This window comes from Pelophylax lessonae (assembly GCF_965119305.1).
Source record: "Pelophylax lessonae genome assembly, chromosome: 3".
NCBI classification, from domain to species: Eukaryota; Metazoa; Chordata; class Amphibia; order Anura; family Ranidae; genus Pelophylax; species Pelophylax lessonae.
In genome coordinates this window covers 405,353,744-405,419,379 of record NC_138770.1, presented here as the reverse complement: position 1 = coordinate 405,419,379, position 65,636 = coordinate 405,353,744, and the positions used below count along the sequence as shown (strand labels likewise).

General features: G+C 45.9%; 1 pseudogene across 1 annotated transcript; it reads right to left on the bottom strand.

Annotated features, from left to right (window-relative positions):
* Positions 1-5,098: 5,098 nt before the first annotated feature.
* On the bottom strand, positions 5,099-39,327 carry LOC309550550 (annotated as a pseudogene). The gene is made up of 7 exons (XR_014226184.1): positions 38,994-39,327; positions 38,780-38,877; positions 38,494-38,700; positions 38,208-38,414; positions 37,945-38,086; positions 32,575-33,550; positions 5,099-5,552 (listed from the first exon to the last, which is right to left on the bottom strand). The product of XR_014226184.1 is annotated as an uncharacterized misc_RNA (transcript).
* Positions 39,328-65,636: the final 26,309 nt, after the last annotated feature.

Here is a 65,636-nt window from a genome sequence, read left to right as displayed (position 1 = left end):
ATCTGATTCCTGGCTGAGGCCACTCCCACTGCATGCGCTGGTCACGCCTACCGCACGCACTAATCACGCCAGGTCATTCCTGTGGCACCAAAACGACACCCATGGGGAGGGGCCTGACTCCTCAGCCAATCGGAATCTGAGAGGCAGAGCTGTACAGACGGCGCCATATGAATTGTGGGCAAGAGATGTTCTATAGAGCGGCTGAAAATGACGTTCAGGATTGGTCGATTCACCACCGGAAACTGAGCGAAGTGACTCCGCATCAGGTATTTTACCGAAACTTCCGACTTGCCGAGATCTTATACACGTCACTTCCGGTCTGAAATCTCCTCAAGTTGCTGCTCACTGCGCATGCGCCAACATCAATAGAGAACTCCAATGCCATGCATGAGAGCTGGAATTCTCTGCACATCCCCCTCCTCCCACAGTAACCCCCCCCCTCCTCACCTGACACCCCGCTACGCCCCCCCTCACCTGACACCCCGCTACCCCCCCTCACCTAACACCCCGCTACCCCCCTAACCTGACACCCTGCTACTTCCCCTCACCTGAAACCCCGCTACCCCCCACCCTCACCTGACACCCCACTACCCACCCTCACCTGACACCCCGCTACACCCCCCTCACCTGACAAACTGCTCTCTCTCCCCACCATGACACGCTGCTCTCTCTCCTCTCTCCCCACCCTGACAGGCTGCTCTCTCCCCACCCTGACGCTGCTCTCTCCTCTCCCCTCACCCTGACACGCTGCTCTCTCCTCTCTCCCCACCCTGACACGCTGCTCTCTCCCCTCTCTCTCTCCACCCTTACACGCTGCTCTCTCTCCTCTCTCCCCACCCTGACACGCTGCTCTCTCCTCTCTCCCCACCCTGACACGCTGCTCTCTTCTCTCTCCACCCTGACACGCTGCCCTCTCTCCTCTCTCTCCACCCTGACACGCTGCTCTCTCTCGCCCCTGACACGCTGCTCTCTCTCCTCTCTCACCACCCTGACACGCTGCTCTCTCCTCTCTCCCCACCCTGACACGCTGCTCTCTCCTCTCTCCCCACCCTGACACGCTGCTCTCTTCTCTCTCTCCACCCTGACACGCTGCTCTCTCTCCCCACCCTGACACGCTGCCCTCTCTCCTCTCTCTCCACCCTGACACGCTGCTCTCTCTCGCCCCTGACACGCTGCTCTCTCTCCTCTCTCACCACCCTGACACGCTGCTCTCTCTCCCCTCTCTCCACCCTGACACACTGCTCTCTCCTCTCTCTCCCCTCTCTCCACCCTGACACGCTGCTCTCTCCCCACCCTGACACGCTGCTCTCCTCTCTCTCCACCCTGACACGCTGCTCCTCAAGGGAATCTGAGTCCTCTTCCTCTGTTTCTCCACCCTCCTCTGGGGCTGAAACTAGGGGGGCTTCTGCTGGCTGTTTGGGGGTCTCTATGTTAGACAGCATGGATTTAATCGCGTTCATTTTCTTCTGGACTCCTGCGATTAAATCCTTACATGCCCCTGTTGAATCCTTATAGACCAATTTGTCTATGCAGGGTTTACAGAAGGGTTTACTCCAAACCTTAAATTGAGAGGCACAGGCCGGGCATCTTTTCCTCCCTGCCGGTTTCTCTGTGTCTTTGGGCTGAGCCTGAAGATGAGAAGAGGGGGAAAAGAAAAAGGTCAGACCCCAAACAGAAAAAAAGGAGGGGGGATACACCTACTTAACAGCCACCTCCTCCCCCTGCCAGAGAAGCTAAGCCAGAGTTCCTAGGCTCTTTAGCCTGGGCTCAGCTTGGGGGGGGGGGGGGGGGGGGGAGAGAAAAACAAGCAGGAAGATCCACAGCATTCTGAGGAGCCCCTAGACTCACTCCCCCCTCCCCCAGCCTAGTAGGTAGCCTACCCCTGTGACACCTACCAGAGCTGGGGTGGCGCCACCACCGTGTCCTGCAGTCTCCATGAGAGAGGCTTCTTCCTCCTGTAACATTACGCCACTGCGTCTTGAACAGGGAAGCCCAGCAGTTGTTCAGAGCAGTTCAGCGGTTTAAATAAACCACCATGGTTCCGACGTCATCACCGCTGTGAGAGCCAGAACCGGAAGTGATGAGCCAGAAGCCCCGCCCTTCTCTGTGCGCTCCAAAGGCGGGAACTCTAGGCCTGCACATGTACCCGCTGCCCCTGTATCCGGAAGCCGGACCAGCGAGGAGGACTCCTCACCGTTGCGGGCAGCAGATCTAGCCCTCCACCGCCGATCGCCTCCATGGTCCTCTGACCAGGACAGGTATCAGCAGAGCTCCACACCTGCCTCCTCCTCCTCCGGGAGGAAACACAAAAGACTGGGGAAGACGGTGGATGTTCGCCCCTTTATTCACCTGATCCTTTGTGTTTCCTGTCTCTGGAGGTGGAACCTATATCTCCTGTGCTGTCCTGGACAGACGACTGGAGAAAGCTGACTGGTGGAGTTGGAGGCAACGGTGACTCTGGAAAAACAGTGTCCATGAGTACAGAGGAACTTGCCCGGGGGCCTGCCCAGGAAGGGGACCACTCGAGAGGATAGAGTCAGTGGACAGGTGTCAGCACACACAGAGAAAGGGGGTGCTGAGTTTAGAACCCTGAGGAGAATTTCAAGCAGGAACAATTAAAATATCTTCACTTCAGTGGCAGAGTGAAGCAGCAGCCTTGCCGCATCCTAAAGTCAGTTGTCCTCAATACTGTGAATAGTTATTAGTTGGAGTATCCCACTCATCCCTTCTCCTATCCAAGTTCTAAATAAAACTACAAAACAACATCCCCTGGACTGATTATTGACTGAGCCAAGAAATTAGTGATACGTTTCTGCGACCAGTTGCTAAGGGTAACCCAGGGGAATCCAGAAAGTGTTATATCCAGCAGTCCTCTAGGGGGCAGTGCTACAATATTATTTGTGGGTCTATATCTCGTTACAGATTATAAAACCCCCTCGAGTCAAGTTCCTGGAGAAGCAGTGTATCTGCGAAACATATACAGAACAATTGGATCTGGTCTGGGGATCCCCCCTTTTGGGGAGACTTCACAGCTGACACCCAATCCATAAGAGGAGGTGTTGTACGTTGTATTTTCCTAGTCCTTGTACTGGACCGTATCTGGATGTTTGTGATGTATTTTTATACAATAATTTTTTTTTGTGTGTTGCCCTTCAAGGGGATTTTTTTTTACTCATGTATATATAATAAACTTTTGTATTTTTATAATACTTTCTCATTGTGAGTTCATACGGCACCATGAAAGTGCCTTCAGTTTGCTAGTTTATTGTTAACCACTTGCCGACTGCCGCACAACTATTTACTGCGGCAGTCAGCCTCTCCTGGGCAAAGTGACGTAGTACTACGTTGCTCGCCCACGAGCCTGTAGGGTAGGCCCCACTCGTTCCCTGCCTAGCCAGTGTGTGTGACTGGCGGCTCCGATGGCCACCGGCCACTCGCGATCTCCCACAGGAGAGGGAGAAAGACAGACGGCTGATGTAAACACAACCGTCTGTCATTCTCCCTGAAGTAATGACAAAGGCTATGTGATCCTGCTATATAGGATCGTATGTCTCTGTGATGACTTCACAAGCCACACCCCCTAACAGTTAGAATCACGCCCATAGGGACACACTTAACCCCTTGATCACCAATAAAGTAAACCCCCCTCCCTGCTAGTGTCATTTTTACAGTAACAGTGCATATGTATAGCACTGATTACTGTAGTAATGTCACTGATAACCCCAAAAGTGTCAAAAATGTCAGTCAGGGGTCCGATCTGTCCGCCGCAGTCCCACAAAAAAAAAAAAAAATAGCAGATCGCCGCCATTACTAGTTAAAAAAAAAACAAAAATTACATAAATCTTTCCCGTAGTTAGTAAACGCAATAACTTTTGCGCAAACCAATCAAAATACGCTTATTGCGATTTTTTTTTTTACCAAAAATATGTAGCAGAAAACAAATTGCCTTAACATGTTAAAAAAAATTTGATTTTTAAATTTTTTTTGAGAATTTCATATAAAAAAAATGTTAAAAATATTATTTTTTTCAAAATTGTCGATCTTTTTTTGTTTATAGCGCAAAAAATAAATAAATCGCAGAGGTGAGCAAATACCACCAAAAGAAAGCTCTGTTCGTGGGAAAAAAGGACGTAATTTTCATTTGGGTACAGCGTCGCACGACCGTGCAATTGCCCATTAAAATCACGCAGTGCTGAATCGCAAAATAGGCCCTGGTCTTTGAGCAGCCAAAGCTTCCGGGGCTTAAGTGGTTAAAGCCCAAATGTGGTATTTTCATATGAAATCAATGGTTGGTGCTATTGACCTGTGTTCTTCACAGTCTAATGTACCCATAAGAGTATGATCTCAGGTTAGGTATGAAGCCGTACCTGATGAAGGACAATAGGTGACATTATGGCCACTAGATGGATTCAATGTTCATAGGAAATAAAATACGGCCAAAACCCATCACAGCTGGGTAAATGCTGCTCATATTCATTCAACTATTTTTGTGTTTGTGAAAGGTTACACCACAAAATGTACTCAGCCAATGAGAGGTACGGACTCCATTTTTATTTTTCTCCTGCTATCAATGGCCAACACGGGACAACACTTCATCCATGTCTTTGGTGATCTCTGATCTCCTTATGAAGTGTTTCTTACATGATGAAGATCAGCCATGGAGTATATCTGAGGTGTATATCAGGGTGTGCTTCTTCCCCACATGTCCACCAACATTCATATAGAAGACATTTCCCGCACTCAAGGCACTAATACACCTCCAGGGTTGTGTGGGATCCCTGATGTACAGGAAGACAGGACTTCAGTGAGGAACAATTCCCTCACTCAGAACAGGAATACGGCTTCTCCCCGTGTGAGATCTCTGATACGTGTGAAGTTCTGATTTTGACTAGAAACTTTTCCTGCACTCAGGACAGACATACAGTTTTTCCCCCCCTTGTGAGACTTTAATGTGTAAGAAGTACAGTTTTTAGTACAAAACATTTTCCGCACTTGAAAAAGGAGTATGACTTTTTCCCTGTGTGACACATCTGATGTGTGATAAGTTCTGATTTTCATAAAAAAAACCTTTCCCACACCTAGGACCGGAATGCAACTTCTAATCTGTGTGCAATCTCTGATGAATATTACGTCTGGACTTTTCCGAAAAACACTTCCCGCACACAGGACAGGAAAATGGCTTCTCCCCTGTGTGAAATCTCTGATGCTTTTCAAGATTGGCCTTCTGTGAAAAACATTTCCCACACTCAGGACAGGAATGTGGCTTCTCACCCGTGTGAGATCTTTTATGCACCCTAAGTGTGGAGCGAACATGGAACCACTTCCCACACTCGTCACAGGGATACGGCTTCTCCCCTGTGTGGCACCTCTCATGGTCGGCAACTTCTGATTTTCTTCTAAAACATTTCCCACACTCAGAACAGGAATACGGCTTCTCTCCTGTGTGAGTCTTCTGATGTTTGAAAAGATCAGACTTTTGTGAAAAACATTTCCCGCACTCAGGGCAAGAATGTGGCTTCTCTCCTGTGTGAGTTCTTTTATGCACATTAAGACTGCATTTAAAACGGAATCACTTCCCGCACTCAGTACAGGAAAAGCTCTTATCTGTTGGAAGCACGGCACTGTCCCTCACAGTCTGAGGTTCCTCAGGATAAGAGGAATACGATGGTCCGGCACCGTCCCTCACAGTCTGAGGTTCCTCAGGATAAGAGGAATACGATGGTCCGGCACCGTCCCTCACAGTCTGAGGTTCCTCAGGATAAGAGGAATACGATGGTCCGGCACCGTCCCTCACAGTCTGAGGTTCCTCAGGATAAGAGGAATACGATGGTCCATCTACACTGTGTGGTGCCAGATGGACATTTGAAGTAGCCAGGTTTTCTCCTGGACTATATTGTGTGATGTCCTCATCTTCTACTTTACAGTCTGGAGACAAAGTGAGACAATCCTCTGAGGTTTTCCTCATCTCCCGTCCATCTACTAAAATAGAAATACAAAGATTATTACTAGACATGAGCAGATTGGTTCCCCTAAGCCAGGACTCCGCCCACATCAGGCAGCTTTGTCTCTGAGGATCTTACAATTCCCCCCTCAAGGTAACTAGTAAATGGGTCCTCTGATCTCCTACCAGTTCATTTCTTTATTCATGGACCTTAGTCAGAGAGTGAGGAAACAACGAGAACTTTCTTTTATAGGAGTGACAGTGATGAGGGGATTATAGGACGAGTGTCCCCTCCCCCTCTATCACTCATTGCCATCTTCCTAACAGAAGTCCTGCACTTCCTTATTTAGTCCATGATTTAGTCATGAATAACAGCGGGGCTGAGCCCCACCAGAGGTCGGAGAGTGAGGATGAGGGAGAACAACCAAGATGAAGACTGGACTGATCCTGAAGACCACCATCATTGGGCTACTGACTCCTCCCCCATTATCACTTTCTGTTTAAGGTTCCAAATTTGGAGGATGTTATCACATTATTATCACCATGTAAAAGTCTTTCCTCCAATCAGATCATCAGATATAAAATGTCCAGCTGGTAGGAAATGGGCGTAACAAAAGAGAATCCATATTAAGTGTATATATAGCAGTGGGTAGAGGGGAGAGAGCAGAAGTCAGGAGTATGTAATGTACAACATAGAGTATATAGTGCAGGGGTCAGGAGTATATAATGTACAACAGAGTATATAGTGCAGGGGTCGGGAGTGTATAATGTACAACAGAGTATATAGTGCAGGGGTTGGGAGTATATAATGTACAACAGAGTATATAGTGCAGGGGTCAGGAGTATATAATGTACAACATAGAGTATATAGTGCAGGGGTCAGGACTCATAATATTGGTATTCAGTAGAAGCTTCAATGTTTACATGAGACAAGTTGCAGAGGTCCCACACCGCTGCCTCCCATCTCCTGAGACTGCACTCAGTGACTTAGGTATGAGACTATACAGACATATCCCTCCACCCGGCACAGCCAGCAAATAACAGAACAAGTAACCCTGGGAGAATTGTTCTGTCAGAGATCTTACTAGACCCGAGCATGAGGAAGACTCAAAGCACATACCCCAGGTGCCTAGGTCTGGTAACACCTATAGGGAAAGCCAAAATTTTGCTGCCAGCTGAACCCCAGAATCTCCATAAATCCAGTCTAGAGACATAAATTGTTTCTGCAGCACAGAGAAGGAAGATAATCCGAGAGAAATACAGGAATACAGGACGGGGAACACAGCTCAGAAAAGTGACCAGGGGATTACAGGCTGATATCACCCAGTCCCCGTCCTACTCTGGGCCAATCAGTGAGCAGTATGGGTGCAGGAATGAATTTAGTGTTAATGACCCACCTGTGCTGATCTCTGTAGGAGTGTCCTCCTTTATAAATGTTCCCGTTATTCCATCCTCCTCCATAGACTGCTGATCATCCCTCACATATGTCTCTTCTTCTTCTGCTTTAACCTCAAATTCTATATCGATTGGATCTCCACTCTAAACCAAGAAAATGAGAGAGAATATCATCTGTAAAATATAAGCTTTAATATTGCGACTTCACATAAAAAATCCACACATCTTCTACACAAGTCCATGTTCTAGATGCTCCGTCCCACCAACCTTGTAACAGTGAGGGATGGTGTGACCTTCCTGTGTGGAATCCCGGGAATACAGAGGACGGGGACATCTCTCTGGTGGGTTTCTTTTATTAGGTGGCTCCATCATATCCTTGTGTCCTTCTGAAAACTCCTCCATCACTCCATACTTCTCATCCTCCTCTTTATACTCTTCTTTAATAACAATATTATAATCCCAGAGGATTCCACTCTGAATATATAATAAAACATTCATTGAAAAAAAAAAAAGCTGTGTATAAATCAGAACTGACAATAAAGTCAATCCTCTACCTGATGATGGTGAGGGATGGTGTGATTTTCCTGTGTGGAATCCCGGGAATACAGAGGACGGGGACATCTCTCTGGTGGGTTCCCATTACTGGATCCATCTGTAAGAAACACACACACTGACTGAATACATTGTTTCTATGCGTTTATCAGATGATGGGGGATCTAGGTGGAGCCTCCGTATTGCTCTCTTCTTTACAATAAAGTCTCCTCTTACCCGGTGATGTGAGGGTGGCTGATTGTCCATCATGATGTCCTTGTAGAGATCCTTGTGTCCTTCTAAATACTCCCACTCCTCCATGGAGAAATAGACAGTGATATCCTGACACCTTATAGGAACCTGACACACACAATGATACAGTCACCATCCAGACACATCCCTTGTCTGTTACTGGATAATGTCCCAGAATTCCCAGCACCGCTCACCTCTCCTGTCAGCAGCTCCATCATCTTCTTGGTGACTTCTAGAATCTTCTGCATGTTGTGTCTCTCAGGTTTTAGGGAGTCACATGAAGGCACTGTGATGGTCATATGATCACCCGACTTCAGAGGAGGAAATCTCTGTATTGAGGAACCAATAGGAATATCATGTTAGAATCCCAGAATCCTCCTCACCTCTCCAGTCAGGTCTGTGTTTTATTAATAGAGATAAGAGTGATGTCATGTGACCTCCCAGAATCCTCCTCCCCTCTCTCGTCAGCAGGTAGATGATCTCCAGGGTGAGGTTTAGTATATTCTCAGTCATGTGACTCCGGTCCTCCTCCATCCTCATTTGATCTATACAGGTCTCCTTGTAGACGGATAACTTTGGGAAATGAAAGTAAAAATTATTTGGATGGTATTGGTTACACAGAAATAGTATGTTGCACATTAGAGAACTACTGCCCCATGGGAAAACATTTGGTTTGGGCTGTTTAGTTTTTGGAGGTGAGCCCTGTGTGGGAGATCAGTGGAGGTGAGCCCTGTGTGTGTGAGATCGGTGGAGGTGAGCCCTGTGTGTGGGAGATCGGTGGAGGTGAGCCCTGTGTGTGGGAGATCGGTGGAGGTGAGCCCTGTGTGTGTGGGAGATCGGTGGAGGTGAGCCCTGTGTGTGTGAGATCGGTGAAGGTGAGCCCTGTGTGTGTGAGAGATCGGTGGAGGTGAGCCCTGTGTGTGTGAGAGATCGGTGGAGGTGAGCCCTGTGTGTGTGAGAGATCGGTGGAGGTGAGCCCTGTGTGTGGGAGATTGGTGGAGGTGAGCCCTGGGTGTGAGATCGGTGGAGGTGAGCACTGTGTGTGTGAGATCGGTGGAGGTGATCCCTGTGTGTGTGCAAGATCGGTGGAGGTGAGCCCTGTGTGTGTGAGAGATCAGTGGAGGTGAGCCCTGTGTGTGTGAGAGATCAGTGGAGGTGAGCTCTGTGTGTGTGAGAGATCGAGGGGAAATGAGCTCTGTGTGTGTGAGATCGGTGGAGGTGAGCCCTGTGTGTGTGGGAGATCGGTGGAGGTGAGCCCTGTGTGTGCGAGATCGGTGGAGGTGAGCCCTGTGTGTGTGAGAGATCGGTGGAGGTGAGCCCTGTGTGTGTGAGAGATCGGTGGAGGTGAGCCCTGTGTGTGTGAGAGATCGGTGGAGGTGAGCCCTGTGTGTGTGAGAGATCGGTGGAGGTGAGCCCTGTGTGTGTGAGAGATCGGTGGAGGTGAGCCCTGTGTGTGTGAGAGATCGGTGGAGGTGAGCCCTGTGTGTGGGAGATTGGTGGAGGTGAGCCCAGGGTGTGAGATCGGTGGCGGTGAGCCCTGGGTGTGAGATCGGTGGAGGTGAGCCCTGTGTGTGGGAGATTGGTGGAGGTGAGCCCTGTGTGTGTGAGATCAGTGGAGGTAAGCCCTGTGTGTGAGATCGGTTTAGGTGAGCCCTGTGTGGGAGATCGTTGGAAGTGAGCCCTGTGTGTGAGATCGGTGGAGGTGAGCCCTGTGTGAGAGATTGGTGGAGGTGAGCCCTGGGTGAGAGATCGGTGGAGGTGAGCCCTGTGTGTGTGAGAGATCGGTGGAGGTGAGCCCTGTGTGAGAGATCGGTGGAGGTGAGCCCTGTGTGTGAGATCGGTGGAGGTGAGCCCTGTGTGTGTGAGATCGGTGGAGGTGAGTCCTGTGTGAGAGATCGGTGGAGGTGAGCCCTGTGTGTGAGATCAGTGGAGGTGAGCCCTGTGTGGGAGAAATCGTTGGAAGTGAGCCCTGTGTGTGTGAGATCGGTGGAGGTGAGCCCTGTGTGTGTGAGATCGGTGGAGGTGAGCCCTGTGTGTGTGAGATCGGTGGAGGTGAGCCCTGTGTGTGGGAGATCGGTGGAGGTGAGCCCTGTGTGTGGGAGATCGGTGGAGGTGAGCCCTGTGTGTGGGAGATCGGTGGAGGTGAGCCCTGTGTGTGGGAGATCGGTGGAGGTGAGCCCTGTGTGTGGGAGATCGGTGGAGGTGAGTCCTGTGTGTGCGAGATCGGTGGAGGGGAGCCCTGTGTGTGAGAGATCGGTGGAGGTGAGCCCTGTGTGTATGAGATCGGTGGAGGTGAGCCCTGTGTGTGTGTGAGATCGGTGGAGGTGAGCCCTGTGTGTGTGTGAGATCGGTGGAGGTGAGCCCTCTGTGTGTGGGAGATCGGTGGAGGTGAGCCCTGTGTGTGTGTGATCGGTGGAGGTGACACAGTGTTGGAACTATCAGGTCACAAAGGTCATACTTGCAACTGGGTAAATTCTCTGACCTTGAAGGGGTTATTCTACAAATAATAAATGTTGGGGCAGCGCTTGCACTATGGATAAAATATCTGAACCCACAACACGATAATTCCAATAAAACTTTCTAACAAAGTGTCAGACAACTCCTGGGGTAACCTGGCAGCACTTACTCAGAAAACCCCCGGCTGTAGATGAATAGGTGTGCTGGGCTCTGTAGTCCCCCAGAGTTTGTGGTGCCTGTGAAGCAATATACCCCTATATAGCAGTAAATGGGGAATATTGGCATAAGGAGCAGAAGCTCTAATCCACTGCCAGGGTCTCGGTCACAGATACTCTGGTGGATGGCGGGCCCGGATACGGCTTAGATGTAACCAGAGAGGGCGCTCTCCTAACCTGGTGACATCCGACGTGTTTGGATTGGAAAACACAAATCTTTGTCCAGGAGGGCTATTGGCAGGCGAAGGGGTCCTAAAAAAACATCCTACCCTAAAGGGGGTGTGGTTAAATAGAGTCTGAGGTGAAAGAGGGATGAAGGGAGAAGAAAGAAAGAAAAAGAGAGAGATAGGGAGGAAAGGAGAGAGAAGGAAGGAAAGAAAGAGGGATGGAGGGAGAGCAGGCACAGCAGATCCTAAACCACAATAGCAATATGTGTATGGCAGAATGTTTAACAATCAGCAGATAAAGATACTCCAAATACCATCCCCCCAGGCAGATCCCATCAAACAGATACAAGAGATGGTCAGAGATTGCAGACATGATACAGGAGATGGTTAGAGACTGTGCGGATATGATACAGGAGATGGTCAGGGACTGTGGACATGATACAAGAGATGGTCAGAGACTGTGTGGACATGATACAGGAGATGGTCAGAGACTGTGCAGACATGATACAAGAGATGGTCAGAGACTGTGTGGACATGATACAAGGGATGGTCAGAGACTGTGCGGACATGATACAAGAGATGGGTTCAGAGATTGCGGACATGATACAAAAGATGGTCAGAGACAGTGCGGACATGATACAAGAGATGGTCAGAGACTGTGCGGACATGATACAAGAGATGGGTTCAGAGATTGCGGACATGATACAAGAGATGGTCAGAGACAGTGCAGACATGATACAAGAGATGGGTTCAGAGATTGCGGACATGATACAAGAGATGGTCAGAGACAGTGCAGACATGATACAAGAGATGGTCAGAGACTGAGGACATGATACAAGAAATGGTCAGAGACTGAGGACATGATACAAGAGATGGTCAGAGACTATGCGGACATGATACAAGAGATGGCCAGAGACTGTGCGGACATGATACAAGAGATGGTCAGAGACTGCAGACATGACACAAGAGATGGTCAGAGACTGTGCGGACATGATAGAAGAGATGATCAGAGACTGCAGACGTGATACCAGAGACTGCGGAAATTATACAAGAGATGGTCAGGGACTGTGGACTTGATACAAGAGATGGTCAGAGACTGTGTGGACATGATACAGGAGATGGTCAGAGACTGTGTGGACATGATGCAAGAGATGGTCAGAGACTGTGTGGACATGATACAAGGGATGGTCAGAGACTGTGCGGACATGATACAAGAGATGGGTTCAGAGATTGCGGACATGATACAAAAGATGGTCAGAGACAGTGCGGACATCATACAAGAGATGGTCAGAGACTGTGCGGACATCATAGAAGAGATGATCAGAGACTGCAGACGTGATACCAGAGACTGCGGACATGATACAAGAGATGGTCAGAGACTGCAGATATGATACAAAAGATGGTCAGGGACTGTGCGGACATGATACAAGAGATGGTCAGAGACTGTGCGAACATGATACAAGCGATGGGCAGAGACTGTGCGGACATGATACAAGAGATGGTCAGAGACTGCAGACATGATACAAGAGATGGTCAGAGACTGCAGACATGATACAAGAGATGGTCAGAGACTGCAGACTTGATACAAGAGATGGTCAGAGACTGCAGACATGATACAGGAGATGGTCAGAGACTGCAGACATGATACAGGAGATGGTCAGAGACTGCGGACACGATACAAGAAATTGTCAGAGACTGCGGACATGACACCAGAGATGGGTTCAGACACTGATGAGTGTGAGATTGGTGGAGGTGAGCCCTGTGTGTGTGAGATCGGTGGAAGTGAGCCCTGTGTGTGTGAGATCGGTGGAGGTGAGCCCTGTGTGTGTGAGATCGGTGGAGGTGAGCCCTGTGTGTGTGAGATCGGTGGAGGTGAGCCCTGTGTGTGTGAGATCGGTGGAGGTGAGCCCTGTGTGTGTGAGATCGGTGGAGGTGAGCCCTGTGTGTGTGAGATTGGTGGAGGCGAGCCCTGTGTGTGAGATTGGTGGAGGCGAGCCCTGTGTGTGTGAGATTGGTGGAGGTGAGCCCTGTGTGTGCGAGATTGGTGGAGGCGAGCCCTGTGTGTGTGAGATTGGTGGAGGTGAGCCCTGTGTGTGTGAGATTGGTGGAGGGGAGCCCTGTGTGTGTGAGATCGGTGGAGGGGAGCCCTGTGTGTGTGAGATCGGTGGAAGTGAGCCCTGTGTGGGAGATCGGTGGAGGTGAGCCCTGTGTGGGAGAAATCATTGGAGGTGAGCCCTGTGTGTGTGTGAGATTGGTGGAGGTGAGCCCTGTGTGTGGGAGATCGGTGGAGGTGAGCCCTGTGTGTGTGCGAGATCGGTGGAGGTGAGCCCTGTGTGTGTGGGAGATCGGTGGAGGTGAGCCCTGTGTGTGCGAGAGATCGGTGGAGGTGAGCCCTGTGTGAGAGATCGGTGGAGGTGAGCCCTGTGTGTGGGAGATCGGTGGAGGCGAGCCCAGGGTGTGAGATCGGTGGCGGTGAGCCCTGGGTGTGAGATCGGTGGAGGTGAGCCCTGTGTGTGGGAGATCGGTGGAGGTGAGCCCTGTGTGTGTGTGAGATCGGTGGAGGTGATCCCTGTGTGTGTGTGAGATCGGTGGATGTGAGCCCTGTGTGTGTGAGAGATCAGTGGAGGTGAGCCCTGTGTGTGCGAGATCGATGGAGGTGAGCCCTGTGTGTGAGAGATCGGTGGAGGTAAGCCCTGTGTGTGAGAGATCGGTGGAGGGGAGCCCTGTGTGCACGAGATCGGCAGAAATGAGCTCTGTGTGTGCGGGATCGGTGGAGTTGAGCCCTGTGTGTGTGAGATCGGTGGAGGGGTGCCCTGTGTGCGCAAGATTGGCAGAAATTAGCTCTGTGTGTGCGAGATCAGTGGAGGTGAGCCCTGTGTGTGTGGGAGATCGGTGGAGGTGAGCCCTGTGTGTGAGAGATCGGTGGAGGTGAGCCCTGTGTGTGAGAGATTGGTGGAGGTGAGCCCTGTGTGTGTGAGATCGGTGGAGGGGAGCCCTGTGTGTGTGAGATCGGTGGAAGTGAGCCCTGTGTGGGAGAAATCGTTGGAAGTGAGCCCTGTGTGGGAGAAATCGTTGGAAGTGAGCCCTGTGTGTGTGTGAGATTGGTGGAGGTGAGCCCTGTGTGTGTGGGAGATCGGTGGAGGTGAGCCCTGTGTGTGGGAGATCGGTGGAGATGAGCCCTGTGTGTGTGAGAGATCGGTGGAGGTGAGCCCTGTGTGAGAGATCGGTGGAGGTGAGCCCTGTGTGTGGGAGATCGGTGGAGGTGAGTCCAGGGTGTGAGATCGGTGGCGGTGAGCCCTGGGTGTGAGATCGGTGGAGGTGAGCCCTGTGTGTGGGAGATCGGTGGAGGTGAGCCCTGTGTGTGTGTGAGATCGGTGGAGGTGATCCCTGTGTGTGCGAGATCGGTGGATGTGAGCCCTGTGTGTGTGAGAGATCAGTGGAGGTGAGCCCTGTGTGTGCGAGATCGATGGAGGTGAGCCCTGTGTGTGAGAGATCGGTGGAGGTAAGCCCTGTGTGTGAGAGATCGGTGGAGGGGAGCCCTGTGTGCACGAGATCGGCAGAAATGAGCTCTGTGTGTGCGGGATCGGTGGAGTTGAGCCCTGTGTGTGTGAGATCGGTGGAGGGGTGCCCTGTGTGCGCGAGATTGGCAGAAATTAGCTCTGTGTGTGCGAGATCAGTGGAGGTGAGCCCTGTGTGTGTGAGATCGGTGGAGGGGTGCCCTGTGTGCGCGAGATCGGCAGAAATTAGCTCTGTGTGTGCGAGATCAGTGGAGGTGAGCCCTGTGTGGGAGATCGGTGGAGGTGAGCCCTGTGTGTGTGAGATCGGTGGAGGGGAGCCCTGTGTGTGTGAGATCGGTGGAGGTGAGCCCTGTGTGTGAGAGATCGGTGGAGGGGATCCCTGTGTGACAGATCGGTGGAGGTGAGCCCTGTGTGTGAGATCGGTGGAGGTGAGCCCTGTGTGTGAGATCGGTGGAGGTGAGCCCTGTGTGTGAGATCGGTGGAGGTGAGCCCTGTGTGTATGAGAGATCGGTGGAGGTGAGCCCTGTGTGTATGAGAGATCGGTGGAGGTGAGCCCTGTGTGGGAGAAATTGTTGGAAGTGAGCCCTGTGTGTGTGAGATCGGTGGAGGTGAGCCCTGTGTGTGGGAGATCGGTGGAGGTGAGCCCTGTGTGGGAGAAATCGTTGGACGTGAGCCCTGTGTGTGGGAGATCGGTGGAGGTGAGCCCTGTGTCTGTGTGAGATCGGTGGAGGTGAGCCCTGTGTGTGTGAGATCGGTGGAGGGGAGCCCTGTGTGTGAGAGATCGGTGGAGGTGAGCCCTGTGTGTGAGAGATCGGTGGAGGTGAGCCCTGTGTGTGGGAGATCGGTGGAGGCGAGCCCTGTGTGTGGGAGATCGGTGGAGGCGAGCCCTGTGTGTGTGTGTGTGGGAGATCGGTGGAGTAGTCCCCCAGAGTTTGTGGTGCCTGTGAAGCAATATACCCCTATATAGCAGTAAATGGGGAATATTGGCATAAGGAGCAGAAGCTCTAATCCACTGCCAGGGTCTCGGTCACAGATACTCCGGTGGATGGCGGGCCCGGATACGGCTTAGATGTAACCAGAGAGGGCGCTCTCCTAACCTGGTGACATCCGACGTGTTTGGATTGGAAAACACAAATCTTTGTCCAGGAGGGCTATTGGCAGGCAAAGGGGTCCTAAAAAACATCCTACCCTAAAGGGGGTGTGGTTAAATAGAGTCTGAGGTGAAAGAGGGATGAAGGGAGAAGAAAGAAAGAAAAAGAGAGAGATAGGGAGGAAAGGAGAGAGAAGGAAGGAAAGAAAGAGGGATGGAGGGAGAGCAGGCACAGATCCTACACCACAATAGCAATATGTGTATGGCAGAACGTTTAACAATCAGCAGATAAATATAATCCAAATACCATCCCCCAGGCAGATCCCATCAAACAGATACAAGAGATGGTCAGAGATTGCAGACATGATACAGGAGATGGTTAGAGACTGTGCGGATATGATACAGGAGATGGTCAGGGACTGTGTGGACATGATACAGGAGATGGTCAGAGACTGTGTGGACATGATACAGGAGATGGTCAGAGACCGTGCGGACATGATACAGGAGATGGTCAGAGACTGTGCGGACATGATACAAGAGATGGTCAGAGACTGTGTGGACATGATACAAGGGATGGTCAGAGACTGTGCGGACATGATACAAGAGATGGGTTCAGAGATTGCGGACATCATACAAGAGATGGTCAGAGACAGTGCGGACATCATACAAGAGATGGTCAGAGACTGTGCGGACATGATACAAGAGATGGTCAGAGACTGTGCGGAAATGATACAAGAGATGGGTTCAGGGATTGCGGACATCATACAAGAGATGGGTTCACGGATTGCGGACATCATACAAGAGATGGTCAGAGACTGTGCGGACATGATAGAAGAGACGGTCAGAGACTGTGCGGACATGATACAAGAGATGAACAGAGACTGCAGACGTGATACCGGAGACTGTGGAAATTATACAAGAGATGGTCAGAGACTGCAGATATGATACAGGAGATGGTTAGAGACTGTGCGGATATGATACAGGAGATGGTCAGGGACTGTGGACATGATACAAGAGATGGGTTCAGAGATTGCGGATATCATACAAGAGATGGTCAGAGACAGTGCGGACATCATACAAGAGATGGTCAGAGACTGAGGACATGATACAAGAGATGGTCAGAGACTATGCGGACATGATACAAGAGATGGTCAGAGACTGTGCGGACATGATACAAGAGATGGTCAGAGACTGCAGACATGACACAAGAGATGGTCAGAGACTGTGCGGACATGATACAAGAGATGGGTTAAGGGATTGCGGACATGATACAAGAGATGGTCAGAGACTGTGCGGACATGATAGAAGAGATGATCAGAGACTGCCGACGTGATACCAGAGACTGCGGAAATTATACAAGAGATGGTCAGGGACTGTGGACTTGATACAAGAGATGGTCAGAGACTGTGTGGACATGATACAGGAGATGGTCAGAGACTGTGTGGACATGATACAAGAGATGGTCAGAGACTGTGTGGACATGATACAAGGGATGGTCAGAGACTGTGCGGACATGATAGAAGAGATGATCAGAGACTGCAGACATGATACAAGAGATGATCAGAGACTGCAGACGTGATACCAGAGACTGCAGAAATTATACAAGAGATGGTCAGGGACTGTGGACTTGATACAAGAGATGGTCAGAGACTGTGTGGACATGATACAGGAGATGGTCAGAGACTGTGTGGACATGATACAAGAGATGGTCAGAGACTGTGTGGACATGATACAAGGGATGGTCAGAGACTGTGCGGACATGATAGAAGAGATGATCAGAGACTGCAGACATGATACGATACAAGAGATGAACAGAGACTGCAGACGTGATACCGGAGACTGTGGAAATTATACAAGAGATGGTCAGAGACTGCAGATATGATACAAGAGATGGGTTCAGGGATTGCGGACATCATACAAGAGATGGTCAGAGATAGTGCGGACATCATACAAGAGATGGTCAGAGACTGAAGACATGATACAAAAGATGGTCAGAGACTGCAGACATGACACAAGAGATGGTCAGAGACTGCAGACATGACACAAGAGATGGTCAGAGACTGCAGACATGATACAAGAGATGGTCAGAGACTGCAGACATGATACAAGAGATGGTCAGAGACTGCGGACATGATACAAGAGATTGTCAGAGACTGCGGACATGATACCAGAGACGGGTTCAGAGATTGCGGACATGATAGAGATGGTCAGAGGGGTGAAGGACACACCTGACAGCAGAGGCTTCTCACACAGCCATGAATGTGTACAACGTTCTGTGTATGGGGGAGGGGAGGGATGTCAGTGAGTACACCGGTCAGTGCAGTTTCCTCACAACATACATAAAGATGGTGTGTGTATGGCTGCTGCTCTACCCCCTCCCTTTACAAAAAAAAGAGACTATCATGATTTTCCCCCAGAGACTGAACTGCAGGATAGAAATACACCTCTGGCTGCTTGGATGGCATCAGGTCGGGCTGCCATATTCATCTTCACCTCTCTGAGGCTAGCCACACCCCCTCTCTGAATCCCACCCAATCATTGAGAGGCAAACGCCACCTGACCTCCTTGCATGGTAAATCCGGTGGAGAGGAGGAGGCAGGGGGAGGATCGGAGAAAGCTCTCATATTAACCTGTGTGTTACCCCAGCACTGGAGGGGGGGGTTACGATGCAGAGTCTCTACTAGGCTGGCTGCTGCCCGGGACATTGATACATTTTTGGGATTCTCCTCAGGACAGCAGTCAATTTTCTGTGAATTTCCCGGGAAATCTGTGAGCGTTGGCAACTATGCATTCCCCCAAAATCCAGTCCCTCTCACACTCCTATTGTGTGACTCATCATAGTGTCTCTGGAGGGGGCGCGGATTATTACTGTGTAAAATCTTATTGTAATATACGGGGTTATTCTACATTTCCACACCATACAATATCTCACAAAAGTGAGTACACCCACTTACAATGTCCAAATTAGGCCCAATTAGCCATTTTCCCTCCCCGGTGTCATGTGACTCGTTAGTGTTACAAGGTCTCAGGTGTGAATGGGGAGCAGGTGTGTTAAATTTGGTGTTATCGCTCTCACTCTATCATACTGGTCACTGGAAGTTCAACATGGCACCTCATGGCAAAGAACTCTCTAAGGATCTGAAAAAAAAGAATTAATCGTTTCTCTACATGAAGATGGCCTAGGCTATAAGAAGATTGCCAAGACCCTGAAACTGAGCTGCAGCACGGTGGCCAAGACCATACAGAGGTGTTACAGGACATATCCAGAGGTTGTCTTTGGGAAATAGACGTATGAGTGCTGCCAGCATTGCTGCAGAGGTTGAAGGGGAGGGGGAGGGGTCAGCCTGTCAGTGCTCAGACCATACACCGCACACTGCATCAAATTGGTCTGCATGGCTGTCCTCCCAGAAGGAAGCCTCTTCTAAAGATGATGGATAAGAAAGCCCACAAACAGTTTGCTGAAGACAAGCACACTAAGGACATGGATTACTGGAATCATCTCCTGTGGTCTAATGAGACCAAGATAAACTTATTTGGTTCAGATGGTGTCAGGCGTGTGTGGGGGCAACCAGGTGAGGAGTACAAAGACAAGTGTGTCTTCCTACAGTCAAGCATGGTGGTGGGAGTGTCATGGTCTGGGGCTGCATGAGTGCTCCCGGCACTGGGGAGTTACAGTTCATTGAGGGAACCATGAATGCCAACATGTACTGTGACATACTGAAGCAGAGCATGATCCCCTCCCTTCAGAGACTGGGCCGCAGGGCAATATTCCAACATAACGACCCCAAACACCTCCAAGATGACCACTGCCTTACTAAAGAAGCTGAGGGTAAAGGTGATGGACTGGCCAAGCATGTCTCCAGACCTAAACCCTATTGAGCATCTGTGGGGCATCCTCAAATGGAAGATGGAGGAGCGCAAGGTCTCTAACATCCACCAGCTCCGTGATGTTGTCATGGAGGAGTGGAAGAGGACTCCAGTGCCAACCTGTGAAGCTCTGGTGAATTCCATGCCCAAGAGGGGAAAATAATGGCGGCCACACACAATATTGACACTTTGGACCCAATATGGACATTTTCTCTTAGGGGTGTACTCACTTTTGTTGCCAGCAGTTTAGACATTAATGGCTGTGTGTTGAGTTATTTTGAGGGGACAGCAAATTTACACTGTTATACAAGCTGTACACTCACTACTTTACATTGTAGCAAAGTGTCATTTCTTCAGTGTTGTCACATGAAAAGATAGAATAAAATGTTTACAGAAATGGGAGGGGTGTACTTACTTTTGTCAGATATTATGTGTATATATCATCATCTGCTGGAGATAAAAGAGGTCACAGTGACTATGGAGGAAGAGGACGGACATGACGGGGGGTTACTGGGTATAAATAGAAAATAAGATCTTATTACCTCCTCCGCTGCCACTTCCAGCAACGTCGTCTATTTCCTGTCACATGGAACTTCCCATCTTTGTTCCAGATGGCTTCCTGTCTGTACCTGACATCACTTCCTGTCTGCACATGACATCACTTCCTGTCTGTTTTCCATAAAAACTTCCTGCCTGGCTATGAGTGAGATCACCATCTTGTGGAGGTCAGAGGAACTGCAGCTCCAAGAAATGTCTCATAGTAACCATTCCTGTAACCACTTAAGCCCTGGAAGTATCTCACAAAAGTAATGTGGCCCTGCTCCCAGGGGAGTGGCTTAATGCAGACGTATCCTCTTCAATTCGGTTGCCCTGAACAATCTCCAACCCAACTGACACTATTGACACCGTCATTGTAAATGATCAAGACCACACAGAGGTTGCAATAAAGAATCACATTTACCGGTCTTTGAATTGCGTTTTGTAGAATGCACAAAAAAGGTCAATGAACCAATTAATAAAAGGACATCAATGGCAATATAGATCTTGAATCCCCAACCTGTAACTTAAGTAGGATTCAGTTCAGCACTCAGGATCAGAGATACAATCCTCACACACACACACATATATATATACACATATATATGCTAGGAGGATTAATACCTTAATAATACTGTAAATACACAGTGTTTTAATGTAAAAGAGAGTGACCACAAATTAAGGTTTACAGTACCCAAAGAATAATTGTCTAATCAATAATTCTTTAGCAAGAAAAATAATATATCTGCGTCAACTAACTATCAGAGTGCACTCTGTTTACTAACGGGGGCCCCCTTTACACTAGATTACAAGAGTCTCCTGGATGAGTGAGGCCTCACTAGTCTTCACCGGCAAGGAATCCTCAGCCAATCCAAAGTAAGTAATTGTAATCCACAGTTAAACTAAATAGAATATCTACGCCTGTCCCTGATGCAGCAAAAAACAGGGGCGTAGTGCAATAAAGGACCATGTGCCACGTCCTGAATGTCAATATTACAGAATAAGGGGAAAAAGAATGGACTTTAAAGGCACCGTAATAAAAAACAACGCTTTATTGTTGATAAGTAGTTAATCATCAGTTGATAAGTTGATCATGGTGGTCACTCCCCATCCGGGGGTCATTGATCTGCGTTTGTGAGGAGCACCTGGAGGACGCGATGCATGCCGCTCCTTTTTTTGGAGGAACTGCCTGCTACTTTACCCCTATGTCCTATGCCCGGTTATTTATGTAACAGGCATACTCTATACTGTGACTATCTGATATCTTTCTAATTGGCCACAAGCAGTGCGTGCTCCTTCAGTTGCCTCAGCAGGTCACCCCTCGTGATTACTAATCACTTTATATGGTTTATTAGCCTCCTGGTGCCTTCTGGTTGGCTCCAGCAACATCTTCCTATGGAATCTATATTCCAAACAGCTCCGGATGAAGTCTGAACACCAGGCGAAACATGTAGAGCAATTGGACCTATTAGTCTATTTCCCTTTGGAAGCTGCTATTGTATTGTATAGGACGCTCTGAGTTGCTTGCACCTTGGTGCTGCTTGTTTGCAGCGTATAGCGTCCTCCTTTTTTGTTTATTACCCTATTGTAACTCTGTATTTTCATGTTGTATTGTATGTCCCAGGTGGTAAGGTTTTCCCTATTCACCTACCACTTGAATCCCCTGATCAATGGTCTCCGCCCTTATCGGTCGGTTGACACATATCTTTGTGGTTTTACTACTTATCAACAATAAAGCGTTGTTTTTTATTACGGTGCCTTTAAAGTCCATTCTTTTTCCCCTTATTCTGTAATAATCCACAGTAAAGGTGATTGTTACCTCGGGGATTAATTACAGTTATCAATCAGCAACTGTAATCCAAACAGGAGGAGAGAATAGATTCAGTTGCTTCACATTAGGCAGCCAGCCTAGTACTGTAGTGAAACTACAAGATCCCGTGGATGACCGTTGAGTCCAGTATGGCCCTCTGCTAAAACAGCTCTGCAGTCCCGCCCTGGCTCAGTCTAATGCCTCATACACTCGTGCAGATTGTCGGCCGAAAAGATTCGGCCGACGACCGATCTGCCGATTTTCGGCTTGTTAGTATGCTGCTTCCGACAGCCGACAGCGCACTTTCGGCCGAACAGAATCTGTTGTGCAAGCATTAAAATTTTTGTATGCCGACACCAGAACGGCCGATTGTTCGCCGGTCAGTACAGAATTCGGCCGACAGACAGCAGATTTGCAAGACTGGGCATGCTCAGAAAAGAAAAAAGACAAGGAAAGTTAACCATCACATGACATCACTTCTGCAGTCAGCTGTTGTTGGCCGACAATATTCATGTGCAGTCTTTTGCAGTTTTCAACAGACACGACAGACCTTGGACAAAAGACGGCCGTACGTTCGGCCGACAATCTGCACGTGTGTACGAGGCATAAGTGTATGACAAATGTTGATATTTGACTTCTCTCACCCAATGCCACAAACCCCATTCCGCACTCCGACCAGGTCCCGCTCGGCTTAGCGACTCTCACAGCCACTCAGGGCGTCCTTCCGCTCGGTCACACTACCGAGATCCTTCCTCTCACACCGACTCTGGTGTCCACCGCCAGGCCTCCGGCCTACTCCTCTGAGATCCGCAGCAGCTCTTCCCCTTAAGCCCCTTACACACGTCCCGAATGTCGGCCGTCTTTTGTCCGGTGCTGTCCTGTCGGCTGAAAACTGCAAAAGACTGCACATGAATTTTGTCGGCCAACAACAGCCGACTGCAGAAGTGATGTCATGTGATGGTTAACTTTCCGTGTGTTTTTTCTTTTCTGAGCATGCCCAGTCTTGCTAATCGGCTGTTTGTCGGCCGAATTCTGTACTGACTGGCGAACAATCGGCCGTTCTGGTGTTGGCCAACAAAAATTTTAATGCCTGCACAACAGATTCTGTTCGGCCGAAAATGCGCTGTCGGAAGCATCATACTAACAAGCCTACAATCGACCGATCGGTCGTCGGCCGAATATTTACGGCCGACAATCTGTGCCCGTGTACGGGGCTTTACTCACAGCACGCTGTCCTCGAGGCAAGAGAGCGAATCTCAGCCCCGCCCCCTTCATAAAGACACTACCTGCAGGCTCCCAGAGTCACATTTTTTCCCTGGGAGAAGAGTCCTATGACAAAAGCAGTCTAGGATCCTGGCTCCTCCCGGAACTATATCTCCCATAATTTAAAAGTTGATACTCCTGGAACTTTAATAAAAGAACAGCAGTCTGAACAACACTAGCCTTGCAACCAGGCTACAGTAAGTACACCCTCACATTTGTGTAAATATTTTATTCTATCTTTTCATGTGACAACACTGAAGAAATGACACTTTGCTACAATGTAAAGTAGTGAGTGTACAGCTTGTATAACAGTGTAAATTTGCTGTCCCCTCAAAATAACTCAACACACAGCCATTAATGTCTAAACCGCTGGCAACAAAAGTCAGTACACCCCTAAGTGACAATGTCCAAATTGGGCCTAATAGCCATTTTCCCTCCCCGGTGTCATGTGACTCGTTAGTGTTACAAGGTCTCAGGTGTGAATGGGGAGCAGGTGTGTTAAATTTGGTGTTATCGCTCTCACTCTCTCATACAGGTCATTGGAAGTTTAACATGGCACCTCATGGCAAAGAACTCTCTGAGGATCTGAATAGAAGAATTGTTGCTCTACCTAAAGATGGCCTAGGCTATAAGAAGATTGCCAAGACCCTGAAACTGAGCTGCAGCATGGGGGCCAAGACCATACAGTGATTTAACAGCACAAGTTCCATCAGAACAGGCCTCGCCATGGTCAAACAAAAAAAGTTGAGTGCACGTGCTCAGCATCTTATTTGGTTCAGATGGTGTCAGGCGTGTGTGGCGGCAACCAGGTGAGGAGTACAAAGACAAATGTGTCTTGCCTACAGTCAAGCATGGTGGTGGGAGTGTCATGGTCTGGGGCTGCATGAGTGCTGCCATCACTGAGGAACTACAGTTCATTGAGGGAACCATGAATGCCAACATGTACTGTGACATACTGAAGCAGAGCATGATCCCCTCCCTTCAGAGACTGGGCCGCAGGACAGTATTCCAACATGATAACGACCCCAAACACACCTCCAAGACGACCACTGTCTTGCTAAAGAAGCTGAGGATAATGGTGATGGACTGGCCATGGATGTCTCCAGACCTAATCCCCTTTTGAGCATCTGTGGGGCATCCTCAAACAGAAGGTGTCTTTCCTATAGTCAAGCATGGTGGTGGGAGTGCCATGGTCTGGGGCTGCATGAGTGCTGCCGGCACTGGGGAGCTACAGTTAATTGAGGGAACCATGAATGCCAACATGTACTGTGACATACTGAAGCAGAGCATGATCCCCTCCCTTCAGGGACTGGATCACAGGGCAGTATTCCAACATAACGACCCCAAACACCTCCAAGACGACCACTGCCTTGGTGCATCCTCAAACGGAAGGTGGAGGAGTGAAAGGTCTCTAACATCCACCAGCTCTGTGATGTCATCATGGAGGAGTGGAAGAGGACTCCAGTGGCAACCTGTGAAGCTCTGGTGAACTCCATGCCCAGGAGGGTTAAGGCAGTGCTGGAAAATAATGGCGGCCACACAAAATATTGACACTTTGGGCCCAATTTGAACATTTTCACTTAGAGGTGTACTCACTTTTGTTGCCAGCGGTTTAGACATTAATGGCTGTGTGTTGAGTTATTTTGAGGGGACAGCAAATTTACACTGTTATACAAGCTGTACACTCACTACTTTACATTGTAGCAAAGTCTCATTTCTTCAGTGTTGTCACATGAAAAGATAGAATAAAATGTGAGGGGTGTACTTACTTTTGTCAGATTATATATATATATATATATATATATATATATATATACACACATTTATAATGAAGAATAAACTGCAAGGATGTAATGGTGACACAGGAATGGTGGTGGAGATCCCTCAAAGTAAGAAAACTTCCTCGAATGGTTATATAAATAAAATAATTCATCCTGGAGTGAAAAATCTGTAAAGCAATAAATAATATATAAACTGGGTCATCCACTTCATCCATAAAGGCATTGTGATTCCAGATCTTCTAGATCACATAGAAGGAGGACTCATGGATGATTTCATACATTTGTTTGGAAGGATAGAAGAATCCTCAGAAGGGATCATGTAGGATGACAGGAAAGGCTCCTGACTGGTGGGATCATCCAAACATAATGATTACATCCATGAACTGGAGCGAGCTCGTTGGGGTGATAAAGCCAATCTGTAATCCCTGTGTAGACGTTATCCAAGAACTCAGCACATTCCAGGTGTGGAGAACATCTCAAGGTGGGATAAGCCTGTCCTTTATCATAGGTAGAAATGTCCACACATGGACTTCCACAGGGACCACCGAGACTAAATCTATAACTCGTACAGCGTCGGGTCTCCAGGTGGATTTAGCCTGTAATTCACTGCTTCCCATCAGGCCTATAGCAGTATGATGGATGAGTGGGGGGCTCTCCCATCCTGGGTGGACATCATATGAAGTCCTCCAAGTCTAGTGGCCACGCTGCAGCTCCACCGAATGACAGATCATTGTACTGGGCTGACCCCAGTACCATGTAAACGTTCACAGCGATCACATGACAGTTGTACACAATGAATGGTTGGTCAAGGTGATCACATGATACAGACAGGGCCTATCACATCTGTACCATGTGATAGCTGTGATCAATCACTGAAACTCACTAACGATCTACTAACTGCTAAAACCAATGGCCACTACTCCATACTCATACTACAGGACATCTCTGCAGCCTTTGATACTGTTAACCATCCCCTCCTCCTCAAGCCTCTATTCTCTCTCTTGGTTCTCCTACCTAAGCCAGCAGAATATTAGCATGCATTAAGAAAGGGATGTATTCCAGAGATAAGACTATAATCCTTCCACTTTATAAAACTCTGGTCCGACCACATCTGGAGTATTCTGTCCAGTTCTGGTCGCCAGTCCTCAGGAGGGATGTGTTGGAGCTGGAGAGAGTCCAGAGAAGGGCAACTAAACTAATTAGGGGATTGGAGGACCTAAATTATGAAGAGCGTCTGCAATCGCTTGATTTATTCTCCCTGGAGAAGAGACGCCTGAGGGGGGACATGATAGCAATTTATAAATCTCAATGGGGATCTCAGCTTAGAAAAAAAGCTGTTCATTCGAAAGGATTGCATGAGGACTCGAGGACATACAATGCGATTAGAGGAGAAGCGTTTTAACCTCAGGCAACGTGGGGGGTTCTTTACTGTTAGGGCTACAAGATTGTGGAATTCTCTACCACAAGAGGTGGTTTCTGCGGGTAGTATGGTGGCTTTCAAAAGACTCTTAGACGTACATCTCAAGGATCAGAACATTCAGGGGTATGAGAGATGATTACGGCCACACACACCTACACAGGGGGAACTGGATGGACTATTGTCTTTATTCAACCTCACCTATGTACCTATCAAAGCGCTCCTACGGTGTTACCTATAGCTGTTTCCTCCTCTCCCCTTCCTCATCCTGTGGGGGTCCCCTGTGGGGGTCCCCCAAGGTTCTGTCCTCGGACCCCTCCTCTTCTCCATCTACACCTCACCCCTTGATCAATTAATACATTTCCATGGCTTCCGGCACCAGCTCTATGCTGAGGACACACAGACCTACCTCTCTACTCCTCACCCCACTCTATCCGTCTCCTCTCACATTACTAACCCACATATCACAGCTTCCTCAAACTCAATCTTTCTATAAATGAGCCCATGATTTTTCCTCTGGCCCATGCCCCTTCCCCATGACTTCTCCATCAATAATACAACCATTAGTCCCTCCCCCTCATGCCAAGGTTCTAGGTGAAATCCTGGACTCTAACCTGTCCTTTCAGCCCCAAATCCAATTGCTGTCTAAATCTTGCAGACTTCACCTCCATAACATCTCCAAAATAAGACCCTTTTCCAACCGTTGAAACCACCAAGCTACTTATTCACTCCCTTGTTATCTCTTGCCTTGACTATTGTAAGTCCCTACTCATTGGTCTTCCTCTCCGCAAGGTATCCCCTCTTCAGTCTATCATGAATGCGGCTGCCAGATCCATCCACCTTACCAACCATTTAGTGTCCGCCACCCCTCTCTGCCAATCCCTCCACTGGTTTCCCATTGCCCACCCCCTCTCTGCCAATCCCTCCACTGGCTTCCCATTGCCCACCCCCTCTCTGCCAATCCCTCCACTGGCTTCCCATTGCCCAACGAATACAATTCAAAACACTACCAATAACATACAAAGACATTTACAACTCCGCCCTGAGCTACATTGCCAATCTTCTCTCCAAATATCACCCAAACTGTCTTCTCCGCTCCTCTCAAGACCTCCTACTCTCTAGCTCCCTTGTCTCCTCCTCATATGCTTGTTTCCAGGACTTCTCCAGAGCCTCTCCCATCCTCTGGAACTCACTACCCCAATCTGTCCGGTTACCTCCTACTCTGTCCACTTTAAGGCGATCCCTGAAAATGCATCTCTTCAGGGAGGCCTATCCTGCCTTCAGCTAACACCCGAATCGTCTATTTCCCTCATCAGTTCATCCCTCACAGTCACTACCTTTTGTTTCACAAGCCCCTCCCTATTAGACTGTAAGCTCCAAGGAGCAGGACCCTCCTAACCCTCTTGTATTGCTGCTGTGTTGTCTCCCTTTATATTGTAAAGTGCTGCGCGAACTGCTGGCGCTCTATATCTCCCGTATAATAATCATAGATCGGGACTTTTCAGCAATTTCTGCTGCTGGTAGGGAGTTGGTGGACGGGGCAGGGGGTAAAACAACACAAGAATGCAGGTGGGGGGAGTGAGCAAACCTCACACAGTCCCAATCCGACAGCACTCATGTAAATAGAATACAGACCTGGAGGGAGAGAGAACCCTCCCCAGCCCGCCTCCTCCTGGCTCTCTCCTCCTCTCATGCATGCTTCAGCACTGGACTGTGACAGCTGTGCTCTCGCCCCTCCTCTCTCCTCCCAGTGCAGCTCCTGTATTCCTATGATTACCGCTGATGGCTTCTGAATACAGGAGTTGCACTGGAAGGGGGGAGGGGAGGGGAGCACAGCCTCCCGACTCTTTTCCATGCTTCAGCCCTGAACTGTGGCATCTTTGCTCTCCCCTCCCCCCTGCAGCTCCTGTATTCAGAGGTAATCACAGAAATATAGGAGCTGCACTGGGGGGGGGGGGGAGCTCAGCCTCTTCGTTCTCTCTTCCATGCTTCAGCACTGGACTGTGGCAGCTGAGCTTACGCCCCCTCCTCTCTCCTTCCAGTGCAGCTCCTGTATTCAGAGGTAATCACAGAAATATAGGAGCTACACTGGGGGGGGGAGCTCAGCCTCCTCGTTCTCTCTTCCATGCTTCAGCACTGGACTGTGGCAGCTGTGCTCTCGTCCCCTCCTCTCTCCTTCCAATGCAGCTCCTGTATTGCTGTGATTACCTCTGCTGGCATCTGAACACAGGAGCTGCACTGGAAGGTGAGGAAGAGGGAGCACAGCCTCCCGGCTCCCTCTTCGATGCTTCAGCACTGGACTGTGGCAGCTGTGCTCTCCCCCTCCCAGTGCAGCTCCTGTATTTCTGTGATTACCTCTGCTGGCTTCTGAATACAGGAGCTGCATTGGAAGGGGGGGAAGCACAGCCTCCCGGCTCTCTCTTCCATGCTTCAGCACTGGACTGTGGCTGCTGTGCTCTCGCCTCAGCCTCCCAGTGCAGCTCCTGTATTTCTGTTATTACCTCTGCTGGCTTCTGAATACAGGAGCTGCATTGGAAGGGGGGGAAGCACAGCCTCCCAGCTCTCTCTTCCATGCTTCAGCACTGGACTGTGGCTGCTGTGCTCTTGCCTCAGCCTCCCAGTGCAGCTCCTGTATTTCTGTGATTACTGCTGCTTGCTTCCGAGCTGCATTGGAAGGGGGGGGGGGCACAGCCTCTTAGTTCTCTCTTCAATATTTCAGCAATGGACTGTGGCAGTTGTGCTCTCACCCCCTCCTCCCAGTGCAGCTCCTGTATTACCGCTGCTGGCTTCTGAATACAGGAGCTGCTCTGTAAGGGGGTGGGGGGAGAGCACAGCCTCCCGGCTCCCTCTTCCATGCTTTAGCATTGGACTGTGGCAGCTGTGCTATATAGCCCCCTCCTCTCTCCTCCCAGTGCAGCTCCTGTATTCCTCTGATTACCTCTGCTGGCTTCTGAATACAGGAGCTGCTCTGTAAGGGGGTGGGGGGAGAGCACAGCCTCCCGGCTCCCTCTTCCATGCTTTAGCATTGGACTGTGGCAGCTGTGCTATAGCCCCCTCCTCTCTCCTCCCAGTGCAGCTCCTGTATTCCTCTGATTACCTCTGCTGGCTTCTGAATACAGGAGCTGCTCTGTAAAGGGGGGGGGGGGGAGAGCACAGCTTCCTGACTCTCTCTTCCATGCTTCAGCATTGGACTGTGGCAGCTGTGCTCTCGCCCCCTCCTTTCTCCTTCTCTTACGCATGCTTTAGCACTGGACTGTGGCAGCTGTGCTCTCGCCCCCTCCTTTCTCCTTCTCTTATGCATGCTTTAGCCCTGGACTGTGGCAGCTGTGCTCTCGCCCCCTCCTTTCTCCTTCTCTTATGCATGCTTTAGCACTGGACTGTGACAGCTGTGCTCCCACCCCCTCCTCCCAGTGCAGCTCCTTTATTTCTGTAATTACCTCTGCAGGCTTCTGAATACAGGAGCGGCACTGGAAGGAGGGGAAGAGAGAGCACAGCCTCCGGCTCTCTCTTCCATGCTTCAGCACTGGACTGTGCCATCTGTGCTCGCGACCCCTCCTCTCTCCTTCTCTTATGCATGCTTTAGCACTGGACTGTGGCAGCTGTGCTCTCGCCCCCTCCTTTCTCCTCCCAGTGCAGCTTCTGTGTTTCTGTGATTACCGCTGCTGGCTTCTGAATACAGGAGCTTCACTGGAAGGAGAGGAAGAGGGAGCTCTCTCTTCCATGCTTCAGCACTGGACTGTGGCAGCTGTGCTCTCCCTCCCTTCCAGTGCAGCTCCTGTATTTAGAACCCAGCAGAGGTAATCGCAGGAATACAGGAGCTGCACTGAGAGGGAGGGGAGAGCACAGCTGTCACAGTCCAGTGCTGAAGCATGGAAGAGAGAACGGAGAGGCTGTGCTCCCTCCCCACCTCCCAGTGCAGCTCCTGTATTTCTGTGATTACCTCTGCTGGTTTCTGAATACAGGAGCTGCACTGGAATGAGGAAGAGGGAGCACAGTCACCCGGCTCTTTACTGCTCTCCCTGCTACTCCCAGCACTTGGCTGACAGGAGTGTTGATGCCGCTATCACTACTCCTGTCAGCCACGCAATCAAAATGGTGGTGCCCCATCTCTGCAGTATACAAATGCGTCCAGGGCATTTTCCCCTCCTGCTCACCCTTTGTCCAGGCCCAGACTACAACAATTATTAAAATCACTGGCCTGTAATTGCCAGCTTCCACCTTGCTGCCCATCTTGTGGATAAGTACAATATTAGCTGTCCGCTAGTACTGGGGAACTTCTCTTATTAGAAGAGATTGATTAGTTGTTGGATGGATCCTTTTAAAGTAGCGCAGTGCTGAATAGGTCCGCTCAAAATACTCGGAGCAGAGAGATAATATCTGGCAGAGATGAGATCCGATAGGTCAGCTCAGAATCCTCGGAGCAGAGATAATATCTGGCAGAGAGGAGATCTGATAGGTCAGCTCAGATTACTCGGAGCAGAGATAATATCTGGCAGAGATGAGATATGATAGGTCAGCTCAGATTACTCGGAGCAGAGATAATATCTGGCAAAGATAATATCTGGCAGAGATAAGATCTGATAGGTCAGCTCAGAATACTCAAAGCAGAGATAATATCTGGCAGAGATGAGATCTGATAGGTCAGCTCAGAATACTCGGAGCAGAGAGATAATATCTGGCAGAGATGAGATCTGATAGGTCAGCTCAGATTACTCGGAGCAGAGAGATAATATCTGGCAGAGATGAGATCTGATAGGTCAGCTCAGAATACTCGGAGCAGGGATAATATCTGGCAGAGATGAGATCTGATAGGTCAGCTCAGATTACTCGGAGCAGAGAGATCATATCTGGCAGAGATGAGATCTGATTGGTCAGCTCAGGTTACTCGGAGCAGAGATAATATCTGGCAGAGATGAGATCTGATAGGTCAGCTCAGATTACTCGGAGCAGAGAGAATATCTGGCAGAGATGAGATCTGATAGGTCAGCTCAGGTTACTTGGAGCAGAGATAATATCTGGCAGAGATGAGATCTGATAGGTCAGCTCAGATTACTCGGAGCAGGGATAATATCTGGCAGAGACTAGATCTGATAGGTCAGCTCAGAATACTCGGAGCAGAGATAATATCTGGCAGAGATGAGATCTGATAGGTCAGCTCAGATTACTCGGAGCAGAGAGATCATAACTGGCAGAGATGAGATCTGATAGGTCAGCTCAGGTTACTCAGAGCAGAGATAATATCTGGCAGAGATGAGATCTGATAGGTCAGCTCAGATTACTCGGAGCAGAGAGCGTGTTTATGGGCGCTGTATACAAGAGACTAATGAAAATCGTGATGTTCTCTCGTTGTTTGTACGATTTAGGCCATGGTGGTCCCGCCCCCTCGTTGTGTATAAACAATATTATTGGCCATGGTGGTCCCACCCCCTCGTTGTCCCGCCCCCCTCGTTGACTATAACAATATTATTGGCCAGGTTTGGGTCCTAGAAATAAGGCACTTAGTGGATAGGTACAATATTAGCTGTCCACCAGTCATGGGAACTTCTCCTGTTAGAAGAGATTGATTAAAAAGATCCATCAATGGTCCAACAACTATACCTCTCCAGTTAAAGTAGCACAGTGCTGAAAAGCAAAACATGCCCTGGTCATGAAGGGGGTAAAACATTCCAGTGCTGAAGTTGATAATTAATAAAGTGATTTCCTAGGATTGTCAGCTCCATCTAGTGGCCATAATGCAGTATTTTTCCTGAAATATCTCCATATGTAAAAATAGTGCAATAAGATATTATGGCCACTAGATGGAGCCAATCATCATAGGAAATAAAATACGGCCAAAATTCGTCACACCTGGGTGAATGCTGGTCACATTCCTTCAACTATTTAAAAAAAAAAAAAAAAAAAAAAAACAGACCTCTAAGTGTTTGTGAAATCTTCCCACACAAAATGTACTCAGCCAATGAAAGGTAATGACTCCATTTTTATTTTTCTACTGCTATCAATGGCCAACACGGGACAACACTTCATCCATGTCTTTGGTGATCTCTGATCTCCTTATGAAGGGTTTCTTACATGATGAAGATCAGCCATGGAGTATATCTGAGGTGTATATCAGGGTGTGCTTCTTCCCCACATGTCCACCAACATTCATATACTGTAGAAGACATTTCCCGCACTCAAGGCACTAATACACCTCGAGGATTGTGTGGGACCCCTGATGTACAGGAAGACGGTGAGGAACAATTCCCTCACTCAGGACTGGAAGGTGGCTTCTCCCCTGTGTGAGTTCTCAGGTGTATGTAAAGATCGGTCTTCCTTGAATAACATTTCTCACACTGAGGACAGAAATACGGCTTCTCCCCCGTGTGAGTTCTCTGATGTGTGGAAAGATCATACCTTCGTGCAAAACATTTCCCACACTGAGCACAGGAATACGGCTTCTCCCCTGTGTGAGTTCTCAGGTGTAATAAAAGGTCAGACTTCCGTGAAAAACATTTCCCACACTGAGGACAGCAATATGGCTTCTCCCCAGTGTGAGATCTCTCATGTATGAAAAGATCATACTTCTTTGCGTAACATTTCCCACACTCAGAACAGGAATATGGCTTCTCCCCCGTGTGAGATCTCTGATGTGTGTAAAGATTGGACTTCCTTAAAAAACCTTTCCAGCACTCAGGACAGGAATACGGCTTCTATGCTGCGTGGGATCTCTGATGTGTGTAAAAATTGGACTTGTCTGAAAAACATTTCCTGCACTCAGAACAGGAATACGGCTTCTCCCCTGTGTGAGATCTCTGATGTGCGTAAAGACTGGACTTGTCTGAAAAACATTTTCCGCAATAAGGACAGGAAAACGGCTTCTCTCCCGTGTGAGATCTCTGATGTGTGTCAAGACTTGACTTCTGTGTAAAAGATTTCCCGCACTCAGGACAGGAATAAGGCTTCTCCCCCGTGTGAGATCTTATATGCACAGTAAGTTTAGATTTAAAAAGAAAACACTTCCCGCATTCAGGACAGGAAAACGGCTTATCCTCCGAGTGACACCTCTTATGTCTGTAAAGACTGGACTTCACTGAAAAACACTTCCCGCACTCAGTACAGGGAAACCTCTTATCTGTTGGAAGGACCGCACCATCCCTCAAAGGATAAGAGGAATACGATGGTCCATCTACACTGTGTGGTGCCGGATGGACATTTGAGGTAACCGGGTTTTCTCCTGGACTATACTGTGTGATGTCCTCATCTTCTACTTTACAGTCTGGAGACAAAGTGAGACAATCCTCTGAGGTTTTCCTCATCTCCCGTCCATCTACTAAAATAGAAATACAAAGATTATTACTAAACATCAGCAGATTGGTTCCCCTAAACCAGGACTCCGCCCACATCAGGCAGCTTTGTCTCTGAGGATCTTACAATTCCCCCTCAAGGTAACAAGTAGAAGACCACCATCATTGGGTTACTGACTCCTCCCTCATTATCACTTTCTGTTTAAGGTTCCAAAGTTTGAGGATGATATCACATTATTATCAACATGTAAAAGTCTGTGCTGCAATCAAATCACCCAGTCCCCGCCCTACTCCGGACCAATCAGTGAGCAGTTGTAAGATCCTGGTACTCTCAGTGCCTTTCTATCACCTCACTTCCGGGTTGCGTTCCACCACTCAGGTAGGTGGAACGCATATAGGTGTGTATTCCTTTAACAGTGCTGATGTCATCATTGGGCGCCGCACTGAGCAGCTATTTCAACTGACGGTCTGCACTCACACATTGTTCTTGCAACCGCTCTCAGCAGTGGTTTATCCTGACGCTGCCGAATCTACCAGCGACCCTGTACCTCATTGCTGGACCTGACCGGAGCTTCTGCCAGTGACCCTGTACCTCATTGCTGGACCGACCAGAGCTACTCTGCCTTCTGCTAAACGCTGCTGCTCACTCCTATGAGGATAAGTACCCCACAGGGGCCCCCACCTTATCAACAACACTTGCTACCTAATGCCTAAACCTAATTGCTAGCTCTTGTGCTTACCGCTTGCTACTACCTATCACCTGCATTACCAAACTAGATTGCTAGCTCTTCTGCTTACCGCTTGCTACTACCTATCACCTGCATTACCAAACTAGATTGCTAGCTCTTTTGTCTACTGCTATCTGTTACCCTGCAACTCTGTTTGTGCATACCTCTGAACACCGCATCGGCTACCAGCCTATCCGATTCTCACATCGGTTACCAGCCTATCCGATTCTCACATCGGTTACCAGCCTATCCGATTCCCACATCGGTTACCCGCCTATCCGATTCTCACATCGGTTAACAGCCCTATCCGATTCTCACATCGGTTACCAGCCTAGCTGATTCTCACATCAGTTACCAACCTACCTCCACACACCTACAAAGAGACTAACATACCTGTGTAACTATTACTTCTACCTATCATCATCTACTATCACTCCTCAAAGCCTATACCTTCAGTGTATCATTTCACTGCTACTTGCATAACTACTTATCACTCCTACAACATCGCTATCTGAGTGTTTGTATATGTGCATACTGAAACAGGCTGAACCACTGTGATGAGTCAAGAGTGTTGGATCAGGTGATTTAACATATCTCTACAAGACTACTGAGTGGAATTCTGCAGCTGTAGATCCAGCCCCATTGAACTAAGAACCCAGAGCGTTACAGATTGCAAGAACCCGAAAAAATGGATCCAGCAGATATGGCCACTCAAGTCAAGCATTTAACCCAAAAAGTGGAGGCACTTGTACACACAGTCTCTAAAGTACAAAAAGAGAACCACACCCTAACACAGCAATTAGCTTGTGTATCTGTAACGCTCCTGCGTTTTTGTAGTAGGCTGGATTTGCAGCTGCAGAATCTCCACTCAGTAGTCATGTAGAGATGTGTTGAATAACCAGATCCAACTCTCCAGACTCATCACTGTGGGCTTGTCAGCTTCAGCATACAGATATACACACTCAATAAGATGTTCCTGGAGTGATAGGATGTATATAACAGTATGAAGATGATGTGCTGAAGGGACAGGTGTGAACAGTGACAGAGATGGCAAGCACTTGATAGAAATGTTCAGGAGAGTATTAGATGGTATTAGGTAGAATGCAGATAGGTTAGTAATCGAGTATGGTAACAGGTGGTAAGGACAGCAGATGACAAATACAGGATAGACTAACCCAGTGCAAGGATAGATGGTAGTAGACTCAAGAGCTAGCAATCTATGTAACAGTGCAGATGATAGATTTAGTATACATAGATAGTAACAGTCCTTATGTGCAGAGGTAGATAGTGTAAGTAAGGTTATGGAGGATTCCCCTGTGGGGTACTTATCACTAGTAAAGTTAGTAGTAGCAGGGTCCAGTAGTAAGGGAGTGATCCAGTAGCGAGATACAGGGATCGGTAGCGAGGTCCCGGTCTGTTTCCAAGTAAAAGGGAATAGCTGGAGGTTCCGGTAGCAAGGTAAGCTTGTAAGCATGTGGACACACGGCAGGTTGAACGAACGATGTATGAGAGAACGCCGGCGGTTGAAATAGCCGCTCTGCGGCACTCGGCGATGACGTCATCCGTCTTAAAAGGTGTATGCGTACCACCTAATTAGAAAGGTGGGACGCATATTTGAAAGAAAAGTGGAAAATAAGGGTACCAGAGGTACCAGAATCTTACAGTATCACAGCTTACTGCTGCCCAACCCCCAGAACCCTATGTCCTGTTACCTGATAGATTTGATGGTTCCCGTTCCGCATTTTCAACTTTCCGGATGGATTGTGAGCTCCTGTTTGTTCTTAAGCCCAGGACCTACTACAATGATTTCATCAAGGTTCATTCTGCTATTAATTTGCTTACCGGAAAGATGAAAACATGGGCATACCAGAAACTGCAAGAGAAAAGTCCTATCCTGGACAATTGGCAGTCATTTACAATTGCCATGCACTCTCAGTGTCTTCCCTCCCAAAAAACTACTCCTAAGCCTGCTCCAGGTTCCCGCAGACCCCGGGTACCTAGGGAAAAAAGAAAACCAAATGAGTATAGTGACTCTGCCTGGTCACGGTACAAGCCTGCCTTAAACAGTCAGCCTTGTCACTCTGACACACCTTCTTTAGACCCTGATCCTCCAGAGGTTGATGAGGAGCCTATGGAGATTGGTGCCGTGCATACTAGGTTGTCTTTACAAAAAAAAGATCACAGGAGAATCTGTGGCCTTTGTTTCTATTGTGGAGAGGGGGGACATTTTATTACATTTTGCCCAACTCGTCCATCTAGGCCTAAGGCTCTCCCAGTGGGGACCATGCAGATCCGTCCTGTTTTCCCAGTAAAACAGCCTGGAACCTGCCAAGGTTGTTGTCAGCCCTGTCCTCGTTCTGTGTCTAAAAAGGGCACCCAGACTTTGGCAATTGTTGAACCCAATGACCTTGGGGAAGCCCCTCCTTCAGCTCCAGTGAACTCTGTACCTCGTTCTAAAAACCCTCCTGTACCTCTTTCTAAAGAAATTCCTGTTTTGGTAAGCACCCTTATTGCTTCCAATCAAAATAATGAAGTTCTTACACCTGACTGCACACACGCTTCTAATGGCACAGTGGTACGTAAGGAGGATCTGAAATTGTTCGAAGAAGCATTGAAAACTATGACTACTACTGATGTTCATGCGTCCGGATTTACTCGGGGGTTCTATAGCAGACACCCTGAAAACCATCTTTAGAGGCCTTCTGGAGCCGGCCTTACTGTATTCCTTTAACAGTGCTGATGTCATCATTGGGCGCCGCACTGAGTAGCTATTTCAACTGACGGTCTGCACTCACACATTGTTCTTGCAACCGCTCTCAGCAGTGGCTTATCCTGACGCTGCCGAATCTACCAGCGACCCTGTACCTCATTGCTGGACCTGACCGGAGCTTCTGCCAGTAACCCTGTACCTCATTGCTGGACCGACCGGAGCTACTCTGCCTTCTGCTAAACGCTGCTGCTCACTCCTATGAGGATAAGTACCCCACAGGGGCCCCCACCTTATCAACAACACTTGCTAACTAATGCCTAAACCTAATTGCTCTTGTGCTTACCGCTTGCTACTACCTATCACCTGCATTACCAAACTAGATTGCTAGCTCTTGTGTCTACTGCTATCTGTTACCCTGCAACTCTGTTTGTGCATACCTCTGAACACCGCATCGGCTACCAGCCTTATCCGATTCTCACATCGGTTACCAGCCTATCCGATTCTCACATCGGTTATCAGCCTATCCGATTCTCACATCGGTTACCAGCCTATCCGATTCTCACATCGTTTACCAGCCTATCCGATTCTCACATCGGTTACCAGCCTAGCTGATTCTCACATCAGTTACCAACCTACCTTCACACACCTACAAAGAGACTAACATACCTGTGTAACTATTACTTCTACCTATCATCATCTACTATCACTCCTCAAGGCCTATACCTTCAGTGTATCATTTCACTGCTACTTGCATAACTACTTATCACTCCTACAACATCGCTATCTGAGTGTTTGTATATGTGCATACTGAAACAGGCTGAACCACTGTGATGAGTCAAGAGTGTTGGATCAGGTGATTTAACATATCTCTACAAGACTACTGAGTGGAATTCTGCAGCTGTAGATCCAGCCCCATTGAACTAAGAACCCAGAGCGTTACAGCAGTATGGGTGGAGGAATGTATTTAGTGTTAATGACCCACCTGTGCTGATCTCTGTAGGAGTGTCCTCCTCTATAAATGTCCCCGTTATTCCATCCTCCTCCGTAGACTGCTGATCATCCCTCACATACCTCTCTTCTTCTTCTGCTTTAACCTCAAATTCTATATCGATCGGATCTCCACTCTAAATCAAGAAAATGAAAGAATATCATCTGTAAAATATAAGATTTATTATTGTGACATCACATAAAATATCCACACATCGTGTGCATAAATCCATGTCCTAGATGCTCCATCCCACCAACCTTGTAACAGTGAGGGATGGTGTGACCTTCCTGTGTGGAATCCCGGGAATACAGAGGATGGGGACATCTCTCTGGTGGGTTCCTGGTATTAGGTGGCCCCATCATATCCTTGTGTCCTTCTGAAAACTCCTCCATCACTTCATACTCCTCATCCTCCTCTGTATACTCTTCTTTAACAACAATATTAAAATCCCCGAGGTCTCCACTCTGAAGATATAATAAAACATTCCTTGTAACAAACATGCTGTGTATAAATCACAACTACCAATCATTGGCAATCATCTACCTGATGATGGTGAGGGATGGTGTGATCTTCCTGTGTGGAATCCCGGGAATACAGAGGACGGGGACATCTCTCTGGTGGGTTCCTGGTATTAGGTGGCTCCATCATATCCTTGTGTCCTTCTAAAAACTCCTCCATCACTTCATACTCCTCATCCTCCTCTTTATCCTCTTCTTTAACAACAATATTATCATCCCCGAGGTTTCCACTCTGAATATATAATAAAACATTTATTGTAACAAACATACTGTATATAAATCATAACTATCAGTGATTGTTCCTCATCTACCTGATGATGGTGAGGGATGGTGTGACCTTCCTGTGTGGAATCCCGGGAATACAGAGGACGGGGACATCTCTCTGGTGGGTTCCTATTACGGGATCCATCTGTAGGAAACACACACACTGACTGAATACATTGTTTCTATGTGTTTATCAGATGATGGGTGATCTAGGTGGATCCTCCGTACTGCTCTCTCCTTTACAATAAAGTCTCCTCTTACCCGGTGATGTGAGGGGCGGCTGATTCTCCATCATGACGTCCTTGTAGAGTTCCTTGTGTCCTTCTAAATACTCCCACTCCTCCATAGAGAAATAGACAGTGACATCCTGACACCTTATAGGAACCTGACACACACAATGATACAGTCACCATCCAGACACATCCCTTGTCTGTTACTGGATAATGTCCCAGAATTCCCAGCACTGCTCTCCTCTCCTCCATGATCTCTCTGGTGACTTCTAGAATCTTCTTTTTATTTCTCTATTCTATCAGGGAGGGAGGTGGAGGCAATGTGATGGTCATATGATCTCCAGACTTCACAGGAGGAAAACTCTAGATCTGAACACAAAGAGCAATGATGATATTCCCAGAATCCTCCTCACTTCTCAGGTCAGGTCTCCATTTGATTAAAGCCCCACCTCAGACTGAGGTATAATTTAGCCACACAGGACCCCCACACTACGCAGAGTAAAAGCTTGTTGCAGATATTCTGACATCATTACATTCAACAAAGGACCAACAGACCCACTTTACTAGTGAGGATGCCAAGGGTCCGCCCACATCCTAAGAGAATCAGTAAAAAAAGCCAGATGGAGGGACATTGGGGTGGGAGGCGCTGTGAGGACAGTGTGATGTCATAGGACATATAGACTCTGGATGGAGGGACATTGAGGGGGAGGAGCTGTGAGGACAGTGTGATGTCATAGGACATATAGACTCTGGATGGAGGGACATTGAGGGGGAGGAGCTGTGAGGTCAGTGTGATGTCATAGGACATATAGACTCTGGATGGAGGGACATTGGGGGGAGGAGCTGTGAGGACAGTGTGGTGTCATAGGACATATAGACTCTGGATGGAGGGACATTGGGGGGGGGGGGACCTGTGAGGTCAGTGTGGTGTCATAGGACATATAGACTCTGGATGGAGGGACATTGGGGGGGAGGAGCTGTGAGGTCAGTGTGATGTCATAGGACATATAGACTCTGGATGGAGGGACATTGGGGGGAGGAGCTGTGAGGACAGTGTGGTGTCATAGGACATATAGACTCTGGATGGAGGGACATTGGGGGGAGGAGCTGTGAGGACAGTGTGGTGTCATAGGACATATAGACTCTGGATGGAGGGAAATTGGGGGGGGGGAGCTGTGAGGTCAGTGTGATTTCATAAGACATATAGACTCTGGATGGAGGGACATTGGGGGGGGGAGCTGTGAGGACAGTGTGATGTCATAGGACATATAGACTCTGGATGGAGAGACATTGGGAGGGGAGGAGCTGTGAGGACAGTGTGATGTCATAAGACATATAGACTCTGGATGGAGGGACATTGGGGGGAGGAGCTGTGAGGAAAGTGTGATGTCATAGGCAAATCTTAGGGTCTAGGGAGGCAGGAGCGCCCATGCGGTCACACAGAAATTGTACCACCTGTACCCAGAAGCCCCTAATACGAGGACAATGCCACATCAGGTGTCTGAACGTACCCGGGTATAGTTCATATTCCTATTGCACACCTTCCTGGTTTGTAGACTCGTGTATATTGGGTGCTGAAGCGATCACCAGTTGGCAAATGGATTAGTTACAAGAAAATACATATTCGCCAGCACACCAAGGCTCTTGCAAAAGCAGTCCAAAAACTTTATTGAAGTTACGATCACATCAAAAAATAGTGCAACGTTTCGGAGCCTGACGAAGGGGTCCTGTGCGGCTCCGAAACGTTGCACTATTTTTTGATGTGAACGTACAATAGACACTTAGGACAGGTAGGGTCCCTAGAGGAGTCAAATCTGGCTAAACTGTCTAGGGAGAGGTATGCTCTATGGAATATGTACACCTGGGTCAATCTGTCAGAGAGCTTAGGCGAGACAAGAGTACAGGTTTCAAGAGCATCACTCAGTCGTCATTGTCAAGGTCACCAGCGTCCTCAGTCCAGATAGGGCAAATATTAAAGGCCAAGGTCATGACTGTCCTAGAGGTCAGCAGTTCGTACAAGAGAGATATGAGTTTATGGGAGTCAGAGCCGGTCAGCACGTCCAGGAGGTCAACCGTAGGCAGCACTGGGTAGTGGCCCTCAAATTGTGCATAGAGGGCATGTCGAAGTTGGTAATAGCGGAAGAACATGGTGGGGGGGAAGGTGAAATCCTGCCCACAGTTGGGCAAAGGTTTTAAATCGCTCCATCATGCAGAACATGGGAAAGATAAAGAATCCCCCTGGACATCCACAATCCAGGATCAGGCAGGGGGAGCAGTTCCAGCAGAAAGCGATTGTGCCACAGGGGGGTCATAGCATGTAGTCTGGGGTCACCCATTTTGGAAAGGGCCAGGTCCCAAATTTTCCTGTAATGAAAGGAAATGGTGCCTTGAGCCGGGGAACCCAAGGGCCCTCCCATACCCCTGAGGACATCACAAAAGGGGTGAGGACACAGAGCAACTGCAGGGGGACAAGCCAAGGCCATATATATATGAGCATCTAGAGTATTAACATGAAAGAGATGAGATAACTGAGCCACAAGATAATACGCACCGAAATCGGGTACCGCAAGGCCCCCCAGTTTAGTAGGCTTTTGAGTGTGGCACCAAGCTAACTTGTGCCTGCTCGTGCCCCATACAAAGGTTTTCAACAAGCGATCGAAAATCGCAAAATACTTGTATGGGAGATATGTAGGGGAGTGCATAGAGAATTTTGGGCAGAAGGATCATTTTGATCAGATTCACACGACCCATCACACCCAGGGGAAGTCGTGCCCAAACCTGGGTCTTACTCTTAACGAGGGCATACAAGGGTTCAATATTAACCACTTGCCGACCGCCGCATGACTATTTACTGCAGCAGTCAGCCCCCTAAAGGCAAGATGACGTAGGGCTACGTCGCTCGCCCACGAGGTTCTAGGGGGCGAGCGCGCGCCGCCGGAGGCGAGGTCCCGCCCCCACTCGTTCACTAACATCCCCGCGGGAGTGACCGGCGGCTCCGATGTCCGCCAGTCACTCATGATCTCCCGCTGGAGAGGGAGAAAGGCAGGCGGCTGATGTAAACACAACCAACTGTCATTCTCCCTGATGTAACAGCAGAGATCATACGATCCTGCTGTGTAGGATCGTATGTCTCTGTGGTTACATCACAAGCCATGCCCCCCCACAGTTAGCATCACCCCTAGAGATACATTTAACCCACTGATCACCAATAAAGTTAACCCCTTCCCTGCCAGTGTCAGTGCATATTTATAGCACTGATTACTGTAGTAATGTCACTGGTACCCCCAAAAGTGTCAAAAATGTCAGTCAAGGGTCCAATCTGTCCACCGCAATGTCGCAGTCCAGCAAAAAAAAAAAAAAAAAAAAATTTGCAGATCACCACCATTACTAGTAAAAAAAACAATAAAAATGACATAAATCTTTCCCGTAGTTAGTAGATGCAATAACTTTTGCGCAAACCAATCAAAATACGCTTATTGCGATTTTTTTTACCAAACATATGTAGCAGAAAACAAATTGGCTTAAAATGTTAAAATTTTGATTTTTACATTTTTTGGGGGAATTTCATAAAAAAAAAAAAAAAAAAAAAAAAAAACCGTGAAAAATATTTTTTCAAAATTGTCGCTCTTTTTTTGTTTATAGCGCAAAAAGTAAAAAAAAAAAAAAAAAAAAAAATCGCACAGGTGATCAAATACCACCAAAAGAAACTCTGTTTGTGGGAAAAAAAGGACGTCAATTTCATTTGGGTACAGCGTCGCACGACCGCGCAATTGTCCGTTAAGTCACGCAGTGCCGAATCGCAAAATTGGCCCTGGTCTTTGAGCAGCCAAATCCTCCGGGGCTTAAGTGGTTAAGGGAAATGTAATCAGCCAGACATAGGGTAACCTGTACGCCAAGGTGTTTAAGGGTGGCGACTCGCACCAAAAGCAATAAAGCCTGGTCTGCAGACGGGGGGGGGGGGGGGGAACATGTCCAAGGGTAATATCTGGGATTTATCCCAATTAATGGTCAGGCCCTAGAACTTGCCAAAGTCAGTGATAACAGCTATGGCCGAGGCTAGGGAAGGTCCAGGGTCGGCAAGGTAAAGGATCAAGTCATCCGCGTAGAGACCTATCTTGTCAACATGATCACCGCGACTAAGTCAATGGATGGCAGGGTGATCTCGTATGGCAATGGCCAATGGCTTGACCGCAAGGGCGTAGAGAAGCGGGGAGATTGGGCACCCCTATCGCGTGCCCCTGGAGAGGGGAAACGACCTGGAGGTATGGCCATTTGCCACCACCCGAGCGCAAGGCCGATGGTAGAGAATGGTCAACAATTTTACGAAATGAGGCCCAAAGCCAAAGCTCCGAAGGCATTGCCACTGGTTCCGCTACTCCACAGAGTCAAAGGCCCTGGTGGCATCCAGGGACACCAAGACCCTTGAGCCAACAAAATCATGCGATGCCTGAACATTCATGAACAAGCGCCGCGTATTGCATGCAGTGTTTTTGGAAGGCATGAAGCCTGTCTGATCTGGGTGGATAAAAGAGTAAATTACCTTGTTAAGTCGCAGGGCCAGGATTTTAGCTAGGATTTTAATATCGCATTGAAGAAGCGAGATGGGGCGATAAGATTCCGTATATTGGGGATCCTTACCAGGCTTGGGGATTAGGACAATTAATGCTTCGCTCATAGAGAGTGGGATATCCTCAGCCTCAAACATAGCATTATAAACCATCAAGAGTTTGGGGGCCAACACATCAGAATACTGGGAATAAAAATTTGACCGGGAGCCCAACCGAACCCGGCGCCTTGGCACGTGCAAAGCATGAAAGCGCCTCGGTGATATCATCCACTGTCAGGGGGGCATCTAGCAGGGAAACCTGTTCAGCAGAAAGAGTGGGAAAGGTGACCGAGTCAAGTAAATGCGTCAAATCTAAAGGAGAAAAGTGCACCCTGGACGTGTAGACATCACCGAAGAAGGAGGCAAACTCCTCTGCCACCGCAGCCGGATCTGTGGGATCTCCATTTGAAACATGATGAAGGGAGATGACCACAGGGGTCTTAACATAGAGGTGCGCCAGGTACGTGAGGAGCTTGGCCTGCCCTCTCACCATATTCAAAGGCCCGTTGTTTACAAAAAAAGAGCTTGCGATTGGCACGCTCCCGGCAGATCTGCTCCAGCGCCCGGGACTGAAGTTTCAGGCGGGCGAGCAAGTTCGGGGAGGGTGAGAGAGCATATTGTCTCTCCAAGACCTCCAGCTGACGTTCTGCCGAGGAGTATTCCAATCTAGAACCCCTCTTAAACCTGGATACACATTCCAACAAAATAAGTTTAGCATACAATTTAAACGCTTCCCACACTATCAGGGGCGAGGCCGTGGGATCATTGTTATTAAAGAAGTGCAACCATTCTTCTCCCTGTTTGTCCAAGTCAGGGACCGCTGAGAGCCAGAAAGGGTTCAAGCGCCAGTGTCTCTGCGAGGTGTCAGAAAAGGGGGCCCGCAGGACCCAGTAGGGCGCATGGTCTGACAGTAAACGGGGCCCAAATCCTGCTGCTTGTAAATTCGGCGATAGTGAGCGGGACAGCCAGATGGAGTCGATTCTCGACATAGAGGAGTGGGTCGCAGAAAAGCAGGAGTAGGCACGGGTGGAGGGGTGGAGTTGTCTCCAGGTGTCGAGAAAGTCAAAGTTGGTAAGCAGTCTGCAAAACCTAGTGTCAGGGCCCGGCACTGTCTGTGAGGGGGAGAGGCCCTGTCTATCTAGCACAGGGTTAGAGACCATATTAAAGTCTCCCAGCCATATTGCGGGAACAGAGGGGAACAATATGCACAAGAACAAATACAGTATTGCACAGAACCCAGATAAAGTAACCCCCCCAACCCAACCAGCTCCACACAAATCCCAACACGTGGAAGCATAAAGCCCAAACAAAAAAGAAAAACATGAACAGTAAGGCACATATGGTAGTCTCCAGCATGGTGGTATAAGCCGCAGGGGGTTAGGGAGCACCAGCTGGGGCGTGATACTTGAAGGAGAAGACATCCCCCAAACCAGGGGAAACAGGGGGCAAATGTTCTCCGAAGAAGTAGCCCTGGAACAGGGCCCTATAGTCATCCGATGGAACAGTCATATAGATAGCGTGAGACATGAATATCCTGGTCTGCAGGGGAAAGGTGTCCCTCACACAAAATAACAGGTATGCAGGGGCCATTCAGCAATGCAGTCATTAAGCAGGCCACGAAAACAGATTCATCATACTAGTAGGAACTATTGAAAACTCGGAATATACCATAGTTAATATCTATGCCCCCAACAAAAACCCTCATCAGTTCATACAGTAAGTAATATCGAAGGCACGGAAAATACAAAAAGGACACCTTATTATATGTGGAGATCTTAATGCACCATTGGACCCCCTTATGGACACCTCCAAGCAAGGACACACTAAAAGAATTGGAATAAACAGTATTTTTTCTAATGAGGATATGTATGATCCCTGGAGGTGCCTTCATTCCACCGAAAGGGATTACACATATTACTCCCATGTTCACAAATCTTATTCCAGAATAGACTATTTTATTACAGACAAATTATTATTGCAGAATGTAATCAATGCTCAGATACACAATATCTCTTGGTCTGATCATGCCCCTATAACAATGGAAATCAAAATAGGACAACCCTGTACCAATACCAGAGTATGGAGAAACAACACTTATATCCTTTCCCAAGAAAAACATTTGTCCATGCTAAAAAAAAAAACTTAAAGAATTCTTTGTAATTAACGATAATGACTCGGTGGAAAACACCACATTATGGTGTTCTCATAAAGCCTATATTAGAGGTCTACTAATCCAAGTAGCGGCTAGGGAAAAAAAAAAGAAAAACTACACAATAAATAAAATATTAAAGGATATCTCGGTACTAGAAGAAAAACACAAAAATACCCCTAATGATATAAAACTAGAACAACAACTCAATAACCTCAGAACAGATTTAAGATTAATTTTGATAGAAGATCACGATAAATACTTAAAAAGACTGAAATTAAACTACTACTCCCAAGGTAACAAAGCTAGCAAACTATTGGCTAACCAACTACGCCAATGACAAATTAAAAATAAAATTAGCAAAATAATTCATCCCAAATCAGGTAAAGTAAGTTATAACCCCCAGGAAATAGCTGATACCTTCTCAGAGTATTATGAATCCCTGTATAATCTTAAAGAGGACCTACACACCCATCAACCCACATGTGAAATGATATCCGACTTCCTAAAAACAATAAACCTACCTGAAATATACCCCAAAGATCTAGAATCACTCAATGCCCCAATATCAGAGTCAGAAACCCTCACAGTTATTAAATCATTAACCAAAAATAAAGCCCCCCGGGATTGATGGATTGTCTGGAGAATATTATCAAGCCTTCAGCGACATCTTATCTCCATATCTGACCAAATTATTTAACCAAGTAGCCAAATCTGGAAAATACCCCAAAGAGATGTTAGAAGCACTAATAATTACCCTTCCCAAACCAGGAAAAGACCCAACCTCACCCATAAATTATAGACCTATATCATTACTCAACGCGGATATAAAAATTTATGCAAAAATATTAGCGAACCGACTAAATAATATAACATCATATCTCATTAGTCCAGACCAAGTAGGTTTTGTTAAAGGAAGACAAGCCCCTGATGGTACTAGACGAATGATAAATCTAATTAATCATATAGAAAATAGTCAAACTCCCGCTATTCTCTTAGCATTAGATGCGGAGAAAGCTATTGATAGAATGCATTGGAAGTTTATTTCTAAAACTCTAGAAAAAGTTGGCATCAATGGTTTTATACACTCTGCCATTATGACTTTATACTCACAACCCTCAGCTAAAGTTTCCTCAGGTTTAATATCCAAAAGCTTTAATTTGACCAATGGAACCAGACAAGGTTGTCCACTATCTCCAATAATATTCTCATTAGCAATAGAGCCTTTAGCGGAATATATACGCAATAACCCCGATATTAATGGCATTAAAATAGGGCAATATGAACATAAACTGGGGCTATTCGCAGACGATATTATACTAACAATGACAAACCCTGACAAGAATTTAAACACAATTACTAAAATTCTAAGGAATCATAAAATAATTTACAAGTGGGGATTTCCTACGAAAATTATGATAGACCGAGATGGAATGACGTATAATATCACCAACATGGAAGAAGGCCTGAAAATTCTAAAATCATGGGGCTTACTACCAAAAAATGACGAGAATGCACTTGGCAAAGTTCCACCTGAGAAAATCCCACAGCAATGGCAAACAAGTAATAAATAAAATATTTCACCTATAAAAGGAAAATCTTTCCCATTCACCATATATTTTTATGGTCACATGCAAGCAAAATAGGATATTATCCGCCCTCAGGTATTGAATCACTCAGGGAACCCCATGTCGGGGAGTTTTCTTTTTCCTTGTTCTCAGTTTGTTTCTAACCTTTCATTAACCCCAATAACCAGTACAGTCTTAATGTACACAGGAGTGTAAGGGTAATCCCAAAACTCACGGGTTTCAATAACATTTTGACTGTTGAAGCCAGATTGAAAATTATATTTATTTAGACAAACATGTAGATAAAATGACATGTTTGGAGAGCAAGTAAATCAAATTACATTCTGTTGGCTTAATGAACATTGCTCTAACTGGCTAGGGTTTGTAATACACTTTTATACACTACAATGGGTGGCACCTAGCTATCTAATTTCTTTTGAAGTCCCATCTGATGACATCTTGGAGTCTTTTGGTATGCGGACGGCCATTCACATAGATGTGTGACTTCCAGTTTAGTTCCTTGAACAAATCTTTAAAGACTTGAGATAGCAATCTTGCAAATGAAGGGCTGAACACAACAGCTGCTCTAAAATATGACTTCTCACACAAGATAAATCCAATATATCTGCTTAATCACAAATCCATGCCCTATAATCATAAGTAAATATTTGATAAACAAAATGGCTGCTTTCCTTTTCTTCATCAATAATCCTCCTGTTGGCAATATATATTGCCACAAACAAAACTGTCCCTTCCTACATTGGAGTTCTGGAAACATATCACTGCTATCTCAAGCAATCCACACACTATTTGTAGTGAAGAGTTGGGCCTGTGACCATTAACAGTGTAGCGGTTTCCGCTCTGCTGTCCCTGTGTGGTGATCTCACATCACAGTCACTTTTGGTAACTGTTAAAGCCACATATGGCTTTATGGAGGTGCTGATATGAGGAAGAAGGAACAAACTAGGTCTCATAACACATACACAGCCTAACATAAAATGCATTGTTAAGAAAAGCAGATAAAATTACAATTGCTATCAATCCCTTCTGAATTCCCTGACATCTCCCTCCAACTGCCTAATCTTAGTTTAAATATATATATATATTTTTCTAGTTCATATTTCTCCTGAATTATGTATCCCATTTACTTCTGCAGAAAAATCTCACTTTGCTTTGTCAAGGCTAAAATATACAAAATATTCAAAAATAAAAAATGTGACAAAACTAACCCAAAAATCAAAAAGTCTAAAAAATAAATGATGTGTTGGTCTAACAGTGTATGAACGCCAAGTCTTTTGTTGACTCCTCCTTTGACAGCTAGTCCTCCATAAGACTCCACTGCAACACCTAAGAACTCATACAATGTTCATACATAATATTCTTCTCTTCAGGACCATCGCAGTCCACATGACAAGAAACTTCCGGTAGGTGTGCAGATCTTTTTGCAATCATAGCAAACTGAGCTTTAACTTTTCTAGACAGCTGACATGACAAGTATCAAAGTTCTTCAGATATCAAAAGGCTTTTTTAAAGCGCTCTTCTCCATCAATGCTGTTTTTGGTGATGTCATAACGTGCAGGAATGAAGGAGGGTATTTTTTTGTTGAAGATGGCGTCACTCAGATTGTTAGTCCAACATTAAGATCATTAACAAAAAAATGCCCATAAAGCCGTTGAGTTTTTTTCTGCTGAAGTAAATCTATATTGTGAAGGGTAATAAGACCTAGAAGAAAAGAAAACAAAAATGTCTTAATACAAAGAGAAATCATTCTCATTTCATATAATGCGTTATTCAACCACCATCCACACTAAACTGTGTACACTATCCTGAATTCAAAGGAAACACTTATCATGAACAATAGGCTGTCTCAAAGGGGGGGGGGGGGGCTATCGCCTATGGCTGGGATCAACAACCCTACAGTAGACCAGGAACATGTAAGTGCAGAGACAAAAACTTGGATAACACAGAATACAATATTTACAAGAATGGCAGGAGTATAGTGCAGCACTGGGCTTCTGGTCTTACAGGCAGGCAGCAAAATAAATGCTAGTAAGAACCACTTGCAGCACTGGGGTTCAGGGCTCACAGGAAGGCAGGTCATTTTAAGACAGGAAGGATACCTAATGGCACTATCTGGGGAGAACACAGCACATGCAACAACTTATCCAATTCCATCCTATTCTTCCATCTTACAATATAATACAAACTTTATAAGACAGGAGATGCTTAATTATCTAAGGCATAGAAACTCATTAATGCCAGAGCTCATATATGTCAGATTAGAACACATCAAATATCTGACTCCCAATTAATAAGAAATTAGAAACTGCTACAAGCAGTACAACACCAATATTAGCTATATGGGGATGAAACCCATAAACATTTACATATGAAAACAGTTTAATAAACCAGAATTAAACAATTTGGAAACAATACTTCCATTGGTGAACTGTCTTTGAAGGCTGTGATCTGCCTCTGTTCCGAAAGTCCCAAATTAATAAAACCAGGGCATACAATTTATCTGAGAGATAAGCATCAAAAAAAAATTAGTAACAAAACATTATATTTTCCTCCTAAAACTAAACCAATGGTTAGAGGAATTTAGCATACAGTAAGCATGTCAAACATTTTCCTTCCTAACAGTGCACTTCTCTGATACCAAAAATTGTTGACGTCAAATTAATTATTACCACGTGGATTTTTTATTTATTTATATTTTATGGTATACCATAAATTAAAAAAAAATATATAAATATTATTGTTCACCATGGTTAAAAAAATGAGCAGCTCAAAAATAAACATCAGTAATTTCCCATTTGGCTACAAGAAATTATACTTCACCATATTGCACCCATTTGGAACATTCTTCAAAAACTGTTTTTTTTTTTTTTTCTACAAAAGCAAAAATTATAGTTAATACACATCTGTAAATACAATTAACATATTCTTTTGTACTTTTATATAAAAGTTTACTCAGCTCAGTCAATTTGCATGACAATACAGCTGTTCACACTCACAAGCCTTGCAACAAACCTGTGTCAAAGTAGAGGGGGGGGGGGGGGGGGTTTCAGCAACTTTAAACTAAGACAGAGCTCTTGAATTTCAAACTTTAAACGACATTTGTGAAAATACTTTTTTTTACATGTCACTAAATGCTTTAACATCACTTTCCTTCTTTTAATTAATTTTATTAACTGCATTGGATGTGCCTCCAATGATCACATGATTAGCAACCCCAGCAAGGGTTTATATTCATGATTTTCACCAGTGTAAAATGACTGTACATTCAAACAATTTTAAAAGTTCAAATTGCTCACGATTTAGAAATAAAAATAAAATTTTTTAGTCCTTTTAAGGTAACACTTTACACACCAAATATATTTTCTTTCTTCTAAAAGTTGCCATGACCAGCATAGCACTGATTTACCTTTAGTTGTACTTGTGGCAAAGGCACATCACTTTAAAAGTCATAAACACAAAACAAATCATTATGCAACCAATATTCATTAAGTGTAAAAAATGTTTTGCTGATACAGCACTTTAGGAACATTATTAGAACTAACACAACATAACAACAATCCATTAATCTCATACACCTCTACACGACTAAGGTTGCCCATACACGATACAATTTTCATACAATTTTCTGTACAAATTTTTTTTTTTTTTTTTTTTAATTTACCTTCAACTATGTACTACAAAGGCCAGCCTAATTGGATACAAGTGAAAGTGTTTAGCTTTGACCTCATATTATCTTGTTTGTGGTAAATCTAACAGAAAAATTGTACAACAAAAATTGTAACATGTATGGCCACTCCAGCATAATATACTCTTACAATTAGCTAGTTAAAACCTTTAGACAAAAATATTAGTACATTTCTTTAATAAAGCTGCACTTTCTCTACTTCTGGACTGTACCTAGTCCAGTTCAATAGGTCTCATCTTTCCTCTCTTTTTTTTTTGTGTACAGTAGGGTCTAATCTATGCCTATACTTCAGTCATTATAAGCGATCTAGGTGGTAGTTCAGGGTACAGTGTGCCTACAGTTATTTAAGAAATATTATTATTATTCGGTTCTTTACATCTGTATTCATTCAAATTTCTCATTGGTTCCCCTCAATCTCCTCTTCACCATGTTTTCACACTGTTCACTTGCATTTATCCATTTATCTGGTACCTGCTTTTGCTTCATTTGAAAACACTTGGATCATACTTTTTACATTCTTTGGAGAACTTGGGGTTCTAGGGGTACAAAACCCCTGTGTGCCTTAGTTCCATTTCTTTCAGGGAAGGAACTGTCCCTGCTCCAAAGTTACAACTCAGTCGCACAGACTGATGGGCAATATCTTTGGCGATTAGGAAGGGTTCACAGTGGGATCACACAGATCCTCATTTGAGGTGTACACGGTGGTACAATTCCCCATCTCACACGGTGATGAGACTTCCTGAAGAATTCATCTATTACCAGGTCACCAAGTCACACAGACACAAAAGTACCTAGGTAATAGCAGGAACTATATATCTGGCCCCAATCCTTGCCCAGGATCTATACCAGACTATAAGGTATAAATCAGCCACACAGACTGACAGGCACACAAATTAATTAGGGTGTTCAGTATTAAAATAGTTCAAGAATGTAAAAAGCACTCCTTTTTCAGCAATCAACCACTCATATGCAGGACACACAGCAAAACATATTCCAAAAAATGGTGCAGTATAATAGGATAAATTTCGAATCTGTGAAAGAGAGAGTATATAACCTGATAGTTGTGCTTTCCTAAAAAGTCTTCCACTTCAGTTTATAGGCACTGTTTGTGGAATAGAGAAGACAGTACTCCTGCTTATTGTGTGATTTTATGAAGAATCACGCAGAAGAGAACGGGAAGACAGTTTTCTCAATCATACTAGTACTAAAGCTTCAAGCAGTGCTGTTTTTTAAGCAGCCCATCACCCTTGGCAATAAACCAGGGCCCCACCACATATAGTACTTTATCAATCACACGTTATGAATGATCTTGAGTCCGAAGACCCGATTCCTGACCTGGTCGGTCTCCCGATCGCAGGAACTGCAGAAATCCTACCTAACCACACATTGCTCCTGAAATAGGGCAAAACATTCAGCAGAACACACTCATGCAATGGACAGTAATAAGTAACAGATAGTAGGGAAAGTAAAAAAGAAATGTAAAATAATAAAATTCAACAGCCAAGGTTTTTTTGAAGGGTACTTCTCCATTATATCGACTTACATAAACAGCACAACACAAGGGGAAATCGCAGTAAGCATAAAGTTAGCTTACCTTTTACTGAAGACGTGAATTCCCAGCTTGTGTTGTCCTGTTTCTTTTAGCCATGTCCATGGATTTTCTCTACCCGGCTACGAAGGACCATTTGTAACTTCCAGTTTAGTTCCTTGAACAAATCTTTAAAGACTTGAGATAGCAATCTTGCAAATGAAGGGCTGAACACAACAGCTGCTCTAAAATATGACTTCTCACACAAGATAAATCCAATATATCTGCTTAATCACAAATCCATGCCCTATAATCATAAGTAAATATTTGATAAACAAAATGGCTGCTTCCCTTTTCTTCATCAGGAGTTAAATTACATCTCCCTTTTTACCTTTCTACACCTATGGTTTATGGCTTTAGTTCTCAACTTCTTTCAGAAAATTACAGGGTACAACACTGCCACCTACTGGATGGAACAGAATCCAACAATGAAGATCTCAATATATCACTTTTCTCTTCAAAACATCTACTAATGCTAGTCTCCATCAAAAAACCTTACCAATCTAATGGGTCTTAAATTATTGTCAATTAATGCAAGAGGTCTCAACAGCCCGTATAAACGTAAAGCTCTATGGAATGACATTTTAAAACTTGACAGTGACATTGTCTGCATACAAGAATCTCACTTTGCAGCAAACAAAGCACCAAAATTCTCTCATCACAAGTTTCCGCATATCTTTGTCTCCAACAACACCAAGAAAAAGAAAGGAGTTATCTTAGCAATAAAAGACTCTGTGTCCTTTCAACCTCTGGAAATTAAAACTGACTCTCAAGGAAGATTCATCATACTAGTAGGAACTATTGAAAACTCGGAATATACCATAGTTAATATCTATGCCCCCAACAAAAACCCTCATCAGTTCATACAGAAAGTAATATCGAAGGCACGGAAAATACAAAAAGGACACCTTATTATATGTGGAGATCTTAATGCACCATTGGACCCCCTTATGGACACCTCCAAGCAAGGACACACTAAAAGAATTGGCCTAAACAGTATTTTTTCTAATGAGGATATGTATGATCCCTGGAGGTGCCTTCATTCCACCGAAAGGGATTACACATATTACTCCCATGTTCACAAATCTTATTCCAGAATAGACTATTTTATTACAGACAAATTATTATTGCAGAATGTAATCAATGCTCAGATACACAATATCTCTTGGTCTGATCATGCCCCTATAACAATGGAAATCAAAATAGGACAACCCTGTACCAATACCAGAGTATGGAGAAACAACACTTATATCCTTTCCCAAGAAAAACATTTGTCCATGCTAAAAAAAAAACTTAAAGAATTCTTTGTAATTAACGATAATGACTCGGTGGAAAACACCACATTATGGTGTTCTCATAAAGCCTATATTAGAGGTCTACTAATCCAAGTAGCGGCTAGGGAAAAAAAAAAGAAAAACTACACAATAAATAAAATATTAAAGGATATCTCGGTACTAGAAGAAAAACACAAAAATACCCCTAATGATATAAAACTAGAACAACAACTCAATAACCTCAGAACAGATTTAAGATTAATTTTGATAGAAGATCACGATAAATACTTAAAAAGACTGAAATTAAACTACTACTCCCAAGGTAACAAAGCTAGCAAACTATTGGCTAACCAACTACGCCAATGACAAATTAAAAATAAAATTAGCAAAATAATTCATCCCAAATCAGGTAAAGTAAGTTATAACCCCCAGGAAATAGCTGATACCTTCTCAGAGTATTATGAATCCCTGTATAATCTTAAAGAGGACCTACACACCCATCAACCCACATGTGAAATGATATCCGACTTCCTAAAAACAATAAACCTACCTGAAATATACCCCAAAGATCTAGAATCACTCAATGCCCCAATATCAGAGTCAGAAACCCTCACAGTTATTAAATCATTAACCAAAAATAAAGCCCCCCGGGATTGATGGATTGTCTGGAGAATATTATCAAGCCTTCAGCGACATCTTATCTCCATATCTGACCAAATTATTTAACCAAGTAGCCAAATCTGGAAAATACCCCAAAGAGATGTTAGAAGCACTAATAATTACCCTTCCCAAACCAGGAAAAGACCCAACCTCACCCATAAATTATAGACCTATATCATTACTCAACGCGGATATAAAAATTTATGCAAAAATATTAGCGAACCGACTAAATAATATAACATCATATCTCATTAGTCCAGACCAAGTAGGTTTTGTTAAAGGAAGACAAGCCCCTGATGGTACTAGACGAATGATAAATCTAATTAATCATATAGAAAATAGTCAAACTCCCGCTATTCTCTTAGCATTAGATGCGGAGAAAGCTATTGATAGAATGCATTGGAAGTTTATTTCTAAAACTCTAGAAAAAGTTGGCATCAATGGTTTTATACACTCTGCCATTATGACTTTATACTCACAACCCTCAGCTAAAGTTTCCTCAGGTTTAATATCCAAAAGCTTTAATTTGACCAATGGAACCAGACAAGGTTGTCCACTATCTCCAATAATATTCTCATTAGCAATAGAGCCTTTAGCGGAATATATACGCAATAACCCCAATATTAATGGCATTAAAATAGGGCAATATGAACATAAACTGGGGCTATTCGCAGACGATATTATACTAACAATGACAAACCCTGACACATCTTTACCCACGGTTCAAAAAATACTAGATCAATATAGTAAAGTCTCCTACTACAAAGTCAATCAAAACAAATGCTATGTCCTACCTATGAATATTAAGGAAGATCACATTAAAAACCTGCGTGAGAAATATGGCTACAATTGGGATGATGTATCTATATCATATCTAGGTATACAATTGACGTACCCAACCTCCAAATTATACCAAGTTAATTTTCCCAAACTCCTAGAACAAACTAACAAAGACCTACAACATATCCAAAACGTTCAATTATCATGGGTTGGTAAAATAGCAGCCTTTAAAATGCAAATACTACCTAAAATCTTATACTTTTTCCGGTCCCTCCCCATCCTGATACCCCCCAAATTTTTCACGCAGATGAATATTAAACTAAAACATTTTATATGGAATAAGAAAAAACCTCGAGTAGCATTCTCAATATTAACCACTCCCAAAGCCTTAGGAGGAATGGGTCTGCCAGATATAAAAAATTACTACTATGCATCATTATTAGACCAAATTAAATACTGGTTCTCCTATCATGAGGACAAACTATGGACAAACATTGAAAAAGAGATCACTAAAGGACACAATCTATTTGTCCTTTCTATGGCTAAAATTATAATACCCAAAAAAATAGTCATACCCAACTTTCTTTCTATCAAATCAACACTATTAGCATGGAAGCATATCCTATCCAAAACTAAAACTGGAAACGTATACTCGAAAGTAGCATTACCTACAAGAATAATAGACTACTATAAAATAAGATTATCGGCCGAAGAGTGGATAAATCAAGGTTACCATTATTATAATAACCTTCCGTTGCATCTCAGGAATATTGTGGAGGATAAACTAAGGAAATGCCCCGACTAAAAGATCTGAAACTCAATGATAATATTGATATTCCCACGGAAATATGGCAATTTTTTACAGGCTAAAACTCACAAAAAAAAGAAAGGGATAAAACTATTCTTTAATCTACTTTCCTTTTCCGATAATAAAAATCCTAATATGACTAAATGGGAGAAGGATCTCTCACAAAATTTTACGTGGGAACAATGGCAAAAAGCATTATTGATTAACAATAAAGCATCCTCATGCATTGAGCATTGGGATAATTCACAAAAAATTCTAAACAGATGGTACTTGACACCATTTAGATTATCGAAAATATTTCCTTCTGCCTCCCCGATAGGCTGGAGATGTAATGAAGTAACAGGAAATCTTCACCACACTCTTTGGGCCAGCAAGAATTTAATACGTTTTTGGAAATCTATTTCCTCGCTTATAGCGGAAATAACCGGTAACCTGACAGAACTGACACCTGCGATGGCACTATTGGGTATAGACCTAGATTTATACCCAATATGTTATAGAACTATAGTAGCACACATTCTAATAGCTGCAAGACTTACTATTGCTAGTATGTGGAAATCTACCGAATCTCCTAACCAGTCCAACGTAATCACCGGACTGAATATACAAGCACAGTACGAACTGCTTTTAGCATACAAAAATTCATCTACTAATAAATTTAAAAAGAAATGGCAAATTTGGTTAAAAACCCAAGAGCTTCTGCTTACCTAAGGAAATGTGATATCTAAATCTCCATTATAGTTCAGATCAATTGGTAATAATGTCCCATCCTTAATAAACTTTAGTACACGGTAACCAAATCCGCTTACAGATAGTTCCCATTGGGGTAGGCGGATTGGGTATGCTGTGATTTATTTAATCATTTTTTTTATATATATATTTTAATTGTTTTTCTCATTTAACTGTTACCTTGTACTCCTGTAATTCTCGTAATTTTCTTCATTTTCCAAACTGTTGTTACATGTACCAAGCAATGAGTCAGAAGTAACAATTAATTGTAAATGTTATTGTTGAAATTGTTAAATTAAAATTCCAATAAAAATTTATAATGAAAAAAAAAAAAAAAAGAAATGCCTCATAGTGTGAACACGGCCTTGTGCTGTGTGTGTATGTACTGTATATCCTTATAGATGGGTCATCTCCACTCCCACCAAGGGGGAGAGAAATATATTACTGCTCGGGGGGGGGGGGGTGACATTTTGGCATCTTTGATTTTGCAGTAAAATTGATTGCAGATTTAGTCATGTAGAACATCTGTTATATGGATACAAAGAACCCCAGCCGAGAGTAAAGGGTGGAAATGGTTCCTGATCCCCAGGTTTGGGCAATCATGTCACCAATATAAACTGAAAAAAAAATCTGTGCTATGTGTAACAACTCAAATACCTACAAAACTACCTACGGTGAGTTATTTCCCATACGTATGCTGCCATGGAGTATGTCAGGAAAATGGAAATTTGTTATCAAATACTTACCATAATTTTCCTTTCCTGATGGACTCCATGGCAGCGTATACAATTGGGTTTAGCCCCGCCTCCATTCCTACCCTATAAGACCACACTCCCATAAATCTTTGCTGCTGTTTAGCATCCATGTTCTATAACTGGCCTACTCAGGAACTGGGAGGGGAATCCTCCTGCCATTGAGTCCATCAGGGAGCCGTGGTTTCAAGATTTCAGGGTATTGCCTACGTCACGTGGATGAATGACTGAATTCTCGCCTGATCTGAAAGTGGGCAGGACAATATCTTGATTCTCATGAAAAACAGAGGTAACCTTAGGCTTCGATCCCAGCATAGGGATTAGGAACACTCTGTCCGGGAAGAAAGTTAGGAAAGGCTATTTTGAGCCCAGAACTTGAATCTCGGAGATCCTCATAGCTACTCTGATGGCCACCAGAAGGACCGTTTTGAGAGTAAGTTCCCTATTCGTAAGCAGCTCGTCTAGATACAATCCAAGCTGTGAGAGAAAATTGAGAACCAGCGGGAGGTCACATTTGGGGAACCTTGCTTTCCTATGGGGCCTAAGTCTCACTGTCCCCTTAAAGAACTGATGGACAAGCATATGCCTGGCCCATGATACTCCTGTGAATGCTGATATAGCAATACCTGTAATCTGAGCGAACTGACCAACAGGGACTGGTCCAGGCCCGACTTTAGGAAGCTCAGGACGTCTTGGGCTACGGGAGGAACATGTGGACTGGCTCTAGTGGACATATGGTCCATAAACTTAGACCATATCCTCTTGTAGACCCTATTAGTGCTCTTCCTCCTAGCATTCAAAAGTGTGGGGATGACCTCCTCAGGGCAGCCTAGAGCCTTCAGCCTTCCCCTCTCAAAAACCAAACCTTCAGGTGCAGGTGAGCTGGGAATAGATATAGGGTGGTGTCCTGCAACAACGGGTCCGGCCTGAGAGATAGAGGAATCGGATACCGGAAACTGAGTAACGTCAAAAGAGGGAACCAGGGCCTGTTAGGCCAGTACAGGAATTATCGCCACTACCTCTGCCGCTTCTATCCTGAGTCTACACAGGAGCTGGAGAACCACCGGAATTGGAGGGAAGGCATAGGCTCTGCGAAGGCTTGGGGATCTCAGAACCTCGAGTAATACTTGGTCAGTTTGTTGTTGCATGGGGATGCAAAGAAGTCGACCTCTGGTGAGATCCCCAGGGTCAGGACCCACTTAAAGACTTCCTTGTGGAGGGCTCACTCGTTGTTGTCTAGCCAGGCTCGAGAGGGGAAGTCCGCCTGCACATTCTGGACTCCGGGAACATAGATAGCCGATAGGTTGGACAGGTTCTTCTGTGCCAGGTCATTATTGGCTCTACTTCTTGTAACAGAGAGAGAGAGGCTGCGAGTTTCCCCCTGTTCCCTTATGCAACTGCCGTTGTGTTGTCCAACCTGAGCATCACCGAAGACCCCAACGTTAAATGACGGAAGGCCTGTAATGCCTGAAACGCCACCCTGAGTTCCAGGATGTTTGAGACTATTCTACTTGGAGGAAAGTCCCATCTGCCATGCGCCATCTCTGAACGACAGTGTTACTTATGGCGCTTTTCCACTGCATGGAACCGTACCGGTTCGGCACGCTTTTGTGCTTTTCCACTGCGGTACCGCATGGTATAGGGTCGGAACGGTTCGGTACGGTACGGTATAGGTTTGCTTTTCCACTGCATGGAACCGAACGGTACGGTACGGTACGGCTCTGAAAAAACAGTACCTACTCGATTGTGGTTCCAACAGGTACCAAACTGGTACCATATCCCACAATCCTTTGCATGCAGTCACTACTAGCCACTGATTGGTCAGAGAATCACTCCCACCCTGTTGTTATCCCACCCACTTAACTTTAGTACTACTTTAGTGGAAAAGCAAACCTATACCGTACCGTACCGAACCGTTCCGACACTATACCATGCGGTACCGCAGTGGAAAAGCAAACCGGGCCAAGCAGGGCCGAGTAGAGCCGAGCCGGTACTAGCCGGTACTTGCAGTGGAAAAGTGCCATTAGTTACATAGCACCTATATTGCTGGCATCTAAAGTTACGATGACCCACGAAACGGAAGCTATAGAATAGCAATTGAGGAGAATTTTCCACTGAAGCCTCCAGGGAAGGCAGCCCCTCATGGATGGAGTTAGGTAGATGCATTTGTCCTTGTTTTCTGCACTCCACTGCTGGAAGAAGCCTCTCTGGAAGGGCCGCATTCTCCACAGAGTCCATTTTACCATGGGAACTGTGGCGACCATGGTCCCGATGACCTTTAGACACTGCCGGGCACGGAGATGAGAGGAAGAGAGAGCGAGATGTATACTGTCCGGAATCTTCTCCTCAGGCAAAGAGATTGTGCCTCTTGCCGTGTCCAACACAAGTTGACCCTTGTCTTGAGACAGGAGGAGAAGGTCATCTAGGTAATGGTGGAGCCGAATACCTTTAAGTCTTATTAAGGCTACGACCGCCAACAAAACTATTGAAAACATGCGAGGTGATGTCGAAAGCCCAAAGGGGAGACAGGTAAATTGTAGGTGAGTCCGACCGATGGCAAACTGGAGATACTGTTGGAAGTTCCTTGCTACCGGAACATGGAAATAAGCGTCCTTTAGGTCTGTTGACGCCAGACAGTCTCCCAGCTGGACCGGCTGCTGAATTATTAGCAGTGTTTCTATCTTGAATCTCTCTCTCTTGATAAATGGATTTAGATGGGTAAGATCTATGACAGGCCTCCAAGTACCATTCTTTTTCTGTACCATGAAGAGAGCTGAGTAGATTCCTTGCCCCCCTCATCCTCCGGGACAGAAAGGGCGGCCCCCTGAGTTACCAGGGACTCTATGTAGGACAGAAGCATCTTCCTTTTTTCTGTTGAAAGGGGAAGTTAAGTGGCGATGGACCTGAGCCTGGGAGCGATGCTGAAAGGCCAGGTATGTCCGGAAGAAACCGTTGATTCATGGTGGTGATGGTCCATGAGTCCCGGATTGAAGCCGCCTAGACATGCCGAAAGCAGAGAAGACGACCCCCCACCTGATATGTCTGAGCAGGCCCAATCTCAAAAGGATTTACAGGCCTCTCGGTCCCTAGTAGATTCACTCTTAGGGGGTTTCCGGAAAGTCTTGACTTTCAGCTTCTCCAAAACTCCCTGCTGGGCTCCTGAACTCCAAGCTTTGGTAGGAACAGAGCAGGAGGACAAAAAAGGAACTCAGATGCTAAACAAGAGCAAAGATTTATGAGAGCGGGGTCCTATAGCGCAGGAATGGAGGCGGGGCTAAACCCAAACGTATGCTGCCATGGAGTCTGTCAGGAAAAATAACTTCTACCGGACTACTGCTGTAACAAAGGTAAGTATTCCCTTTATCAACTAGAAGAGCATTATGTGTCACAGCGCTGTCCAATTGTGTGTGCACATAAATTATCACAAATACACTAAAATATGTGGATACATTCATATATAAAGTGCTAGGGGCTCCAAATAATATTCTCTGCAGATCTACTGCTTCCACTTTACATCTAGTTCAATTAACTTATTTTGCTCAAAAAAAATCCACAAATGAATGAAAAGTTGATAAGCTGTGAAAGTGCTCCGTGCTCCAAACTGTGCCAGCTGTAGTGTAGCCACGCCTTCTTCCACCTCTTACACACATGATGGTGAGGGCGCCCCCTTAGTAGTGCTTCCCCACTCACCAGAGCAATATGACTCCCAGCTTTTCAGCTACCAGAGTCACAAACATCCTTTACACTCTCCTCACCTCCAATGGCAAATTCCTTTGGAAGGGAGGGGACGCCCTCACCATCACGTGTGTAAGAGGTGGAAGAAGGCGTGGCTACACTACAGCTGGCACAGTTTGGAGCACGGAGAACTTTCACACCTTATCAACTTTTCATTCATTTGTAGATTTTTTTTTTTGAGCAAAAGAAGTTCATTGAAGTAGGTGTAAAGTGGAAGCAGTGGTGTAAGAGACATTCAGCTGGACCCAAAAAGACTAATACAGGGATTTTTTCAGGCTCATCCTGAAAAGATGTTACAAATGGGCATCCAAAGGTTATCCATTGGGGGGGGGGGGGCAATGTAAGAGACATTCAGCTTGACCCAAACAGGCGTTGGCACGCATGCCCAGGCACATTAGCGTGTGCAGAAGAAGAAATATGCATGTGCGTGTGCGCATGCGTGAACGTGCGCGCCATTGGCGCCAAACTTCCTACTTAAACTGAGCAATGACAGGAGCAGATTGCTGAGTGGTCTTTCAGCTTGTTCCTGTTCACCTGTGCCCTGACCTACTTCCGGTTTATCTGTGCTGACTCACCTTGTCCTCGACTCTCCTCTGGATTCTTGCCTGCCTACCTGTGACCTCAGCCTGTGTTTGACCCTGCTCCTGTCCTATGCTTTTACACCTCGCTGCCAGACTGTGTACCGTCTTCGGCCTGTACCTTGACACCGCTTCCGTCTAACGTTCCTGTACCCACACTGCCCAGCTGTTGATGACCCCTTGGCTTGTGTTCCGGCTACGCTCCTGCCTTCTCATTCAGCATCACAGAGTTCAAGTTCCAGGTGCCCATCTGGTGATCCACGGCCATTGGTTTCCTGTCAAGGCGCAGCTAGTGCCACCTGCTATACCGGCCCTCGTGCCACTCTGTGCCCCACAGTGCCTGTTATCTCTACCAAGGGTGTTGGACAGGAGGTACAAGAGAAGCCCCCTCTAAAGCTCGATCTCCACCAGGTACGTGATAAGTGGACTTGCAGAGAACACTATATAGAGCACAAAATATTTTCTGATTCCATGAATTTGCACAGATTTTACTTTATTTATATAGCAGCAAATATTATAAGATTAACCACTTTACCACCGGAGGATTTTCCTGCTTTACGTCCAGGCCACTTTTTGCGATTCGGCACTGTGCAACTTTAACTGACAATTGCGCAGTCGTGCAACGCCGTACCCAAAATAAATTTGCGTCCTTTTTTTTCCACAAACAGAGCTTTCTTTTGGTGGTATTTGATCACCTCTGCGCTTTTCATTTTTTGCGATATTAATTAAAAAAAAGCGCCAATTTTGAAAAAAATAACAATATTTTTCTACTTTGACAGTTAAAAAATATCCAATATATTCACTTTTGTCATATATTTAGGCCAAAATTTATTTAGCTACATGTCTTTGACAAAAAAATTCTCAATGAGCGTATTTTTAACTGCTTTAAGACTGGAAGATTTTACCCCATTCCTGACCAGGCCATATTTCGCTATTCGGCACTGTGCTACTTTAACGGACAATTGCGCGGTCGTGCGATGCTGTACCCAAATAAAATTGATGTCCTTTTCCTCACAAACAGAGCTTTCTTTTGGTGATATTTGATCACCTGTGCGATTTTTAGTTTTTGCGCTAAAAACAAAAAAAGAGCAACAATTCTGAAAAAATAACAATATTTTTCACATTTTTTTGTATGAAATTCCCCCCCAAAAAATGTAAAAATCAAAATTTTTTTAACATTTTAGGCCAATTTGTTTTCTGCTACATATGTTTGGTAAAACAAATAGCAATAAGCGTATTTTTATTGGTTTGCGCAAAAGTTATCGCAGCTACTAACTACGGGAAATATATGTCATTTTTATTGTTTTTTTTTTCTAACGAGTAATGGCGGCGATCTGCGATTTCTTTTGCGGGACTGCGACATTGCGGCGGACAGATCGGACCCTTGACTGATTTTTTGACACTTTTGGGGTTACCAGTGACATTACTACAGTAATCAGTGCTATACATATGCACTGTTACTGTAAAAATGACACTGGCAGGGAAGGGGTTAACTTTTATTGGTGAACAAGGGGTTAATGTATGCCTGGTGTGGGGGGAGGGGACTGTGTGACACAGACACAGATCGCAGGTTCAGCTACGCTGAATCCTATAATCTGTCACTGTCTGTCACAGAGGAGATCCCCCTGCTTTGTTTACACAAGTGGGCGGATTTCCTTACTCGATCCCCAACTATCGGGGAAGAGCAGCGGTGATCACCGAATCTCCTCCCCTGGCCCGACTCTCGCTGTGTCTGAATACAGCGGGAGCGAGCATCCGGCGGCGCGCGCGCGCCGCCCACAAGGGGAGGAGTCCAGCGACGTAGACCTACGCCGCTGGACGATAACGAACCACTTTGCCGCAGTACGCTCAATGTGAGCGGTCAGCAAGTGGTTAAAGAAATAGGTGCGAAGTGGAAGAAGCGGATCTGCAGGGAGCAGCATCTTGAGCACAAAGCATTTTGTATATTAATTTGCACCTGGCTCAGGTTACATAATTCATTGATAAACACAGTACGGTGCAGCCCACAAAAATCATAAATGCGCCCTCTTCGCTGATGATCTCCTTTTGTCACATCTCCTTTAGCCACTTGCCGACCGCTTCACGTCTATTTACTGCAGCACTCAGCCGCTTACAGGCAAAGTGACGTAGAACTACCCCCCCCCCCCCCGAGCCTGTAGGGGGCGAACGCGCGCTGGCGGCAGCGCGCTCCCGCCCCTGCTTGTTCCCTGCTGAGCCAGCGCGTGTGACGGGCGGCTCTGATGTCCGCCGGTGACTTGCGATCTCCCACAGGAGAGGGAGAAAGACAGACAGCTGATGTAAACAAAGCCGTCTGTCATTCTCCCTGATGTAAGCACAGAGGCTATGTGATCCTGCTATGTAGGATCGTATGTCTCTGTGATTACATCACTAGCCACTCCCCCTAACAGTTAGAATCACGCCCCTAGGGACACACTTAACCCCTTGATCACCAATAAAGTTAACCACTTCCCTGCCAGTGTCATTTTTACAGTAACAGTGCATATTTATAGCACTGATTACTGTAGTAATGTCACTGGTCCCCCAAAAGTGTAAAAAATGTCAGTTAGGGGTCCGATCTGTCCGCCGCAATGTCGCAGTCCCGCTAAAAATCGCAGGTCGCCGCCATTACTAGTTAAAAAAAATAAATAAAAATGACATAAATCTTTCCCGTAGTTAGTAAACGCAATAACTTTTGCACAAACCAATAAAAATATTATATTAATAATAAATATATATATATAATAAATATTTTGATTTTTTTTACCAAAAATATGTAGCAGAAAACAAATTGACCTAAAATGTTAAAAAATGGAGATTTTTACATTTTTTTTGAGAATTTCATATAAAAAAATGTGAAAAATATTGTTATTTTTTAAAAACTGTAGCTCTTTTTTTGTTTATAGCGCAAAAAAAAAAAAAAAAAAATCACACAGGTGATCAAATACCACCAAAAGAAAGCTCTGTTTATGGGGAAAAAAATTTTGTTTGGGTACAGCGTCGCACAACCGCGCAATTGTCTGTTAAAGTTACGCAGTGCCGAATCGCAAAATAGGGCCTGGTCTTTGAGCAGCCAAATCTTCAGGGGCTGAAGTGGTTAATCTCCACCCCCAACATCTGCCCATTACTGGATGATTTTGGTGGTATCTCCGGCCTGTACATCACCATGTCCCCATCGCAGGCATTATATATCACGGTCCCGCACACACTAGTCGCATGCTTGATAGATCACTTTGACTTGGCTTGGAGTGATTCAGTCATTCCTTACCTGGATGTGAATCTAGCCGCCAGCATAGACCAACTCTATGCAGCCAACCCCACCCCCCCCACCCCCCACCCACCAATATACAAGATAGTAGAAGCAGATTGTGACCGGAGTCACTTTGGTTGGGGGGCCAGTGGAACCCAGCTTACCTTAGAGAGGTCGGAAAATCCCTCTCTCCGCTCCCCAGGCTCCTCTTATGTGTAAGTCACCCTGTGTCTATTAGGGGCACAGGGTGACCAAGGAAATGATGATGGGCTTCATGGACCCTGAGAATATGGTTTGGATTACTTCAAATGGGACAGTAATAATTATCAACAATATATCTCAAGGAATATATGAAGACGCTGGGACTCTAGGCCTAGGATTCATGTTAAGGCCTAGCTGCCTTTTGCCAATAAGAGTCTGCTTCACACAGTCAGACTCATAGCAGATGCTAATATCTTCAGCTCAACCACCTGTCTGCCACACATAATTATGCT